This window comes from Arachis hypogaea, chromosome 6 (genome assembly GCF_003086295.3).
Source record: "Arachis hypogaea cultivar Tifrunner chromosome 6, arahy.Tifrunner.gnm2.J5K5, whole genome shotgun sequence".
Taxonomy (NCBI): domain Eukaryota; kingdom Viridiplantae; phylum Streptophyta; class Magnoliopsida; order Fabales; family Fabaceae; genus Arachis; species Arachis hypogaea.
In genome coordinates, this window is record NC_092041.1 from 90770923 (window position 1) to 90843011 (window position 72089).

Below are 72089 nucleotides of genomic sequence, written 5' to 3' on the forward strand. Positions count from 1 at the left end.
TTCTGGGACCACCAAATCCTGAGCCCCGACACGCCGCACGCGGACACGGCGGCAACTCAGCGAAGTATCCATACTTCGTAGGTTTTAAACCTCTACTCCTTTAGTATTTGATGAATTTTTAAATAGAAGAATCATTTTTTTATCAAAATAATAAAGTTAAGAATTGTGTTGTCTCTTTTAAGGTTGGCAATGGATAGGATAGGGTAGGGTTTAGACGCTATCCTAACCCTATTCGTGGGTTGAAAACTTTTTTTAAATTCTACCCTACTCTACTTGCGGGTTGAAAATTTTTCAACCCTAACTATATCTGCACCCTAAAGTTCTAAACCCTACCCTACCGGTAGAAAAATAAAAAAATTAAGCAAATATAAAATTCAACCATTTCAACTTTTATACATATTAATAAAATAGAAGATAAAAAATTAAGTTTAAATTAAAATTAAAAACAATAAAATTTTAGAAAAATATAACATAAAATTACAAATAATATGATCATCAATTATCTTAGTGGTTATTTCAAGTTTTTATGAAAAAAAGATTGTGGGTTCAACACTCACTTTCTTTACTACATACATAACTTTTACATATATATTAAATAATAGGGGAGTGCTAGGGGAACAATGATTATCTTGAACAACATGAACAACCACCAATCGAATACAAGTACATTACACCCTAATTTAATGTTACTCATTAAATTTACTCTTTTAACCCTATTAATTTACATTGTTCACGAACCAGAAAACGCGGCGACATAGGAACCACGGGACCCCACTAGTAAAAAAAAAGGGAAAACGGAAGTGCGCTAACGCGCACCAGCTGGCCCTTTCCCCTTACTCTAACATCACCCCTTCCTTTACGTTGTAGGTCGAGCGGCTTCATAGCACAGGCACTAGCCCTATAGAATGAAGGGAAAGAAAGGCCTTTTCATAATATGAAGGTAAGCTTCATAGCTCCAACCTAAACAAGGCCTTTCTTTTTCCCTTTTTTTTAGATTGGGTTGCTGGATACGGGATCTTCGTAGTAGGCTGGATCCACATCTAGCCGTTCAAGAATGTTATTAGTTACCTATATTTTTTCTAAATAATATATTAGAAGTGCGGGTATGGTAAGATAAGGTATATCCTAATCCGTACCTTATTCTACCCATAGATATACTCGCACCGCACCCTATCCTATTCGCAGTAAATCGAATAGATAATCCTATTCGAACAAGTTGGTCCAAATTGAATACCTACAAATAAAATATAAATAAATTAAGTATTTTGTCTTTTAAAATGGACTAATTATTATAGTTATTACTTATTATACATTAGATAAATAGAGAAAATCAACCTTTTTTTTCTCTATCAAATATAGTTAGGTGAATACATACAAAACAAATGTACAACTTTGGAGTTCGGAAAATTTAGCAAAATAAAATAAAATAGTTTTAATATTACCTGAAGTCTTATACCAGCTTTTATTATATATTTATCCTATTTTCATGCATGTAAATCATGGGAGAATTTGAATATTAATTACATTTGAACTTTAAACCTATACATCTCTCGCAGTGTAGTAAAAAAAAAAAAAACTAAACTTCAAAATGTTACTAAATCGTGGTAGTGACATAGATAATGTTGAATAAATAGACAAATGTAAAGCTCGTGTATCCGCTCCGATTTCGTGTTTATGAGAAACAAAAAATCAAATTAGCCACCCCGAATTAGTGTCAGGTTGAGAAGTATAAAAGTATAAAACCAAGCTATCTCCTATTGCGTAGATGCAAAATTTTCTCTTTTTTTTCTTGTATAGACCTTGTTCTTGTATGATAACATTTTGAAGGTATGTCTCGTCTTAGAAAAAATTGAACATATTTTTTTATTTTTAAAAAATGTATATTTTGACAAAAAAAATACAGAGATGGAATATTTATAAAAGATATTCTGAAACTCATGTCAATAAATATTTAAAAGGTATAAAAATTTTATGATTATAAAATGTTAAACATAAAATAGAACTTATTATGTGTATTTCTGAGATTAAATATAGAAAGTTCTTTTTATAAGCATAAAATTGATGAATAAAATTGATGTTATGACCGTTTGGTCATTAAGATGAAAATGATGGTCATTAAGTCGATAATGAAGGTGTCGATTACAAGCAAAGAATGAATGATAATTAAGGTCGAGTTATGACTCATAATGCACAATAAAGACCGAGCTATAAGGTAACGGATCAAAACTCCCAAGCTGCCGATCAATGATCCAGGCTAAGTTTAGAAAAATAAAATAAGTTATAACTCGGTTGAAAGATAAGTGAACAATGATATAGTGAGCCCCCAAGCTTAGCCGGGTTATTAATTGAGTGATAAGAGTTATTCAATTAAGATAGTTGTGTGGGGGATGCTTTTCTGCTTAAGAACAATTTTAGCATTTGATTATATATGAACTGAAAAGTTCAAAAATAGATATCCATTGACGGAATCGATCGTATGATCTGAGGATATAATGGTTAATTGTCTTAGGAACTTTTTCGGCCTACAACAACTTATTGATGAATTTTCGTTCAAAGCAATTAGTTATTGAATATTTATAATTTATATTGAAGGTCATATGACATGAATAAGATAAATTGAGAAAATAAATATGTATAAAATCACAGCATATATTGAATAATATATATGGTAAAATTACAGGAGTTCAAAGTAGAAAAATATACCTTAAAAGTTGGTAATTGTAGAAAAGAAGATGACTTATAAATGTCATACATACCAAATATGAATTACTGAATTTTATTTATTAATATTTAAACTTTATTTCATAGAATCTACGTTAACTTGTTAATAAAGCAATAAAATAATTAATCATTTCATGATATAATAAATTTTGTTTAACTATAAAGTATATTTTTTGTGCAAAAATAATAAATTTGTATGTTTGTAATTATTTTTTCTTAACTTTCTGTATTAAATAAATAATAATATAAAATTTAATAATATAAAGTGAATACTACAACAGTTGTATACAATTGATATACAATTGATTTTTTTTGGAATCTAATTTTAGGATTTGAAATCATTAAACAATAAGAATATAGCACATAATGAAATAAAAATTTAATTGACATTGCTGTTATATATTGTATAGAACATATATTGAAATTTGAATATAACTAATAAATTAGTAAATATTAGTTAACAAAATATAAATGTAAAAAAATGTATAAATAAAATATATAATTTTACTTGTGTAAGTAGAGAACTTTAAAAAAGTTAGCAAAATTGATAGGTGAATTTGTACTTAAATTGACTGAAAATCGAGTTTTTTTTCCTCAGATTGGTTGAAAATCGAGTTTATTCTCGGATTGATTCATTGATTGATTATGACATGTGAAATATTATAATACGTAAAAGTAAAGTAATTCGAATGTATAAAGAACATATTTTATAAAAAGTTACGATAGATTAAAATTTGATTAAAGGTATTAAATAAAATCTTAAACAAGATTGTTGAAATTGATTCAAAAATTTGAATGTAAATCAGGTTTTATGAACTTGAGAGGAGTAAGAATTATTTTATTCGTCCTCACAGATAGCATCAATTGTTCTTATATGGATGAATTTTTGAAGTATATTTTATCTTAGAAAAAATTAAACTTGTCTTTTCATCTCTAAAAATATATAAACCTAAATATTAAATTTTTATTTATTTAAATAAAAAATCATTAAAAATTACATAACTCAATTTGATCTAAAAGAAGTATAATTTACTTTTTAAAAGATACTAATATAAGTTAAATTGGTCTAATTATCTTTTGTTTTACTATTATTAAAATACTGATATATAAGATAAAACTTACCACGTCTTATGTTATTAATTTATCAATAATGAATCGGTGACACATCTGCTAAAAACTAATATTCACGCTAATATGTTTTAGGAATGAAAATTGAGGAATTAAATAGCAGATATAGAAATGTAAAGCATTTTTCACGTGTACAGAAAGTGGCAACTGGCATGTGAGTTTGGAACTATGAGGAAGAGCTTTCTCGGGAAAGATTGTCGTTATGGAGGCTTGTGGATTGTGAGTTATTAAACCAAAATAGTCAAAAGAAAATAATTGTGATGCAATATTAATAACGTTCAAATAACAGACATAATTTAATAAAATAAAATTAAAAAATACTTTAAATAAAAAATTTTTAGAATCTACAATAATTTTTTGTTTTAAAATTATATTATATACTTTATTTAAGATTTAAGTATTTGATATTTATTATTTTTATTATATAATATAATTGAAAGATATTAAATCTATTTTATCTTAATTATAACAGAATTAATGTAATTTTTATTAAAATAAATAATCTTGTAAAAATATTAGAATTATATCTTTCCAAAAGAAAATAGGGATTGGGAGAAATATTTTCCTTTCATAAATATGAGGATGAAAAAAAAGAGCGCAAATTAATTTGGTTATGGAAAAAAGATTGGTGATCAACGTATATATGGATGCATGGTGTGTTATTTATAATTGTGGATCTGTGTTGATCAGCAAAATGCAGGTAATGTTTTACAGACGTTGGAATAAAAAAAACTACAGGTCCTGCAAAACGCAGATTGCGATTAGTGAGAGAAGAGAACCAGCAAACAAAACGTGCCCTGCATGCCGACAGGAACAGAGCCAAACGCAGAATGTGTTTGTCAGCGTAGCAGAGTCAAACACAGGTTGCGTTTTGTAGGCTCTCTGCATGTGCGCCACATGTACTCTACGGGTGTCTCAGCTTGGTGCTTATAAGCGAAAAACTGAAAGGAAGCAAAGTAAAAATTAGTTACCGAAGCAAAATGAAAAATAGTTGAGGGAGAATGAGGAAGTAAGAGTTTACTGAGAAAGAGCTTGTTGAAGAAGAAGGACACAGCGTGACTATACTAAACCAGAAGAATATATTATTGAGTATTTGAATTATCTTCAATTTGTAACTAATTTTTTTAATATTTAACAATAAATATATAGAATTATTCAAATTTTATTTATTTGTGTTGTAATTAGTAGTATTGGGATTATTAATATTATTGTAACTAATATTATGTTATTATTTATTTTTCGTTACGATTTAATTTTTGTAAAACGGTTATTATATTATTATTGTTATTAATAGGCAAACTATCTCCGTGTTGTTAGTGACGTAGTTATTATTATTATTATTATTATTATTATTATTATTATTATTATTATTATTATAAAAAATAATAAAAAATCACTAAAAAATAATAATAAATTATTACACATTATTGTTATTAAATGTGTATTAAAGATTATTAATAAATTATTTTCATTAACATACCCACTATAATAATAATAATAATAACATTGTTAACAGTAAAAGGTTTTTTTAATAATGCTTACGTAGAAAAAAATTATTATGTTTAATACTTTAGTAATATTTTGTAATAATAATTAATACTGTATGTTAATAACAAATTGTTTAGGTTATAGATATTATAATAAATGGTTATTATTATTGTTATATTTGGGTAGTTATTATTATAATTAGAGTGTTATTATGATTATTTTATAATACTGGTTATGATAGTAAGAGTAAGTTATTATTAAATTTTAATAATTAATAATACTGTTTAATAAATAATAGATAAATATTTATGATTTTTAACAATTTATTATTATGTTTTAACCGATATTATTTAGAATTTAATCATTATTTTTTTTGTAGGCTATCAGAAATTTGTTGTCCAGAAAACTGGATTCGCCAGATATCTTTATCGAGGGGTCTGCTTCGACCAACGGCCTAATGGCATCTGCAATTGTGTCTGAGTCCAACTTGGCATGATCTTGTGAAATCGTGCTCATGGTGCACATGTGCTTGCCATTGTATCTCCTGATTTTTCAACAAGCTTTTTTTCGAATCAAGCTAGCTCGGATAAGCCAGTCGCACCCTACACCATACCCCTTGCATTTTGCATAGAATGTCTGCGGCTCAAACTCATACACAGTGTAGTCAACTCCTCTAGAGATGATGTAGCTTTTGATTGCAGATATCACCGACTCTCTCGAACCAAATTCCATTCTGACACTAAACTTGCCATCTTCCGCCGCAACGTTGCCTTCACCTACGACATGTGCACCACCATCAGTCAAACAAGGCAAATAAAATAAGCACTATAGAAAACTTCAGTTAATAATTATGACATACATGTATTCGCATACTCAGGAAATTTCGGAGCATGCATGGCTTCGAGATCTAGAGTCCGTATAAAAGACGGAACACCAAACGGGTGCTGGCTTACAATCGCATTTGCTTCATCTTGTACCGCCGGATTGCCTGCCAAGTCTCCATCATTGTTTTCTTCATCGACTTCATAGTTAGCTTCGAATTAGTCTTCACTGTCATTATTATCTTCTTCCCAATCTATATCCCTGAGCTCATCAACATTGATCTCGTCGCCGACCGTACTCATCCCCGATTGCTGTTCAAACTCAACGTACAGCTCTATCATCGGCACGTGAGATCGGGTTTGTTGATAAATATACAACATTTGCTGCATACTGGCATCATCAGTGATGGACATTATTTGAAACTGTATTAACCCACCAAATACCTGCACAGGCTTCTGTATAAAAGATTGCTCACCCTTTTCAAAATGTGGCTTTGAATGTTATTACAAAGACCATTTTGCAACTCGACAAAACCCATGGTACATGGAATGGCAAATGACAACGGACATTCACAAACAAAAGTCACTCGTTCATGTGTGTTTGTTATAACCTCACCGTTATAATATACTCGCAAGTTTGCAACACCTTCCATAACTTCAGCCTTAACTAACTCTATTTTTTTGACACAGTTATCTGCCAAAAAAAACACCCCACTAAGAACTTTATGTGAGAAAGAACAAGAGGAGAAGTGAAGATGAAGATGAATATCACCGGATTTCATATTTATAGGCAAACTTATGGATTTAAATATTATTTTGTGTACAAAACGCAACCTGCGTTTTGGGGCTTCCAAAAAAATTTTTCTAACACTAACAAAATGCAGGTTGCGTTTTGTGGGCTTCTAAATTTTTTTTCTTTTTCTAACTTAATAAAATGCAACTTGCGTTTAGTATTAAACCGAAATAAAAAAACCCAAAACATAAGCTACTTTTGGTGTATTTCAAAATTAAAAAAAAAATAAACAAATACAAAACGTAACATACGTTTTGGCTCTTACCCATAGCAATACAATATTTTGCTATGCCTCCATTTCATGGTGTAACATGAGCTTCTCCATTTGCCAAAAAATGAGCCTGAAATGAGAAGTAGGATTATGGGTGGCACGTGGAAGAGTGAATTTGTGTCCTATTTGACTCCACTCCAACTCTATTCCATCCTACAATAACTAGTAAAAAATTTGTTCCATCTTTATTTATGGATAGTAAAAGTTGAATCCTAATTTGTTCGATATCCATTTTACCCTTACCTGTCCTTATAATTATTAAAATTCAACAAACAAAATTAAATTTTAAAATTTATCTTTATAGTAATACAAATGGGGAGCCAATTTGCTAACGTGGCGTTCATACGTTGATTCTGAGAGTTTATTTGCTTACGTGTCGTCACTAGAAATTTTTAGATTTATATTTATAAATTATAAATTATAAATTATTATTTGTTTAAGTTGTTATTTTCAAATTTTAAGTTTAGATTGTTTTACATAGGTTGTTATTTTTTAAATTTTAAATTGTTTTATTTGTTTGGGTTGTTTTACTTAGGTGGTTATTTTTTAAATTTTAAATTATTTTATTTAAGTTGTTATTTTTTAAATTTTATTTAAATTTTACTTAAGTTGTTCATTTTTATATTATAACACTATTTTTTAAATATCTATTAATTTTTTTAGCATTATTTTTTAAAATTTTAAAATATTTTTTTTAAATTGCAGCTACATAAATTTTTTTAAAGAAATTTAGAGTTTCAAAAAAATTTACGTTAATTATTCTTCGATTGTTACGTACTAATATTATTATATTATTATATTATTATAAAGATTTACGTTATGTTAGAATTTTTAAATTATTATTTGTTTAGGTTGTTATTTTCAAATTTTAAGTTTAGGTTGTTTTACTTAGTTTGTTATTTTTTAAATTTTAAATTAATGTCAATTAAATTTAAAAAATTTTAGTTATGAGTCAACTATAAAAGTATAAGTTATGAGAGATGTAAAGCACTACAGTTTAAAGTACATCAATCCCTTTCTTTACATATATTCAAAATCTCTCTACTTATTCCAATGGCTGGTATCTTTATCTTTATAGTAATACAAATGGGGAGCTCATTTGCTGACGTGGCGCTCATACGTTGAGTCTGGGAGTTTATTTGCTTACGTGTCATTACTAGAAATTTTTAGATTTATATTTATAAATTATAAATTATTATTTGCTCAGGTTGTTATTTTCAAATTTTAAGTTTGGGTTGTTTTACTTAGGTTGTTATTTTTAAAATTTTAAATTGTTTTATTTGTTTAGATTATTTTACTTATGTTGTTATTTTTTAAATTTTAAATTATTTTATTTAAGTTGTTATTTTTTAAATTTTATTTAGATTGTTCTTTTTTATATTTTAACACTATTTTTTTAAAATCTGTTAATTCTTTTTAGCATAATTTTTTAAAATTTTGTTGATTTTTTTTAAATTGTAGCTACATAAATTCTTTTAATGAAATTTAGAGTTTTAAAAAAATTTATGTTAATTATTCTTCGGTTGTTACATACTAATATTACAATAAATAAATATTTACGTTAGTTTAGAATTTTTAAATTATTATTTATTTAAGTTGTTATTTTTAAATTTTAAATTTGGGTTGTTTAACTTAGTTTGTTGTTTTTTAAATTTTAAATTAAAGTCAACCAAATTTTAAAAAATTTAGTTATGATGCAATTATAAAAGGATAAGTTATAAGAGATGTAAAGCACCACAATTTAAAGTACATCAATCCCTTTCTTTACATATATCCAAAATCTCCCTACTTATTCCAATGGCTGATATTCACAAAATTGCTAACATCAATCCTACAATCGACAATTTGTGTGTACGTATACGAGTGATATGGTTATGGACACTATCAAGTTACGGAAATTCTCCATTGCCATACTCAATTGAGATGGTTTGACTCGATGAAGATGCGAATTTTCTACTAATATCCTTTTATCCATGACTCTAAGGCTATTTATTTATTTATTTAAATTAAAGTCTATGTACATTGGATTAGATATTAAATAAGTCTATATTTAACTTTTTCTTATGTTATTTTCTTTTTTAAGCAGGTATCGAATAAAGCTTGGTGTCATTGATGATTCTGACTGTGCATGTTATGTAGTCTTTGACAATGAGGCAAAACAAGTTTTAGAAGAGAGTTGTGTAGAGATACTTGATCCACTCCTATTGGTAAGATCTAACCAATATTTATTTCTAAAAGCATTAGTGAAGATATTTTTATTGGTACTTTTTATATTATTTATTATTAATATATTATGTAATATCTTGCAGAAAGAAGATCTATCAGATACACCTACACTTTTACTCAACCTAATTGATAAGATCTTTTTCTTCATCGTTGAAGTTCAAATATATGATATTTCATATTTTTTACCTTCTTATAAAGTTAAGAAGATGACTAATAATGTGGATCTCATAAATAAATTTAAAGAGGCTCACCCTATTCAAATTGTGAGTATATATAAGTGTACTTCTATTAAAAATTAATTTATTTTTTGCTTTCTTGGTCATTAGTAGTATCTAATTTATAAATAATAATTAATTATAATTTTAGGATGTTGACTACACCGGTGCTTTGTTTCTAATTTCAAAGACATCCTCAATCATTGAAGGGGAGAAAGTAGAAGGTACTAAGGTATTTGTTCAAAAAATATTTTTTTTTGATTGTTCTCTCAAAATTAGATCTTAATTTTATTCAAAAAATATTAGTGTGATAAAATCAAAGGTTAGAAAGAAGTCTTTAATTTAACGTGTTTTTTGTACAGAATTTGTTACTTGAATTTTCCATTGAAGTTGCGGTCAATGATGAATCTGAATTGTTGGAAAGTGCTATTACACCAACTAAGTGACTATCCTCGGAGTCGGAAGATTCGAAGGTGGAAGGAGATACCTCAACTTGCAAGAAGATCAAGATTGAGAAAGAAACTTGAGAATTTGGATGCACATGTTTTGGAATCTCTTTTAGAGTCTATCTAATAGAATAATGCCAAACATATGTTTGTTTTGGTGGAAACATTGTCTTTTCTTGAGTTAATATTTTTCTTTTGGTTCTTTTCGATTTTTATGTTTGGAATTTAGAATTTTCTTAAATATAAATTGAAGTTATTTGATTATTACTTGTGATTTTATTTTTAATTTGATTCTCACCGTTGATATTCTGATAATTTTTAATTTAATATTTAATGTCATAAAGTTATAAATTTTTTCTTTGAATTATTGTTGATACAATTAAGTTAGTTATTAATTTTTAATGTGTACTTATTTTAAAAAAAATCTAATTATAATTTTTAATTAAAGTATTATGTTTATAATTTTAAATTTAAATTCAAATATACTTTTTTTTGAATTTTTACGTAAACAATTGGGTTTGAGAATATTTTTTAAAAATTTATATAATTTATAAGTTACTATATTAATTACAAAGGATTATAATAAAATAAATAGAATTATCAGTCTTATTAAGATGTGAAATTATTTATACTATTTAAAAAAAATGTAATGCTGTTTAAATTTTAGAAAAAGTATAATAAAGTTAATATTGTTTATGATGAAACTAAAAAAATTATTTTTAGATTAACAAATTTCTATATTCCTAATGGACAACGGACGTTTGATTAGAAAATTTTATTTAAAAATTTAAAATTTATACTAGCTAATTAGAAAATTCTATTTTAAAAATTTTAAATTTGAATTTCTAATACTAATTTCTAATTAAGTAAGTTTTTAACCATTTCAATTTTTAAATTTAAATTTTTTTACTTGCCACATTTATAAATTTTTATTATTATCTTTTTAGATTGTCTCTCCACAGTAGAAATACTTTCATCTTTTTCTCTCTTTTTAAGTATTTTTTCTAAATTTACGTAATTCATAAGGTTATTAATTTTTAGATTGTATTTAATTTTATTTATTTTTATCGATAAATAATAGGATTAATACTATTTATGATGAAACTAATAAAAATTATTTTTAAATTAACAAATTCCTATATTCTTAATGAATAACAAACGTTTAATTAAAAAAGTTTATTTAAAAATTTTAAATTTACACTAACTAATTAGAAAATTCTATTTAAAAATTTGAAATTTAAAACTCTAATACTAATTCCTAATTAAGTGGCTTCTTAGCCGTTTTGATTTTTAAATTTAAATTTTTTTTATTTGTCACATTTATAATTTTTTTCTATTTACTTCATTTACATTGTTATTTTTTAGATTATAACAATAGAGGTACTTTTATCTTTTTCTCTCCTTTTACTTATAAGTTGTTCATTTTCAATCTCTTTAACTATAAGTTGAATTTATTGATTGTGAGATTAAACTTATATTTATTTGAAAAAAGATACTTTTGTACAAAAATATATATTATTTTCTGTAAAATATGTTTACGTAACTAAATAAATGAGAATAAAAAAGAAATTAAAGCAACCATCGAAAATAAAATCTGTGCAATTTTACATAGACATAAGAAGGCATTAATTTCATATTCTATTTGGTAAGTTAGACATGAGAAAAAATTGTAAAAAAGTTAGTGTCTCAAGTTAAAAATTAGTGTTTTCGCATTTTAGAGAGACACAAAATACATGTTTTTAATGGGTGTTTGTGTACGACTATGTCTTTCATATTTTTGTCTCAGTAAACAAACAACATACATGTACTCCTGTGTACTCCTGTGTCTATATTTTGATAGACATGTATACTAAAAACAGACGCTGTCATATGTGTACTACTTTATTTTTTTTAATAATATAAAAAATTTGATAATAAAAATGTATTATGTATAATGTATATATATTTTTAATTGGTTAAAAAATTTATTTATTTGATATTTTTAGGTATATATTGAAAGATACAAGAAGTCCAAAGAGAAGTAAGATTATATTGAAGAGAAAATTGATATTAAAAGACAAAGAAAATACAAAGTAAAGCACAATTCACGGTAGATTTTATATAAAAAGATAAATTAATTATTTTATCATTTTTGTTTTTAGATTAGAATAATATATTCTTTTATTTGGTATTTTTAAGTATGTTAGTTCTATATATTTAGTTTTTATTGGGTATACAAAATAACTAACATGTCATGAGTATTTTAGCCGAATGAAAGCCCATAAAATACAATATTTTCTATATATTATTTAGCTATTGACAAGTAATAAATTATTAATTTACATTGTCTTCGTAATATGTTACTAAATTTGTTTATGAAAAAATTACAGGAAATTCGAGTGATAGTTTTAATGGTGTGCATTTTCAATCGGTGTTGTCAAACATTACAAATAGCATTAATACAGATTTATTTTTGGATGATTTTTTTTAGAACTTGCTTATGGGAATGTACATGCACTTTATGTATTTTGATTTTCCAACTATTTATTCAATTATAAAATATCTCGAGTTATCTTATTAGGTAATAACCCAATACCACATTGATCAAGGTCTCCAATTACTAATCTACACTCTGTAGATAAAAAAAATGATGTTCCAATATTAATGATATTAGTAATTCGGGTATCACACATGAAGCATATGATAGTCCATGTCATCAGACAAGTCAACAACATCTTCAACAAACATCAAATAATATCTACCAGTTACTATGTTAATATGTTTTTATTATTTAAAGACCAAACATTTAACTTTTTAATTGGTCTATTAAAAACAATCATTGGTATATGCTAAATAATTATTATAGATTCATTGGAGTACACAAATTGAATTAGATTGCAAAGGGATGTAAGACTGAATAGTAAGACTATGCTACTTCAAAAGAGACATGGTAAGATAAACATGATAGATTGTAATTATCACAAAGCTAAAATTTTACTTTTTTTTATCTTTAATACTACCTTCATAATATATATTCATAATTCAGCTGATTCAAACATTTAACATATATTCATTTTTCTTTTTTTATAATATAAAATACTTGATGTATTATCTCTAATGATTACAGGAACAAGTACATTTAATTCAAATTTAGATACTAAAGAATTAAAAGAAATGTGCATAGTTGAAAAAAAAAGACACCTGATACAAAGAGAAACATTTTTGAAGGAATTGACTACAAATCTTTCAAAAAAATTTCAAGAAGTTGAGAATATTACTGAAAATACGACTATTTTAGATGATTCTGTGCAAATTTAATACCCAGCCATATTCGATGTTGCTGAGAATACAGGTAATTTAAGAGGTAGCAATATCAGCACTTTATTATTTACTATTGTTATGCTTTTTATAAATAAAAAATTATCGTTTAGTGTTCAAGTTTTAAAATTCAAACTAAGATATAGTTATATATTATAATTTTTGTATTTGAACATTGATTTATTGTAAAACTTAAATCTTGAGGTTGGCACAATGAAATTGTATTATATGATCTCATCTTTTTAATCCATAAATTGCATTCTTCGGTAATCTTTTATAAATATTATTTTTATACTTAACATGGTGAAAGAAATGTATATTTTTATATAAATTATTTGTTGCAGATATAACTAAAACAATTTATTATCTTGGTGATTATTAGATGTGATAGATATTGATGACCCAGAATTTTTTGTCGGCATTGCGACGCCATGATATGGTATGAGGAGAGATTAGAGAAGTCCAAAACAGGATCCAATTTTGAGTTCTTAATATGTTGTATGCGAGGGAAGGTACAACTGCCGTTTTGAAACACTTGATCGGACGCTTAGGAATCTTATGTCAGTTACCGATCAACATAAGACACATAAACCATTTGGTGGTAAGATTGTTGTTCTAGGAGGTGATTTCAGACAGATACTTCCGGTGATTTCGAAAGGAAGTAGACACGATATATTAGCATCCGCTATTAACTCATCCCAGCTGTGGTCATTTTGTAAGGTTCTGAAACTGCATACGAATATGAGGCTTCTAATGTCTTCTTTGGATCAAGATGAAGGTGAAATGAAGATATTTGCTAATTGGATACTTGATGTTGGAAATGAAAATATTATCTCTGTTGTTGGTGATGAATCAGAAGTTGAAATTCCAGATGATCTATTAATTACAACTACTGATGATTCTCTCTCTCATTTGGTAGACTTTGCGTATCCAAATTTGTTGCAAAACATGTCAGATTACAGGTATTTTCAGAGTAGAGCAATTCTTGCACCCACACTTAAGAGTGTCGAGAAGGTAAACGATTTTGTCTTGACAATCTTTCCAGGGATGGAAAAGGAGTATTTGAGCTCTGACACAACATGTCAAGCTGATGAGAATGAAGATGTAAAACAAGAGTGGTTCACACCAGAGTTTCTAAATGATATCAAATGTTCGGGACTACTCAATCACAAGTTGACTTTGAAGCCATGAGTCGCTGTAATGCTACTGCGAAACATAGACCAGACTTCAGGTTTATGCAACGGGACAAGATTAATAGTTAACAAACTTGGCAGCAACGTAATTAGAACGACGGTAGTGACCGGTAGAAATATTGGAGATAAAGTGTACATTTCAAGAATGAACTTGATCCCTTCAGATTCAGGATTGCCATTTAAGTTCCAACGGAGATAATTTTCATTAACAGTATGCTTTGCAATGACCATTAACATGAGTCAGGATTAATCATTATCACATGTATGGCTTTATTTGCCAAAATCAATGTTCATCCATGGACAACTTTATGTTGCTTTGTCAAGAGTTAAGAGTCGCAGTGGCCTCAGGGTTTTAATTCTAAACGAAGACGGCAATCCAAAGTCATCAACAACAAATGTCGTGTTCAAAGAGGTTTTTAATAATATTTAGGTAAGAATAATATTATTTTCATTTTAATAGCATGTTATGATTTACACTTTTGTACAAATCTTTACTATAGATATAACTAATTTATCTATAACTCTTTTTTCAAATTTGAAATGAAATGTGTAACAAGGAGCACAACATCCAATGATTTTCTAACGAAGTTAGTAAGATATTAGGTTGTTGATAAATTTTTATTAGCTTTTTGATATAAAATTTAGGGTAAAATTAACATGCTATTATTACAGTTATATATGTTCTTATTTTTTTATCTCCCTCCTTATGGTTCAAGAATATTATAAACTTCGAACTCTTCTATTCATATTTTACTTTGAATAAAGATAAAATAACATATTTAACACGTTTATTATATAACGATGATGATAATATTATACTAAATTTAAAAAATATATGATTATAAAATATTATTTTTAATTTAATTTGCCAAATTTAAATATAAGCCCGTGCATCGCACGGGTTTAACACTAGTAGTAATACAAATGGGGAGCCAATTTGCTAACGTGGCGCTCATACGTTGATTCTGAGAGTTTATTTGCTTACGTGTCGTCACTAGAAATTTTTAGATTTATATTTATAAATTATAAATTATAAATTATTATTTGTTTAAGTTGTTATTTTCAAATTTTAAGTTTGGATTGTTTTACATAGGTTGTTATTTTTTAAATTTTAAATTGTTTTATTTGTTTGGGTTGTTTTACTTAGGTGGTTATTTTTTAAATTTCAAATTATTTTATTTAAGTTGTTATTTTTTAAATTTTATTTAAATTTTACTTAGGTTGTTCATTTTTATATTATAACACTATTTTTTAAATATCTATTAATTTTTTTAGCATTATTTTTTAAAATTTTAAAATATTTTTTTTAAATTGCAGCTACATAAATTTTTTTAAAGAAATTTAGAGTTTCAAAAAAATTTACGTTAATTATTCTTCGATTGTTACGTACTAATATTATTATATTATTATATTATTATAAAGATTTACGTTATGTTAGAATTTTTAAATTATTATTTGTTTAGGTTGTTATTTTCAAATTTTAAGTTTAGGTTGTTTTACTTAGTTTGTTATTTTTTAAATTTTAAATTAATGTCAATTAAATTTAAAAAATTTTAGTTATGAGTCAACTATAAAAGTATAAGTTATGAGAAATGTAAAGCACCACAGTTTAAAGTACATCAATCCCTTTCTTTACATATATTCAAAATCTCTCTACTTATTCCAATGGCTGGTATTCACAAAATTGCAGACATCAATCCTACTATCGACAATTTATGTGTATGTATACGAGTGATACGGTTATGGACACTACCAAGTTATGGAAATTCTCCATTGCCATACTCAATTGAGATGGTTTGGTTCGATGAAGACGTGAGTTTTCTACTAATATTTTTCTATTTTATTTTAAATTTATATTATTTATATTTTAAATTTATTTTTTTATTCCTATCTAATTTGATTTTTGTTAATCAATTCTATTTTATTTTATTTTGCATATTTTGTAGTCTTTGACAAGGAGGCAAAACAAATTTTGGAAAAGAGCTGTGTAGAGATACTTGATCCATTCCTATTGGTAAGTTCTAACCAATATTTATTTCTAAAAATATTAGTGAAGATATTTTTAATGGTAATTTTTATATTATTTATTATTAATATATTATGTAATACCCTGCAGAAAGGAGATCTATCAGATACACCTACACTTTTTCTCAACCTAATTGATAAGACCTTTCTCTTCATCGTTGAAGTTCAAATATCTGATGATCCACATTTTTCACCTTCTTATAAAGTTAAGAAGATGACTGATAATGTGGACCTCATAAATAAATTCAAAGATGCTCACCCTATTCAAATTATGAGTATAATTATAAGTGTACTTTCTATTAAAAATTAGTTTTTTTTTGCTTCCTTGGTCATTAGTAGTATCTAATTTATAAATAATAATTAATAATTAATTATAATTTTAAGATGTTGACTACACCGGTGATTTGCTTCCAATTTCAAAGGCATCCTCAATCATTGAAGGGGAGAAAGTAGAAGATGCTAAGGTATTTGTTCAAAAAATAATTTTTTTTTGTTTGTTCTCTCAAAATTAGATCTTAATTTTATTAAAAAAATATTAGTGAAATAAAATCAAAGGTTAGAAAGAAGTCTTTAATTTAACGTGGTAAAAGTACAGAATTTGTTGCTTGAATTCTCCAATGAAGTTACGGCCAATGGTGAATCTGAAGGGTTGGAAAATGCTATTACACCAACTAAGTGACTATCCTCGGAGTCGGAAGATTCGAAGGTGGAGAGAGATACCTCAACTTGCAAGAAGATCAAGATTGAGAATTTGGATGCACATATTTTGGAATCCCTTTTAGAGTCTATCTAATAGAATAATGCCAAGCATATGTTTGTTTGGTGAAAACATTGTCTTTTCTTGAGTTGTGGTTTTTCTTTTAGTTCTTTTCGATTTTTATGTTTGAAATTTAGAATTTTTTAAAATATAAATTGAAGTTATTTGGTTATTACTTGTGGTTTTATTTTTAATTTGATTAGCACTGTTGATATTATGATAATTTCTAATTTAATATTTAATGTCATAAAGTTATAATTTTTTTTTGAATTATTGTTGATACAATTAAGTTAGTTATTAATTTTTTAATGTGTACTTATTTTAAAAAAATTAATTATAATTTTTAATTAAAGTATTATGTTTAAAATTTTAAATTTAAATTCAAATATACTTTTTTTTTGAATTTTTAAGGAAGTAATTGGGTTTGAGAATACTTTTTAAAAATTTATATAATTTATAAGCTACTATGCTAATTACAAAGGATTATAATAAAGTAAATAGAATTATCAGTCTTATTAAGATGTGAGGTTATTTATACTATTTTTAAAAAAATCTTTATCTTTATAGCAATACAAATAGGAAGTTCTTATGCTGACGTGATGCTCATACATTGAGTTTGAAAATTTATTTGCTTAAGTGTCATCACTGAAAATTTTTAAAATTTTATTTATAAATTATAACTTATTATTTGCTTACGTTGTTATCTTTTAAATTTTTAAATACGCTTTCTTAGGTTGTTGGGTATTTAGTTTTTAATATTGTTGAACTAATAATTTGCTTAGGTATTATCACTAAAAATTTTTAAAATGTTATTTATAAATTATAATTTATTATTTGCTTAAGTTATTACTTTTTAAATTATAATATTAAAGTAAATAGAATTATCAATCTTATTAAAATGTAAGGTTATTTATACTATTTAAAAAATAATAATTTGATATTTTTCTATACTTAATTCAATTTCTAATGTTATTTTGACAAAATTGAATTAATTTTGGAAATTTTATTTAAAAATTTAAAATTTGTACTAGCTAATTAAAAAACTCTATTTAAAAATTTAAAATTTGAAATTATAATACTAATTCCTAATTAAGTGACTTCTTAACCATTTCGATTTTTAAATTTAAATTTTTTTACTTGCCACATTTATAAATTTTCTCTTTACTCAATTTACATTGTTATCTTTTAAATTGTTTCTGCAGAATAAAAGTACTTTCATTTTTTTTTCTCTTTTTAAATATTTTTTCTAAATTTACGTAATTTATAAGGTTATTAATTTTTAGATTGTATTTAATTTTATTTTTTTTTATCGACAAATAATAGGATTGATACTATTTATGACGAAACTAATAAAATCATTCTTAAATTAACAAATTCCTATATTCTTGATGAACAACGAACATTTAATTAAAAAATTTTATTTAAAATTTTAAAATTTGTACTAGCTAATTAGCAAACTCTACTTAAAAATTTGAAATTTGAAATTCTAATACTAATTTCTAATTAAGTGACTTCTTAACCGTATCAATTTTTAAATTTAATTTTTTTATTTGTCACATTTATAAATTTTCTCTTTACTCCATTTACATTGTTATTTTTTTATATTGTCTCTATACAACAATAGAGGTACTTTCATCTTTTTCTCTCTTTTTAATTATAAGCTATTCATTTTCAATTTCATTATTCTATTAGTTAAATTTATTGACTGTGAGATTAAACTTATTATTATTTGTTAAAAGTTTTTTACTAGAATTTTGATATTAGAACTCATTTATCTAATAAAATAAAATATTTTGTGATTAAAATATATTTATAACTAAACTTTTCGACAAAAAATATTTGGAAAAGTAATTTGGAGTATTATGACAATTCTCTCGATAAAATGCTTAACAGATTTTTTAAATAAATAAAATAAATCAAATATTTTCTTATTTTAAAAAATGTGTTTTTATATTATATTACACATTTCATAAGCATATCTTTATCTTTATCTTTTATCTTTATTTTTATAGCAATAGCAATACAAATAAGGAGCTCTTCTTATGCTGATGTGGTCCTCATACATTGAGTTTAGGAATTTATTTACTTAAATGTCGACACTAAAAATTTTTAAAATTTTATTTATAAATTATAACATATTTTATTTACTTAGGTTGTTACCTTTTGAATTTTCAAATACACTTTCTTAGATTGTTGGGTATTTAATTTTTAATATTGTTGAACTAATAATTTGCTTAGGTGTCATCACTAAAATTTTTTAAAATATTATTTATAAATTATAATTTATTATTTGCTTAAGTTATTTTTTAAATTTAAAATAATCTTTTCTCTAGACTGAATACAAATGAGGAGACTTTTTGCTGACGTGACGCTCATATGTTGGGTTTCGAGATTATTTTCTTAAATATCATTATTAGAAATTTTTGTAATTTTATTTATAAATTAATAGATTATTTGGTTAAATTGTTAGATAATAATAAGGATTTAGTTTTTGAGTTTATTAGTAAGGTAGTTAGATATTTAAATCTTAATATTATTAAACTAATTTAAAAAATTAATAAATTATTTGGTTAGGTTGTTAGATATTAATAAAGATTTAATTTTCGAATTTATTAACAAGGTAGTTAGATATTTAAATCTTAATATTATTGAACTAATTTAAACAAAGTTATTTATAAATTATTTTAAAATTAAGACGGTTGTTTAATAATGAAATCAACAATTTAAAATTAATAACAAAACAACAAAAAGCAAGTAATAGTAAGAAACAAGTTCGAAAACAAAATAATAAGAGCTTAAATTTGAAAACAGAAACAAAACGTCATCTTTAAAAGAGGTTGTTATTTTTTAAACTTGGTTATTTCTTTAAGTTGTTTTTGCTTAGGTTGTTATTTTTTAAATTTTAAGTTATTTTGCTTAGGTGGTTATTTTTTAAATTTTAAGTTATTTACAGATTACTCTTTTAAATCATAAATTATTATTATTTGTTTAAGTAGTTACTTTTTAATTTTAAGTTATTTTCTCATAATTAAATTTTTTAAAATTTTTTTAAAAAAATACATGTCTCAGTTAAGAGGGCTCTTATGACTCGATTCATGAATTTGCTAAGAGAAATCGATAATGGATAATCAATTATTATTTTTTAAATATAAACACTTACACATAATAGATGAGTAAAATGAAATCTATGAATTTTAATATTAACTTCATTGTAAGTCTATATATTTGAATTTATTTATTTTAGTATTTTGTATTTAAATTATTATTTTAATTTTATTTTGTTAAAAAAATTATAATATTAATTTTGTTTGTACTTGAAGGATTTTAATTTATTAAAAAAATCATTTTTTTAAATAAATATTTTTCTATCTTTTTATTTAAAATATTATTATTGATATGTTAATATTAAAAATATAAAAAATAAACATACTTTTAAAAAAATACTTTACGTCGTTTTATCTTATAAAATAAAATAATTAATTAATTATTAATTTTTAAATTGTAACTATTTCTTTAATAAAATATAATTTATAAATTGTGTTTAAAATTTTTTGAATTTGTTAATTTTTAATTTTTAAAATATAAAATATATATGTATATAATTATTACAATTTTTTGTTGTTATTTTTTAAGTTATAATTAGTTTTTTAATATAAATACTTACACGTATTAAATGAGTAAAATGAAATTTAGAAATTTTAATATTGACTTCAATGTAAATTTATTTATTTAGATTTATTTCAAGATTTATTCTATAAATTTAAATTTATTTATTTTAGTATTCTCTATTTAGATTGTTATTTTAATTTTATTTTGTTATAAATATTTTTGTAATATTAATTTTTTTTGTGCCGGAAGGATTTTAATTTGTCGAGAAAAAAATATTTTTGGTGAATAAATATTTTTTATTTTTTTATTTAAAATGTTATTATTGGTATGTTAATATTAAAAATATAAAGGATAAAACATATTTAAAAAAATATATTATGAGATCAAATAATTTTATGATTGTGGGTATTTATCTACACGGGAGGCTATATGGAGAACTTTGACTTATGATATTCAGTTATGAGATTAATCTTTTATTTATCTAGAAAACAAAATATCATCTTTAAAGACAATAATAATCTTGAGAAAATCATTGATTAAGAGAAAGGGAAAGGTACGATGTTCTTAACATGGATGGGAGGCCAACAAAGAATTTGAAGCAGGTCAAACTTTAACGTATGCTAAGTTTCCAAATCAATTTGTTTATAAAAGAGAAGAAAGGGAACGATATCCACGCAAGAGAGGATATTTTATCGGGAGATTAAACTATGTTCCACCGGGTACATCTGATATCTACTATATGAGAATTTTGTTAATTATTCAAAAAAAAAAATTGCATAACATATGAGTCTGTTAGGATAGTTAATGGGATTACATATCCTAACTTCCAAGATATTTTCTATTTTATGGGACTACTGTGTGACGATAGAAAATTCATTGCAGCTATTAACGAGATCTGGTCATCAATTGAGAAAACTGTTTGTGATGTTATTGATATCTAATAGTGTAAAAAAACTAAAACATATTTAGAATGCAACTTAGACATTATTGGTTGACGGGATACTATATATGAAGAGAAAAACATTGAAACCAAAGTATTTCACTGTGTGGTCAATCATTATCGCATGTAGGACTTTACTTACCAAAATCAGTATTTACCAATGGGCAATTTTACGTTATTTTGTCAAGAATTAAGAGTCGTAATAGCTTGAACATTCTAATTCTAAATAAAGACAGTAATCTAAACTCATCAACAACAAATGTCGCGTTCAACAAAATTTTTAATAATATTTAGATAAGAAAATAGTATTTTTATTTTAGCAACATGTTATGATTTGCACTTTTATACAAGTATTTGTCGTAGATATAACTAATTTATTAATTATACTTTCAGACTTGAAATAAAATGTGTAATATGGAGCACAACATCATATGCCAATTACCTTTCTAATGAGGTTAGTAAAATACTAGGTTGTTGATAAATTTTCATTAGTCTTATAATATACAGTTTAGTGTAAAATTAACATGCTATTATTACAGTTATATATGTTTTTATTTTTTTAGGTCTCTTTTCTTATGGCTCAAGAATATTATAGACTTCAAACTGTTGTTCCATTTGTATTTTACTTTAAATAAAGATAAAATAACATATTAAATACGTTTATTATATAATGACAATAATAATATTATACTAAACTTAAAAAATTTATAATTATAAAATATTATTTTTTATTTATCATGTGAAATTAAAATATAAGCCCGTGCATCGCACGGGTTTAACACTAGTATAACTATAATCACATACATAATATAAATTAAACTAAAATTATAAGAATACAATATCAAAATTAATAATCATTTCGTTAATTCTTTTACATATTATATATATTTATATATATTAAAGTGATAACTAAATCTCTAAAAAATTTGAATTTAAACTAATTAGTCCTTGAAAAAATAAAATACCAATTTGGTCTCCCACCATAGCAAACATAGATACGTGATGTCCTTCTATCAATACATCACGAAAAACTTAATTGTGGTGTTACTTACTACAACGTATTTATTTATGAAAGATCATCATCTAGATAATAACTTCTGGAGCAAAACTTCACCTGTTTTGGTAGAATTCATGATAAATAAAGAGCAGATCATAAAAGTTATATAGAAACTCAAAAAATAATAAATGCATCAATGTCCAAAATTACATCTTTTCCATTCTCACGACGAAACACACTATCGTAGATAATGAAATATATGGACAACTTCGTTTTCATTTCGCACTATCCGTGACGAAAGGACATATATGTCCATCGTTTTTATCGTAGAGAACCTAATTAGTTTTTTTTCTTTCAAAGACTAATTAGTCTTAGATCGAAATTCACGAATATCTAATTGTCACTTTACCCTCTATATTGGGTATTTCCTAAACCCGTCCCACCAAAAACCCGCCTTGCACCGAATCGGGTAATTACCCGTCCCAACCGGTAAGGACGGGTGAGTACCAGTGGATCTGGGTTGTGTTGCCACCCTGTGGGAGGTCGTCCCTGTCTCCCATACTCCCCATCCATATACGAAGCTTATCCGCAGGCAGAGCAAGCCACAACATCTCAATCTAAAAATTATAATTTACGTCAGATGGAGCCAAATATCGTATCATCTCATATCAGTGGCCAAATAATTGTAGATATGATCATTTATGAAGTAGGGACATCTATCCTCGTGTATAGGTGTCAATTTAACAGATGGAATAAAAAGGCCTCCGTTCACTTTAGAGGGAAAAAGAAACAGATCACTATGCATTTATCGAATGTTAAAACAAGAATAATAAAACGAAACGAGATGGGGCGGAAGTTTACCTTGTCCCTGAACTATATAGTAAGATTTTATCTATAGTACCTGAATATCAAATATTAATTCAGGTATAGTTTTGGGTGGAAAAAAAAGCAGGAAACTCACCAATGAGGTTCCCATAAAAAAAGTTTGTCGACAGATGGATCAGTTCTGTAGCATGAGAATGATCAACAAAAAGTGTGAAAGAATCCCTAGATAAGTCTTCAAAAAGTAGAAAATAAGCACATCCAATCAAGCCTTGGATTTTTCAACAGCAGCCAATAATTTCGTCACAAATGTGTCGAGCATTGAAGGGAAGACGGAAAGCTCTTTATCTTCAGTAAGAGTGTCTGTATAAATAAAAAGAATAAATAAAACCCAATAAACATTAGTCAACAAGCAAAAGATATGCTACCCTAACTAATCATAAAAAGATTGTGGGAAGTGCTACCTTGAAAACCTTAGAAACCATTGTAAAATGTGATTCAAATTCAGGTGATTGAGCAGCAAAGACAAGCTTTTGTGCAGAAAACATTTCTCCACTAGCAAGTAACATCAGACCCTTGCTCATTCTCTAACAGCATCCCAAAATGTGCACTGACATCAGATTCAGTAACTTGCTAACTTGTATTGAGTTTAATTTCTATCTATCTATAGAGGACACAACAATCCCAACCATGCAGTTTATCTTCCAAGTTATCATCTTTATGGAAGGTCAATGCCTCTAGCATAACTTGTATGGGGAATCACCTACAGCATCTTATACACTTACATTGGTCACTTTATGAAGCACAACAAAAACGCTAACTTCCTGATGTACATCCCAATTACATCACCTAACATTGGTTGCGGTGATATGATCAAAATATTATTAGATTGAACACTTGGTACCAGGAACAAAGGTATCTAACTATCTATGCAGAAAATGAGGTGAAACTATTGGATAATAAAAACCACACAGAATTTCCAGCACCGACGTGCATATTGTTATGTGTGTAACATACTAACATTGGCAGGATAACTGACGATCTGAGCCAACCGATCCAAACCGAACATATTAATTTTCATTAGATGGGTTCTTATTCTCCCTCAAACCTGACCTAACCCAACCCGTTTACATCCCTAAAACATTGGCAGGGATAACTGACAATCTGGGCCAACCGATAAACATCCCAGGCTGAGATTCAAGACAACTGTACAACTGTATTGTACATGAATTGGTGGAGGCAATCAACAACAATCTGTTTTGAATAAATAGCCAGCCTAGTTAGCTGTCACAAAGCAGCAGTCCCAGTAGTCTGGATAAGCATATGCCGACCACTATTATCAATTATGCTTATCCCTGACAACCATGACATTTCCTCAGCAAATGCACGCTGTAAAATGCTATTTGTAGCTCACTTTCATAAAATTTGTTTTAAACCATTGACTTTAATTCATTGGGCTCCAAAGTCATATTTAAATTTGGACCAAAAGATGGTTTATAACCTGCATCTTTCATGTCCTTGGTCAACTGATCCAGGACCTTATATATCTCAGCACTCTGAGGGTGCTTCTCATCTCTGGATATAAAGCAGTTCAAAAACCCAGATATCTCAACCCAACTACAGCCTATTTCCTTTTGCAAACCTTTTTCCTTCATATGATTCCTCACTCTATAAACATTTTGCCACTCTCCTTCCTCGGCATAAATATTTGAGAGCAGAACATGGTAGCCTGCCATCCGTTGTTCTCTCTCCATATTTAGCAGCTTTTCTGCAACAACCTTTCCCAATTCAAAGTATCCATGATTTTTGCAAGCCCCAAGAAGCGATCCCCAGATTTCTATTGCATTGCCATCTCTACCCAATTCATTAACAAACTCATATGCCTCAACCACCCTCCCGACCCTCCCTAACATGTCCGCAACACAACAATAATGCTCAATGGATGGCTTAATTTTATGCACTTCTTCCATAGACTCATATATCTGAAGACCTTCATCGACCAAACCAGTATAACTACAAGCAGACAAGATGGCAACAAAAGTAACCGCGTCGGGCTCAATGCCAGATCTCAGCATAGAATCATACAAGGTAAGAGCTTTTCTTCCCATCCCATGCTGTCCATAGCTCATCATCATTGTAGTATATGTGACTGAATTCTTCTCAGGTGTTCTGACAAAGACATCTTCAGCATAAGCAATTGCCCCTGTTTTGGAATATGTGTCAACTAAAGCAGTTCCCACAAAAACATTTTGGTCTAATGAATGACGAATGGAGAATCCATGAATTTGCCTAGCAAAGGCTATGCTTCCCATTGAGCTGCAAGCTGGGAGAATTGAAGCCAAGGTCACTGCATTAGGCACTACATTGTGTAATAATGCCTCTCTAAGAATTATAATCGCTTTCTCATTGAGCCCATTCTGTGTATAACCAGCAATCATAGAATTCCATGTGGCCTGATCTCTGTCGCTCGGGAAATTCTGCTCAAATAGCAATTCGGAAGTTCTAATGAAGCCAGATTTTGCATACATATCTATCAGATAACTCTCCATTCCCTCAAATTCTATCCCATGCCGAATTAGATACGCATGAGTTTGCCTTCCAACATGTGAGTTTCTAAGGTTAGAAGCTGCGGAAAGAAGGGCAGTAACCGTGACAGAATCAAAAGCAAACTTCTGCTTCTGCATCTCACAGACAAGCATCAATGCTTCCTCATCTAAACCATTCTGCACAAAGGAAGAAACTATAGTATTCCATGATACGTGATCCCTTTCCACCATCTTATCGAAAACCTTAAACGAAGTTTCAACAGAACTACATCTCGAGTACATAACCATGATTGCATTGAGAATCATAACAGGCAAAACCACCAAACTCTTCAGTACAATGGCGTGTATCTGCTCAGCCAATTTTACCTGCTGCAGCTGCGAAACAGCACTGATAACAGAAAGAAACGTTACATCATCGCATACCGCCTCATCCGAATATAATGCCGCAACAAAAACATCAATGCCTTCAACAGGACAGTTATTCTGAACATAACCTGCAATCATGGTGTTCCACACCTCGGTATTCTTCTCCGAGCACCGCTCAAAAAACACCCTCGCCCGTTCCAAACAACCAACCTCAGCATACATAAGAATAGCAGAGCTTACAACAAACAAGTCATTCACATACTCATTCCCAAACTTCACAACCAACCCGTGCAAAGCACGTGCGGTTCTCGAATCCCCAGTCCCAGCCACAGCGGGGAACACATTCACGAAAGAAACGGCGCTGGGCGTTATTCCCCGTTGCATCATCTGGCAGAAGGCTTTAACGGCTTCCACGTGGCGCTCCGTCTTGACGTGCCATGAAACCAAGGTGTTCCAAGCAACGACGTCTCGCTTGGGCATAACGGAGAACACCTTGAGTACATAATCGCGTTCCGGTTGGGTCGCGTTTGGTGGCAAGCAAGTGGAGTACATGTGGAGGAGGGAGTTGTAGACGATCCGGCTGGGGTTAGGGTTTGTTTGGCAGCAGCGGAGGAAGTGCGAGTGAATGATTTTTCCGGTGGAGAGGTTGAGGGAGAGGGCGCAGGCTTTGAGAGTGGCGGAGAAAGTGTAGGAGTCGAAGCGCGTTGAGGGGGTGGACTTCATACGCGCGTAGAAGTGGAGGGCGTGGGGGGGCAGGTTGTTGCAGACGAAGCCGATGATGATGGTGTTCCATAGGACGGTGGAGGGGAAGGGGAGGGAGTCGAAAAGGTGGCGCGCAAGGTGGGGGTCTCCCTGCTGGCACAGTTGGCTGAGGCGGGAGCGGATGGTGGGAGTTGTGGGCTTCGGAATGGGCTTGGGCTTGGGCCTGGGAGGGTGTGTATCTTCGGAGAGTGTGGGAACTGGTGAGTATGAGCTGGGCCTGGGTGAGTCAGAGGAGGAAGAGGCGACGGTGAAGAAGGTGAAGGAGCGGGAAGGGGATGAGCTAATGGCTGTACAAGAAGGCATTGCTGAGAGTGTGTCGGAGAATATGATTTGATATTAGAGGTGAACCGGTGTTGGGACTTGAAATTCATTGACGATAGGGTGAAAAAATCATCCTTGAGACCTTGACCAATAAGTTCTCATCTTATTTTTGTGTGAACTTTGTTGGAAAAGTTTAAAAATATTTTTAAATTTTATTTTATTTTAATTTTGTTTAATAAATTTAAGACTTACGAAGCAAGATCACTTCACTGAATTGAAAATGGATTCTCTCCATTTTTATTAACATTTAAAAGAATAAAATGTGATTTTTATCATTTAATTCTATAAATAAAACTAAAATTAAATAGAAGAGAGAATAATAAAGAATGAGATTTTATATTAGATACCATTCCATTTTTTTTATTGGAGATGATCCACTCCTCCATTGAATTATTATATCCAGGTGTTCAACGTATTTTGAATACGACACATTTGACATGTATGTCTACTGTGTTCAACCGTATCTTAATAAAAATATTTTTTTGATATATTTAGACACACTTAAATATTATCACGTATTAGTGTGTCTAATTTTATTCTTAAAATAAATTTAAAAATAGTATATATTATTATTTATTAAAACAAAAAATATTTTAAATACTTTATATAATTAAAATAAAATATTAAAAATCATTAAAATTTAAATTATATTTTTAATATCAATAAATTATTAAGATATCATTATAAATTATCTAAAAAATACTTTATATTATATATATATGTATCATGTGTGTCTCCGTATCTTATAATATTTTAAAATTTATGTGTTCCGTATTGTATCTCGTGTCAGTGTCCCGTATCCATCTTAGTGTTCATGCATCGTAGTTTAGAACCAATCAATCAATAATATATCTCAATCATGTCTAATTTGTTTATATTAAATAATTTTTTTGTGAAATTATTATTAAATTAGTTTTAAATTTTTTAAAAAATTAGTCATCAAAAATATATTTGATGCAAATATAAAAATTTTTGAAACAAAATAAAACCTAAAATTATTTTAAAACTTTTATCAAACTTTAAAGATAAAAATTATAATTTATCTTTTATTTTATTATTTTTTAGTGTTTTTTTATTGAATTTTATAATATAAAATAAAATATGCACGTTCTCTTTTAATTAAATATTTTTATTTCTAAATAATCTATAAAAGATTTTAAAATATTCTAGGATCATTTAAATAGAAAATGAAAAGGTTAGTTATTGAGGTTTTTATTAAAATAAGTAAAAAAATTAATTCTTAAAATATAAATAACACAAAAGCTAAATTAAAACGAGTCTCTATTATTTTTTTAACTGGACTAATAAAATGAATTTATATAATTACACTTCAAATTAGAGAAAATAGGCGCGAAATATCCCATTTCTCTTCCTGTACAAACAAGTTAAACTTGTAACATTTTATTACACAAAATTTTACGCTATAATTGTAAATTAAAGGTGGTAAGGTATTACGATGCTTAAAAATAATACATACATAATAATTAAAGATTGATAATATAATTAGGAGCCTGTAAAAGAAAGTAAACGTCAATAGCCATTAATCACACACAAAAATACGTTAATGCGATTACACTTCGTATACATAAGTAAGAGATATTATAAGTTTCAAGAGACGATACATAGAAAAGATATATACATACATAGGAGCTACTAGTCTCGACCCGCGAAAAAAAGGTCGGCTAGAATATTACCGTACCAGAAAATATACAGAATATACAATAAAGTATAAAAAATGGAGAGAATTCTAAAACCAAAATAAATCTCAAAGGCCTTCTTCGCTTAACCATATTGAATCCGGCACTCTCAGCAAGGTACGTCACACCCTACATCTAAAAAATAGAAAATCCACGATAAGTGAGAACTCGAAGGTTTCCATTAGAGTAATAGTTCCAAATAAAGATTACATAAAGAAATATGAACCCTCTAAACAATCCTAATTCCAATTTTCCAGAAGTTCAAGCCTAGGATTTTAAAACTAATCCCAACATGGTTAATCCGCTAAATCTCAGTTCTGTGACTACCTCTAGTCTCAATAATTTCTAATACATCATCATCTCTCCTTAGTCATAAAATCTTTCAATCAAATATTCAGTTCAATAGGATCAATCACAAACACAAAGTGAATACAAAGCAATCACAATTAGACACAATTAGAACAAGTAGTACAACTAACAGTTAAGCAGGATAATCAGTTAGGCAAACCAAAACAATTATGCACACTCAAACAATGATAAACAAAAGCAGTATAACGCATGTCTGTCCTACTATCTGCGAGTTCACGTGTCAGTTAAAGTGTCAAACCTGACACATCGCGTAGCTAACCCGAACATTGTCTCTCAGTTGCGCATCCCCATGAGAAATATTATCGAAGGAGAGTGTCTTTTCACCTTCTCCTGGAGAAATTACGAAGAAGTGTGTCTTTTCATATTCGAAAGAATGTGTATTTCCACCTTACAACTAAGAGAAATATGTGGAGATAATACAAAGAAGAGTGTCTTTTCACCTTCCTCACATCCACATCGCAACAAGAGAGGGAATCCTTCATAATCAACTTGTCTATTCGTGAGCAGAACAAAGCCACTGTCCTCACCGTAGGCGGGATGAATGATAAACCGCTATTTCATGGTTTATTTCTCTTGTTGATTTGTTTATTTCTCCAATTTATTTTATGAACTCTTCATGTTACATTTAATTTCTTATTAATGCAATTTAAGGTATTTTATTTTTTATTGCTTCTTCCTTCATTTGTCCTCATTTATATTTGCAGTTGGTTGTTTAGATTTAATGTTCTCCTATTACTTTTCTATGCTTTTATTTTATGCCTTCCAAGTGTTTGATAAAATTCTTGGAAGGATGCTAGAGTAGATTTTTCTCCTCTTGGCTTAGGTTGAGTAATTAGTGACTCTTGAGTTATCTAATGCTTTTGTTGATTGATAATTAGAAGTTGCTAGTTGATTTGAATTCCACTAAAGCTAGTCTTTCCTTAGGAGTTGACTAGAACTTGAGGAATCAAATTGATTTATCCACTTGACTTTCTTTAATAGGTAGATGTTGACTAAGTGGGAGCAATGTACATTGTCATCACAATTGATGAGGATAATGAGGATAGGACTTCAAGTTCTCATACCTTGCCAAGAGCTTTATTAGCTATTAGTTTGATTCTTGCAATTTACATTTCTTGTTTCTTATCTTAAAAACTCCAAAAATATACTTTTACATCACCAATAACAAGAATACTTCCCTGCAATTTCTTTGAGAGACGACCCGAGGTTTAAATACTTCGGTTTATTTTTATAGGGATTTGTTACTTGTGACAACCAAATGTTTGTATGAAAGGATTCTTTGTTGGTTTAGAAACTATACTTGCAACGAGAATTCATCTATGAAATTCTACACCATCAAAAATCCGATCATCAAAATGGCGCCGTTGCCGGAGAATTACAAATGTGTGCCTTATTATTGGTTATTGTATATATTTGCTTTTTGTTTGTTTGCTAGTTTTTGTTAATTTTAGGACTTTGTTGCTTATTTTTATTAGTTTTTGTTTTTATTTGCTACTATGAATTCTCATCACTTTGGCTATGAGTTTGGTTCAAATTATGTTGTAGGGAATGGAGGCTACAATGAGAATATGCATTGAGGATGGGACAATCAAAGATGGGAGGAGCCACAAGGATTTGATCAACCCTCTTGGTAACAACCTCGACTAACATACTATGACCAAGAGTCATTCCAAGAGGCATACCAATATAATAGCTATGGTGAGCACCCTTTTGATTATCAACAGCCACCACCATATGCCTATGAACCCCCTCCTCAACATAATTTTGAACCACCATACTCACAAGCTCCTTACCACCAAACACACCCATATGACCCTAATCCTTACCCATCATACCAAGAGCCTTACGAGCCATACTTTGAACCACCCACATTCCAACACAATTACTCCCAAGAACCACCACCTCAATATACACCATCTCCATATCCTTATCAAGAAGAACCACCTCCGTATTATGAGCCATTTCTCTCAACAAATGAACCCTCCTATCCACCCCAAGCTCCCATAGATGATACCTTTAATGTTATTTGCCAAGGGCAAAGAGAGCTTCAAACCACACTTACCTCTGCTCTCACTGGTCTCACCTCTACTCTCCAAGCTCTTATATCTCGTGTGGATCCATCAATACAAGAGCAACATGATCCCAATTATACTATTGATACAGAATAAGAGAGAAGGGATCGTCTTAGGGACTTAAAAGATCGAGTTCACGAATCCATACTTCAAAAGAAGCAAGAGGAGGCCCAAAAGGTGGAGGTAGTAGAGATCCTTGAAGAAAGCTGTCAAAAGGTGGAAGACATCAAGGAGGAGTTTGATTTCGTACTAGAGCAAGTGGAGAAGGCCGAAATTATTGAAGAAGAAGAAGTGGTTGAAGACTTAGGAGATGCGGAACCTTCATGGGAAACTCAAGTCATAGAACCTCTTTTCAAGACGTTTGAATTTGATGTTTAGGATGGTGTACAACCTCCAAGGCATATTGATGAGCGGATAATTTATACGCTTTTTGGCATTATTTTTAGTATGTTTTTAGTATGTTTTAGTTAGTTTTTAGTATATTTTTATTAGTTTTTAGTTAAAATTTACTTTTCTGGACTTTACTATGAGTTTGTATGTTTTTCTGTGATTTCAGGTATTTTCTGGCTGAAATTGAGGGACCTGAGCAAAAATCTGATTTAGAGGCTGAAAAGGACTGCAGATGCTGTTGGATTCTGACCTCCCTGCACTCGAAGTGGATTTTCTGGAGCTACAGAAGCCCAATTGGCGCGCTCTCAACGGCGTTAGAAAGCAGACATCTTGGGCTTTCCAGCAATGTATAATAGTTCATACTTTTCCCGAGATTTGATGGCCCAAACCGGCATTCCAAATCAGCTCAAGAATGTCCGGCGTTAAACGCCGGAACTGGCACAAGAATGGGAGTTAAACGCCCAAACTGGCACAAAAGCTGGTGTTTAACTCCAAGAAAAGTCTCTACACGAAAATGCTTCAATGTTCAGCCCAAGCACACACCAAGTGGGCCCGAAAGTGGATTTTTATGTCATTTACTCATCTCTGTAAACCCTAGGCTACTAGTTCTCTACAAATAGGACCTTTTACTATTGTATTTTCATCTTGGTTCTTCTGGTTCCCTCTCTGGGGCCGAAGCCAATGATCACTATTATCACTTATGTATTTTCAACGGTGGAGTTTCTACACACCATAGATTAAGGTGTGGAGCTCTGCTGTACCTCGAGTATTAATGCAATTACTATTGTTCTTCTATTCAATTCAGCTTGTTCTTATTCCAAGATATTCATTCGCACTCAAGAACTTGATGAATGTGATGATTATGTGACGCTCATCATCATTCTCACTTATGAACGCGTGCCTGACAACCACCCCCGTTCTACAACCAAACAAGGCTTGAATGTTTATCTCTTGGATTCCTTCATTGGAATCTTCGTGGTATAAGCTAGAACTGATGGCGGCATTCAAGAGAATCCGGAAGGTCTAAACCTTGTCTGTGGTATTCTGAATAGGATTCAATGATTGAATGACTGTGACGAGCTTCAAACTTCTGAAGGCTGGGCGTTAGTGACAGACGCAAAAGAATCACTGGATTCTATTCCAACCTGATTGAGAACCGACAGATGATTAGCCGTGCCGTGACAGGGTGCGTTGAACATTTTCACTGAGAGGATGGGAGGTAGCCACTGACAACAGTGAAACCCTACATACAGCTTGCCATGGAAATGAGTAAGAAGGATTGGATGAAGACAGTAGGAAAGCAGAGAGACGGAAGGGACAAAGCATCTCCATTCGCTTATCTAAAATTTTCACCAATGAATTACATAAGTATCTCTATCTTTATGCTTTATTCATATATCATCCATAACCATTTGAATCTGCCTGACTAAGATTTACAAGGTGACCATAGCTTGCTTCATACTAACAATCTCCGTGGGATCGACCCTTATTCGCATAAGGTTTATTACTTGGACGACCCAGTGCACTTGCTGGTTAGTTGTGCAAAGTTGTGATAAATAGTTGAGATTGCAATTGTGCGTACCAAGTTTTTGGCGCCGTTGCCGGGGATTGTTCGAGTTTTCGGCAAGCTTTTGGTCCGGTAACATCAGTGCCAAATTTTTGATCCGGCAACAGCACCAAGTTTTTGGCACCGTTGCCGGGGATTGTTCGAGTTTGGACAACTGACGGTTCATCTTGTTGCTTAGATTAGGTATTTTTCTTCAGAGTTCTTAAGAATGAATTCTAGTGTTTCAAGGTGATGTTCTTATCATCACCAAAGCTGATTGATTTTCATCAATTTAGCTCTTGAATGCAATGTCCTGCTGAAGCTTGGTTAGCCATGTCTAATTTCTTTAGACTGAAGCTTTAGACTAACATTGCATGATTCCTGGAATTTTCATTAAGAATTTTGATATCTTTATTTTCTTTTTCCACTTAATTTTCGAAAAATCCAAAAAAAATTACAAAATCATAAAAATAAAAAAATATTGTATGTTTCTTGTTGAGTCTAGAGTCTCATGTTAAGTTTGGTGTCAATTGCATGTTTCTGTTCTTTTTGCATTCATGCATGTGTCTTTATTAATCTTCAAGTTGTTCTTGATGATTTCCTTGTTCTGATCTTTAAATACTCTTGTCTTGAGTGTTTTGTTGTTTCTCATATGCATTCTCAACTTGTTAGTGTCAATAGTATACAAACTTTTAAGTTTGGTGTCTTGCATGCATTGTTTATTTGATTTCAGTTGCATTTTGATTATTCCTCATTATTAAAAATCCAAAAAAATTTTAATTTGTGTCTTTTCAAGTCAATAATACAGAGAATTGAAGATTCAGAACATACTGCAGAGGAATTACACAGAAAAAACTGGGCGTTCAAAATGCCCAGTGAAGAAGGAAAATTGGCATTTAAACGCCAGCCAGGATGCCTGGCTGGGCGTTTAACGCCCAAAAGGGTAGTGGTTTGGGCGTCAAACGCCAGAATGTGCACCATTCTGGGCGTTTAACGCCAGGATGGCACAAGAGGGAAGATTCTGTTTTTTTTCAAATTTTTTTTAGTTTTCAAAATTTTTCAAAATCAAATCTTTTTCAAATCATATCTTTTCAATCAAATCTTTTTCAAAATCAATTTCTTTCCTTTTTCAAAAATACTTGCTATCAATTAATGATTTGATTCAACATTTCAAGTATGTTGCCTTTTCTGTTGAGAAAGGTTTAATGTTTGAATCATATCTTTCCTTGTTAGTCAAGTCATCAATTTTTAAAATAAAATCTTTTTTTAAATTATTTTCAAATCATATCTTTTCAATCATATATTTTTCTCACATCTTTTTCAAAATAGTTTTCAATTATATCTTTTTTATTTCTAATTTCAAAATCTTTTTCAAAAATCACTTGATTTCTTTTCCACTCTTAGTTTTCGAAAATCAATTAGTATTTTTCAAAATGTTTTTAAAATCTTTTACTTAATTTTCAAAAATTACTTCCCCTCTTCTCACATCCTTCTATTTATGGACTAACACTATTCCTCAATGAGCAATTCGAACTCCATCTCTCTTGATAAGTTCGAATTCTTCTACTTCTTCCTTCTATTTTTCCTCTGACACCTCAAGGAATCTCTATACTGTGACGTAGAGGATTCCATATTTTCTTGTTTTCTTCTCTTTCATATGAGCAGGAGCAAAGACAAAAGCATTCTTGTTGAGGCTGACCCTGAACCTGAAAGGACCTTGAAGCGAAAGCTAAGAGAAGCTAAGGCACAACTCTCTATAGAGGATCTAACAGAAATCTTCAAAGAAGAAGACATGGTAGCCGAAAACAAAAACAATGCCAACAATGCAAGGAAGGTACTGGGTGACTTTACTGCACCTACTCCCGACTTCTATGGGAGAAGCATCTCTATCCCTGCCATTGGAGCAAACAACTTTGAGCTTAAGCCTCAATTAGTTTCTCTAATGCAACAGAATTGCAAGTTCCATGGACTTCCATTGGAAGATCCTCATCAGTTTTCAGCTGAATTCTTGTAAATTTGTGACACAGTCAAGACTAATGGGGTTGACCCTGAGGTCTACAGACTTATGCTATTCCCTTTTGCTGTAAGAGACAGAGCTAGGATATGGTTGGACTCACAACCTAAAGAAAGCCTGAACTCTTGGGAAAAGCTAGTCAATGCCTTCTTGGCAAAGTTCTTTCCACCTCAAAAATTGAGTAAGCTTAGAGTGGAGGTCCAAACCTTCAAACAGAAGGAAGGTGAATCCCTCTATGAAGCTTGGGAAAGATACAAACAATTGATCAGAAAGTGTCCCTCTGACATGCTTTCTGAATGGAGCATCATAGGTATTTTCTATGATGGTCTGTCTGAACTGTCCAAGATGTCTTTGGATAGCTCTGCTGAAGGATCTCTTCATCTGAAGAAGACGCCTACAGAAGCTCAAGAGCTCATTGAAATGGTTGCAAATAACCAATTCATGTACACTTCTGAAAGGAATCCTGTGAACAATGGGACGAATCAGAAGAAAGGAATTCTTGACATTGATACTCTGAATGCCATATTGGCTCAGAATAAGATATTGACTCAGCAAGTCAATTTAATTTCTCAAAGTCTGTCTGGAATGCAAAATGCATCAGGCAGTACTAAGGATGCTTCATCTGAAGAAAAAGCTTATGATCCTGAGAACCCTTCAATGGAAGAGGTGAATTACATGGGAGAACCCTATGGAAACACCTATAATTCTTCATGGAGAAATCATCCAAATCTTTCATGGAAGGATCAACAGAGACCTCAACAAGGTTTCAACAACAATAATGGTGGAAGAAACAGGTTTAGCAATGGCAAGCCTTTTCCATCATCTTCTCAGCAACAGACAGAGAATTCTAAGCAGAGCCACTCTGACTTAGCAACCATGGTCTCTGATCTAATCAAAACCACTCAAAGTTTCATGACTAAAACAAGGTCCCCCATTAGAAACCTAGAGGCACAAGTGGGACAACTGAGCAAGAAAATTACTGAACTCCCTCCTAGTACTCCTCCAAACAATACAGAAGAAAATCCAAAAGGAGAGTGCAAGGCCATCAACAAGGCCGAATTTGGAAAGGAGGAAGAGGCAGTGAACGCCACTGAGGAAGACCTCAATGGACGTCCACTGGCCTCCAATGAGTTCCCTAATGAGGAACCATGGGAATCTGAGGCTCACACTGAGACCATAGAGATTTCATTGGATCTACTTCTGCCATTCATGAGCTCTGATGAGTATTCTTCCTCTGAAGAGGATGAGTATGTCACTGAAGAGCAAGTTGCTAAATACCTTGGAGCAATCATGAAGCTAAATGACAAGTTATTTGGTAATGAGACTTGGGAGGATGAACCCCCTTTGCTCACCAAAGAACTGGATGACTTGTCTAGGCAGTAATTACCTCAAAAGAGACAAGATCCTGGGAAGTTCTCAATACCTTGTACCATAGGCACCATGACCTTTAAGAAGGCTCTGTGTGACCTAGGGTCAAGTATAAACCTCATGCCTCTCTCTGTAATGGAGAAGTTAGGGATCTTTGAGGTGCAAGCTGCAAGAATCTCACTAGAGATGGCAGACAATTCAAGAAAACAAGCTTATGGACTTGTAGAGGGTGTTCTGGTGAAGATTGAAGACCATTACATCCCTGCCGATTTCATAGTCCTAGAGACTGGGAAGTGCATGGATGAATCCATCATCCTTGGCAGACCCTTCCTAGCCACAGCAAAGGCTGTGATTGATGTGGACAGAGGAGAATTGATCATTCAAGTGAATAGAGAATCCTTTGTGTTTAAGGCTCAAGGATATCCCTCTATCACCATGGAGAGGAATCATAGAGTTTCTCTCAAGACATAGTCAAACAGCCCCAAAGTCAAACTCTAAGTTTGGTGTTGGGAGGCCACAACCAAATTCTAAGTTTAGTGTTGAACCCCCACATTCAAACTCTAAGTTTGGTGTTGGGAGGTTCCAACATTGCTCTGAGTATCTGTGAGGCTCATTGAGAGCCCTCTGTCAAGCTACTGACATTAAAGAAGCGCTTGTTGGGAGGCAACCCAATGTTATATTTTATCTATTTTCCTTTGTTATTTTATGTTTTCTGTAGGTTGATGATCATGAGAAGTCACAAAATCAATTGAAAAAGCAAAAACAAAAAGAAAAACAAAAAGAAAAACAGTACACCCTGGAGGAGAACTTGCTGGCGTTTAAACGCCAGTAAAGCTAGCAAATGGGCGTTTAACGCCCAGTCTGGCACCATTCTAAGCGTTTAACGCCAGAAAGGGGCACCAGACTGGCGTTAAACGCTAGGAAAGGGCAAGAAGCTGGCGTTAAACGCCAGAAATGGGCACCAGCCCGACGTTTAACGCCAGAATTGGCATAAAGGGCAATTTTGCTCGCCACTTGGTGCAGGGATAACTTTTCCTTGACACCTCAGGATCTGTGGACCCCACAGGATCCCCACCTACCCCACCACCCTCTCTCTTCTTCACCCATTCACCAATCACCTCAACATCTCTTCCCCAAAAACCCTTCACCTATCAAATCCCATCTTTCTCTTCACCACTCACATCCATCCTTCATAAAACCCTACCTACCTCACCATTCAAATTCAAACCACTTTCCCACCCAAACCCACCCTCCCATAGCCGAACCCTACCCCTCTCTTCACCCCTATACAAACCCATCTTCACTCCTTCATTTCCACACCACCTAAACACTACTTCTCCCCCTTTGGCCGAACCATAAGCCATCTCTATCTCCTCTATTTCTTCTTCTTCTACTCTCTTCTTTCTTCTTTTGCTCGAGGATGAGCAAACCTCCTAAGTTTGGTGTGGCAAAAGCATTGCTTTTTGTTTTTCCATAACCATTTATGGCATCCAAGGCTGGAGAAACCTCTAGAAAGAGGAAAGGGAAGGCAAAAGCTTCCACCTCCGAGTCATGGGAGATGGAGAGATTCATCTCAAGGGTGCATCAAGACCACTTCTATGAAGTTGTGGCCTTGAAGAAGGTGATCCCCGAGGTCCCTTTTAAACTCAAAAAGAGTGAATATCCGGAGATCCGACATGAGATCCGAAGAACAGGTTGGGAAGTTCTTACCAACCCCATTCAACAAGTCGGAATCTTAATGGTTCAAGAGTTCTATGCCAATGCATGGATCACCAAGAACCATGATCAAAGTGTGAACCCGAACCCAAAGAATTGGCTTATAATGGTTCGGGGGAAATACTTAGATTTTAGTCCGGAAAATGTAAGGTTGGCATTCAACTTGCCCATGATGCAAATAGATGAACACCCTTACACTAGAAGGGTCAACTTTGATCAAAGGTTGGACCAAGTCCTCATAGACATCTGTGAAGAGGGCGCTCAATGGAAGAGAGATTCAAGAGGGAAGCCGGTTCAATTGAGAAGGCACGACCTCAAGCCCGTGGCTAGAGGATGGTTGGAGTTTATCCAACGCTCAATCATTCCGACTAGCAACCGGTCCGAAGTTACTATAGACCGGGTCATCATGATTCATAACATTATGATTGGAGAGGAAGTAGAAGTTCATGAGGTTATAGCCCAAGAACTTTATAAGGTGGCGGACAAGTCCTCTACCTTGGAAAGGTTAGCCTTTCCTCATCTCATTTGTCACCTCTGTTATTCAGTTGGAATTGACATTGAGGGAGACATCCTCATTGATGAGGACAAGCCCATCACTAAGAAAAGGATGGAGCAAACAAGAGATCCCACTCATCATGAAATCCCTGAGATGCCTTAAGGGATGCACTTTCCTCCACAAAACTATTGGGAGCAACTGAACACCTCCCTAGGAGAATTGAGTTCCAACATGGGACAACTAAGTGTGGAGCACCAAGAACATTCCATTCTCCTCCATGAAATTAGAGAAGATCAAAGAATCATGAGAGAGGAGCAACAAAGGCAAGGAAGAGACATTGAGGAGCTCAAGCACTCCATAAGATATTCAAGAGGAAGAACAAGCCGCCATCACTAAGGTGGACCCGTTCTTTAATTTCCTTGTTCTTTAATTTTCTATTTTTCGAAAAAATCATGCTTATGTTTATCTATGTTTGTGTCTTATGATCATTAGTGTCCTAGTGTCTATGCCTTAAAGTTATGAATGTCCTATGAATCCATCACCTTTCTTAAATGAAAAATGTTCTTAATTGAAAAAGAGAAGAATTGCATGAATTTTGAATTTTATAACAGATTAATTATTTTGATGTGGTGGCAATACTTTTGTTTTCTGAATGTATGCTTAAACAGTGCATATGTCTTTTGAATTTGTTGTTCATGAATATTGGCTCTTGAAAGAATGATGAAAAAGGAGACATGTTACTGAGGATCTGAAAAATCATGAAAATGATTCTTGAAGCAAGAAAAAGCAGTGAATAATAAAAAAAAAAGAAAAAGAGAGAAAAAAGAGAAAAACGAAAAAAAAAGAAAAAGAAAGAATAAAGTTGTGATCCAAGGCAAAAAGAGTGTGCTTAAGAACCCTGGACACTTCTAATTGGGGACTCTAGCAAAGCTGAGTCACAATCTGAAAAGATTCACCCAATTATGTGTCTGTGGCATGTATGTATCCGGTGGTAATACTGGAACACAGAGTGCTTTGGGCCACGGCCAAGACTCATAAAGTAGCTATGTTCAAGAATCATCATACTTAACTAGGAGAATCAATAACACTATCTGGATTCTGAGTTCCTATAGAAGCCCATCATTCTGAATTTCAAAGGATAAAGTGAGATGGCAAAACTGTTCAGAGGCAAAAAGCTAAAAGCCCTGCTCATCTAATTAATACTGATCTTCATAGATGTTTTTGGAATTCATTGCATATTCTCTTCCTTTTATCCTATTTGATTTTCAGTTGCTTGGGGACAAGCAACAATTTAAGTTTGGTGTTGTGATGAGCGGATAATTTATACGCTTTTTGGCATTGTTTTTAGTATGTTTTTAGTATGTTTTAGTTAGTTTTTAGTATATTTTTATTAGTTTTTAGTTAAAATTCACTTTTCTGGACTTTACTATAAGTTTGTGTGTTTTTCTGTGATTTCAGGTATTTTCTGGCTGAAATTGAGGGACCTGAGCAAAAATCTGATTTAGAGGCTGAAAAGGACTGCAGATGCTGTTGGATTCTGACCTCCCGGCACTCGAAGTGGATTTTCTGGAGCTACAGAAGCCCAATTGGCTCGCTCTCAACGGCGTTAGAAAGTAGACATCCTGGACTTTCCAGCAATGTATAATAGTTCATACTTTTCCCGAGATTTGATGGCCCAAACCGGCATTCCAAATCAGCTCAAGAATGCCCGGTGTTAAACGCCGGAACTGGCACAAGAATGGGAGTTAAACGCCCAAACTGGCACAAAAGCTGGCATTTAACTCCAAAAAAAGTCTCTACACGAAAATGCTTCAATGCTCAATCCAAACACACACCAAGTGAGCCCGGAAGTGGATTTTTATGTCATTTACTCATCTCTGTAAACCCTAGGCTACTAGTTCTCTACAAATAGGACCTTTTACTATTGTATTTTCATCTTGGTTCTTCTGGTTCCCTCTCTGGGGCCGAAGCCAATGATCACTATTATCACTTATGTATTTTCAACGGTGGAGTTTCTACACACCATAGATTAAGGTGTGGAGCTCTGCTGTACCTCGAGTATTAATGCAATTACTATTGTTCTTCTATTCAATTCAGCTTGTTCTTATTCCAAGATATTCATTCGCACTCAAGAACTTGATGAATGTGATGATTATGTGACGCTCATCATCATTCTCACTTATGAACGCGTGCCTGACAACCACCCCCGTTCTACAAGCAAACAAGGCTTGAATGTTTATCTCTTGGATTCCTTAATCGGAATCTTCGTGGTATAAGCTAGAACTGATGGCGGCATTCAAGAGAATCCGGAAGATCTAAACCTTGTCTGTGGTATTCTGAGTAGGATTCAATGATTGAATGACTGTGACGAGCTTCAAACTCCTGAAGGCTGGGCGTTAGTGACAGATGCAAAAGAATCACTGGATTTTATTCCAACCTGATTGAGAACCGACAGATGATTAGCCATGCCGTGACAGGGTGCGTTGAAAATTTTCACTGCGAGGATGGGAGGTAGCCACTGACAACAGTGAAACCATACATACAGCTTGCCATGGAAAGGAGTAAGAAGGATTGGATGAAGACAGTAGGAAAGCAGAGAGACGGAAGGGACAAAGCATCTCCATTCGCTTATCTAAAATTCTCACCAATGAATTACATAAGTATCTCTATCTTTATGCTTTATTCATATATCATCCATAACCATTTGAATCTGCCTGACTAAGATTTAGAAGGTGACCATAGTTTGCTTCATACCAACAATCTCCGTGGGATCGACCCTTACTCGCGTAAGGTTTATTACTTGGACGACCCAGTGCACTTGCTGGTTAGTTGTGCGAAGTTGTGATAAAGAGTTGAGATTGCAATTGTGTGTACCATGTTGATGGCGCCATTGATGATCACAATTTTGTGCACCACATATCATGGTTGAAAACTTGGAAGCAGTTGATCATGAGATGTGTTCAATAATTGATGAGTTTTTATCTACAATTGAATCCTCTCCCATTGGACTTGAAGAAGAGGTTAATGTTGGAGAAGCTTGCCAAGAGGTGAAAATAGTCAAGGAAGAGCACAAGGGAGTGGAGCTTGCAAGACCACTGAAAACACCTCTCCCCAAGCCATTGCCATCCAACACAACATTCAAGTAGGTAAACTCCTTATCCGTGAACTTTACCTTCCCACTTGAATATGGTCTGCTTGAGACGGATGAACAACTCGGAGCTCTTTGTGGTTTTAAGAGCAGAAAGGGGATAGTTAATAGCTAGCAATACAATCCTAGGTTCGTTATGGTTGGATGTTCAAGGTCTAAGTGCAATGGTTGGTATAAGTCTTAATTGAATGGGTCTAGGAGGTTGTTTGGATGTCCCAGTGAGAATTCTGATTGCTCACCACCCAAGTGAAAAAATAATGATCAACAAGAAGACGGGTGTAAAAGCAAGGTTTGGGACCCCGGAATTCATCCCAACAATCAACACTCTTGGGGCTTTATCACCTGCTTTAACTTGCTTGAAGGCTTTATACGCCTAGTTTGGGATCCTGAAGGCTATTGAAACTGCAAACATTGGTGGGGATTCCTGGATGAGTTCAAGCACAAGCCACCATGACAAAGAGCTCACCAACTGTCTAACTTAAGGACTTTAACTAAAAGTGCTAAGTGGGAGACACCCCACCATGGTAAATTCTTTCTATTTTCTCTAATGGTAATAAGTTGCATTTTAATTTTAATTAAGTTTATTTAGTTTAAGTTGTGATCTAGCTTATTTCATAATGTTTGGATTTATTTTGGAAGCTTTTTAGATTTACAATCAGCATAATAAAAAAAAGGATGTGACGCATACACGTGTCCCACGCGTACGCGTCGATGAAAAATTTGCTCTATATTGAAAATGGGCAGAGAGTTATGCTGGAAACGCGCGGGAGGGATGCCTGGCACACAAGCCACACGCGTACGCGTCCCATGCATTTTTGTCAACCCACGCGTAAGCGTCAGCGACGCGTACGCGTGGAATGAAAAATCAGCGTTATTGGTGAATTAGACAGAAAGTTGGGCTGCCACTATGCTGGAAGCGTGCCTTTAGCATGAGTGGTCACGCGTACGCCTGACCGACGCTCGCGCGTCCATGTGAAATTTTAGCCATCCACGCGTACGCATGGACGACGCTTATGCGTCGTATGGCTATTTCTGTTTTCAGGCGCACGCGTGACCTACGCGCGCGTCGCATCCTGGTTTTCATTTCTTACTTCTTTCTTCTCTCCTTTCTCCTTCTTTCTTCCTCCTTTCTTACTTTCTTCTTCTTCATTTCTTTACAGTCTCATCTATATTCTCTTTCAATTTCTCTTACTAAACTTATTTGCATACTTTCATTCATCGCATTTTAATCTTGCGCATATTTTTATTTTCTTTTCTACGTCTATTATTTTATCATTGGTGTTAAATGCTCTTATTCAACTGTTTCATCTTTTCCTGCATTATTTATTGTGCTCGTAACTTGTTTTAAATTGTTGGGTATTATTATTCATAGGTCAATGCTAAATTTTTATGACACATGTATTATATTTGCATTGACATGCACTTATACTATCTTGCATTACCCACACTATCTCCCCATATTGTTGCAATATTTGCACTATTAATATGCCATTTGCTTCTACTGTTTTCTCACTTGCATGTTGTAGCTACCACGTAATTGAGACCCTCATTATTCGGCATTAACCCACCCATATTTTATTTATTTCTTATCTTTGTTACTGGGTTACTTTTCTTCTTTATTCTCTTCTTTCAGGATGGCCATCAAGAAGAAAAATGGAAGACTTCTAAATGGGGCGGACGACGAGTTCCTGTGCACAATCTTTTGAGAAAAAAAGCATCAGTTGTAGCAGCCCGTCCACTTGCACAGCTTTGCATGCACCGAAGACGATGCAATCTTTAAGTGTTGGGAGGTCGATACCGACTTCCGTGGGTTAGTTACTTTCTTCTCAATACCAATGCTTAATTTTCTTTGTTAGTTAGTTGTCGCATTTGCATGATTGATTACATGTTTGTTAGATTTTGTGCATATTGTACCACTACTTGGTTGAAGTGATGAATTCTTTTCCAAGAAACTATTTTATAGGATTTCACTAATTTGAATTAAAAAAAATGTTAAGCTTGCTTGAGAAAATTTATTTTGGAACATGGTTTAGAGCTCGAACACACAAAACCCGTGAGATTTTGAGCCTAATTGATTGGTTTCATCTTATCAACCAATACTTTGTTTTTTTGGTGTGTGTTGTTCTATCTATAATTGTGATCTTTGTCTTGCTTAATTCTATATTTCCATTATTTGATGTATGCAAGCACTTATATGATTGAGGCCTTGTTTCACTGAGCTTACATACCCATATGGCCTTAACCTTTTTCATTATCCTTTGCAATCCAAAGTTGAGCCTATTTCACACATGTGTTCTTTACTTTAGCTCGTTACTAACTCTAAGCGAAAAATAATAATGTCCTTAATTTGAATCCTTGGTTAGCTTAGACTAATGAGAGTGTTCATGATTTAAGTGTGGGAAAATTGGTTTGGAAACATTTGGTTTGAGAATTGGGTATTGTATATTTTTGGTGAATTTGTGAAAAAAAATAGTTGAGCACATATTCTTGCATTTAATATCTTAATTATATGCATTGAGAAAAACAAAAAAAAAAGAAAAAAAGAAAAGAAAAAGAGCAAATAATAAAAAGGGGACAAAATGCCCCAAAGTATATGGTGATAGCAATGCATATGTACTGTACTCAAAATTGGAATGCATGAATATGTGGAAAACATAGTTAACGGGTAGTTAGATTTTGTATTGTGATTACATGGATTGTCTCAAGTTAGGTGGAAAGTTTGGGTTAATCAAGGATTCAGATTTTAGTCCACTTAACCAAATACAATCCTACCTTTACCATAACCCCATTACAACCCTTAAAGACCTCCTGATATGTGTATTTGTGCATTAAATTTTTTGTTGATTGTTAGATGAAGAGCAAGCTTTAGAAAGCAAGATTAGTAGAGAATTGAGAGAATCGAACCTTAAACACCTGAGCGATTAGAGTGTATACACTTCCAGTGAGTGTTCAATGCTCGATTCTTTATTTCCGACCTTCATAAGCTATTTCTTCTTGCAAGTCTATTTGTACTTCATTTTTATGATTTGAATTAGTGAAATCCAGTTCATATTTGTTCTTAAAAGATTTATTTACTTTTAACCAAGTAGGTAGAAGCATTTCACATTTAGTTGCATTCATATAAATATGTCGCATTTCATACATTCTACCATTCCTCTTCACTCTTTTGGTTCTCTCGAGCTTAGCATGAGGACATGCTAATGTTTAAGTGTGGGAAGATTGATAAACCGCTATTTTACAGTTTATCTTGTACTTAATTTAGTGGATTTTATCCATTATTCTCACACTTATTCATTGAATTTGCATGTTTTACATTTTCCTTCCTAATTTTGTGCCATAAATGAAAACATGCTTCTTTGACCCTAAATTTGCTAATTTTAATCCTCTCTTGTTACCATTTGATGCCTTGATATATGTGTTAAGTGATTTTAGGGTTTATAGAGCAAGAATGGCTTAGAGAATGGAAAGGAAGCATACAAAAGTGGAAGAAATACAAGAAATTGAAGGAATTGCTAAGTTGTCAACCTTGACCTTTTCGTACTAAATCAACCATAACTTGAGCTACAGAGGTTCGAATAAGGCGATTCTAGTTGCGTTGGAAAGCTAACATCCGGGGCTTCAAAACGATATGCAATCTGTCATAGTTGCCATACAGTTAGGTGATGCGCACGCGTGGGCGATGCGTACGCGTGACAGAGCCACGTGCTGGACATATCAGAAATTGCTGGGGGTGATTTCTGGGCTGTTTTTGGCTCAGTTTCAAGCTCGAAAACACATATTAGAGGCTGAATAGTGGGGGAATCAATCAAACACACTTCTCATTCACATAATTTTATGTTTTAGATGTAGTTTTCTAAAGAGAGATCTAGGTTTTAGGGTTTCTCTTAGTTTTAGGTTTATTTCTTCTCAAATTCAGATTCAATGTTACTTCAATTTAGGTTTCTTCTACTTTAATTGTTCTAGTACTTTGGTTTATTTATTTCTCTTGTTGATTTGTTTATTTCCCCAATTTAGTTTATGAACTCTTCATGTTACATTTAATTTCTTATTAATGCAATTTGAGGCATTTTATTTTTTATTGCTTCTTCCTTCATTTATCCTCATTTATATTTGTAATTGGTTATTTAGGTTTAATGTTTTCCTTTTACTTTTTTATGCTTTTATTTTATGCCTTCCAAGTGTTTGATAAAATGCTTGGAAGAATGCTAGAGTAGATTTTTCTCCTCTTGGCTTAGGTTGAGTAATTAGTGACTCTTGAGTTATCTAATGCTTTTGTTGATTGATAATTAGAAGTTGCTAGTTGATTTGAATTCCACTAAAACTAGTCTTTCCTTAGGAGTTGACTAGAACTTGAGGAATCAAATTGATTTATCCACTTGACTTTCCTTCATAGGTAGAGGTTGACTAAGTGGGAGCAATGGACATTTGTGATAAACCACTATTTTGTGATTTATCTTGTGCTCAATTGAGTGATTTCATCAATTCTTCACCCACTTATTCATATGAATTTGTATGATTTTATAATTCCTTCCTTGTGATATGACATAAGTGAAAACATGTTTCCTATGCTTTAGAAATATTAAATTTAATTATCCTTTATTACCATTCGACGTCGTGATCTGTGTGTTGAGTACTTTCAGGCTTTATAGGGCAGAAATGGCTTAAAGGATGGAAAGGAAACATACAAAAATGGAAGGAAAGCACAAAATGGAGTTTTTGAAGAAACTAGACGACGCGAACGCGTGCTTTGCGTAAATTGGCATCTGCGCGAACGCGTGCATGACGCGAACGCGTGACTCGCGCGAAACACAATTGACGCAGACGTGTGATTGACGCGGCTACGTGTAAAAGAAAAACTCCAGATGACGCGACCGCGTGACCCACGCGAACGCGTGACGTGCGCAATCTGCAGAATTTACAGAAGTCACCCCCAGCGATTTTTGGACCCTTTTCGGTCCAAATCCAAGCCCAGAAAATACAGATTGGAGACTATAAGGTGGGGGAATCCACTGATTCAAAGGAGAGCGAATAATTAAAGAATAATACACAATTTTAGGATTAGATGTAGTTTAGGGAGAGATGCTCTCTCCTCTCTCTTAGGATTAAGACTTATTTTATTGGGATTATTTCTTCTTCATCACAGGTTCAATGTTCCTTTTATTTATTTTCCCAATTTAATTTATGAATTCCCATGTTATATTTGATATCTTTATTAATTCAATTTGAGGTATTTCAGACTTATTACTTTTTCTATCATTTATTATCAATTGATGTTTTAAGTTAGATCTTTCTCTTTTGGCTTTGGTTGAGTAATTGGTAACGCTTGAGTTGTCGAAATAAAGCAGTGATTGAAATTGGGAGTGGCTAATTAATTTGGATACCTCTAAAGCAAGTCTCTCCACAGGAGTTAACTAGGACTTGAGATTCATATTGATTTATCCACTTGACGTACCTTCATAGTTAGAGGTTGACTAAGTGGGAGCAATAAACAATTCTCATCACGCCTGATAAGGATAACTAGGATAGGATTTCCAGTTCTCATACATTGCCAAGAGATTTTATTATTATTAATTTGTTTTTCTTGTCATTCAAACTACTTGCTCCTTATTTCAAAAACCCAAAAATATTGTTTTCCATAACCAATAATAAAGCACACCTCCCTGCAATTCCTTGAGAAGACGACCCGAGGTTTGAATACTTCGGTTATTTATTTTTATTGGGTTTGTTACTTGTGACAACCAAACGTTTGTACAAAAGGATTTTCTGTTGGTTTAGAAGCTATACTTACAATGTGATTATATTTGTGAATTTCTTTACCGATAGGAAATCCGATCGTCAATTTGTCATCACAATTGATGAGGATAATGAGGATAGGACTTCTAGTTCTCATACCTTGCCAAAAGCTTTATTTGCTATTAGTTTGATTCTTGCAATTTACATTTCTTGTTTCGTATCTGAAAAACCCCAAAAATATACTTTTACATAACCAATAACAAGAATACTTCCCTGCAATTCCTTTGAAAGACAACCAGAGGTTTAAATACTTCGGTTTATTTTTATAGGGATTTGTTACTTGTGACAACCAAATGTTTGTATGAAAGGATTCTTTATTGGTTTAGAAACTATACATGCAACGAGAATTCATTTGTGAAATTCTATACCATCAAAAATTCGATCATCAATGAACCACCATTCCCACAATGTAAGTAACACAAGCGAGACAAAATCCATGACCTTACCAATCAATAATCATTATCAACCAAAACTCACTATCATCATCAAATTCATCATAATCGTAATCTTAACCAATCATAACCCAATTCCTTTATTAAATAATCAATCTCATCATTCCATAAGAGGGGCTAAGCCACCGTCCTCACCATGGATGGGACAAAAGCACCATCTCTACATAATAATAATATACTGAGCAAGCGGGACGATACCACCGTCCTTGGTCAAGCAAGTAATCAATATCACATTTACAATTAATTCACAATTCCAATCAATTTTGGGAGATATAACTCATCATAACCCCATTCTTTTATTAAATAATCAACCTCATCATTTTGTGAGCGGGACTAAGTCACCATCCTCACCGTGGACAGGACAAACCACCATTTCCATAATATCTAATACATCTTATTTAATTCCATCCTTAATGATATTAGGGTCAAAAATATGATTTCCAGAGTTCATACGGAGGTTACAGGGGGGTTACAAGCTTTCCACAAAAGTTTAACAATGCAAAAATAGTATTTTTGAAAAATCAGCAATGTACACACGCACACAGTACAGATTCTGCAGAATCTGCAGAATCATCTTCAGCAGCGACGTCCGAACTTTAAAAACTCATAACTTTTAGTACAAAAATTGTTTTCCCTCCATTCTTTGACAATCTTAAAGTAGAACTTTCAAATTTTAATTCGAGATAAATTTCATCCAATTCCAAGTTCCGAGCGCCAAGTTATAACCAATCGAAGTTGGCCAAAATTTTCAATTTACACTAATTTTCTGCATAACCAAAATTTTCATTTCTCATATCTTTTTCTTTCCAAACCAACATAAAATGCTCATTTCAACACTCAACTCAAACCATATCTATCCATTTCACTCTACAACACATCCAACAACAAACTTTCACTAAACATAAATCTCCATTACCAAAATAATACCATTTTTCATTAAAATCAAAATCAATAATTACTCATCCAAACCTTCATTTAACTCTTCCCAAAATTATATTGTTTCTTCTTTATTCAAACTTAAGTCAACAATTAATCATCCAAATTCAGTTTTATGTATCACTTACAATAATTTCAAGCTCAACCATTATACCACAATACAATCAATGCATATCCATAGTTTACATGACTCAAATCAATTCCGCCAAACTTATCAAGGGATACAACTCACCCAATCACGATCTTCGGCCAATTTTCATTCATCCATCAATCAACAATCTAATTTTCTACTTCATTGACAATAATTCAATCTCATCACATACAAAAACATATAATTTACTCAATCAAGGCCTCCAGCCACAAATCCACTCCACATATAACAATTACCCAACATAAAAATTCACACTAAATCATTTTTATTAACAACTCCAATCATATAAATTCAACATTATTTTAAGGATATCTAGTCTAGGTTTTCACATAACATTTTATGGTTTTTACTTGAAACAAAAATTCATACCTTAATTGACGGTGGTTTCCAACCTCTTGAATCTTTCCTTTCGACCATTCCAAGTCTCTACCATCTCCTCACCAATCAAGCCAAGCACTCAATTCACACCAATCAAACCAAGCATTCAAGTTATTCCATTTAATCTAGTAACATCAAATTCTCAATTGTTTACACCGAATTTTCGTATAAACTAGAGAGAAATAAAGGAAAAGGTTCCTTACCCTTTTCTACATGATCTTGGTTAAAACCTCGCTAGAATTTGAGATTGAGTTTCCCCTAAAGCATCAAAATCACTCATTTCAACCAACACATCCCAAAAACGCGAAAATGAATGAAAATAGAGTAACGGAGTAAGGTTCTCGTTATTACTCATCGCAAAAGTTATATAAAATCTGAGATGAACGCGTGACCACAAACAAATCATCGATTGGAGCTCTGACTTGTGAGAAAATTGAATTTAAAGGAGGAAATAAGTAGTGTTTTAGGTTTTGGGATTTCTCCTCTCTCTCCCCTCTCACTCTCGAGCTCTCTGTCCCCTCTTTGGCTAAGTGTGTTGAAACAAGAGAGTGCGTCACTTTAGTGACTTTAATGAGGAGCATTTTCGTTCTTTTGCCTATTGTCCTATATAAAGCCAAAATTTTAAACATAAGAGTTTCGATTTTTATTCTAAATATTCTTTTAGTTATTTCTACAATTTTATTTTTTTATATGCAGTACCAGATAGACTTAAATCTATACAGTTAATTATAATGTCGGTATGTATTTTTTCATAAATAATTATATTTTCACGAATTAAACTTTTATCTTTAAATTTTTAAATTTTTAAATTTAAATTTTTAACTCAAATTGAACAATTTAAACTCTCTTAACTTATTTTTAATAAATAAATAAATTAATTAATTAGTTAATATTTTTTTGGGTCTTACAAGACTCAGCTCACTCGTAGCGATTGGGAATTAGGTCAACTTCTGTGTTTGCATTGACTCTCACGAATTGTAAGCTCATTTTGACTTCTATCCACATTTCATCGGTCATTTTCATGTGTATTTTGCAACAATCTATCTATTAAGGCAAAGGATTAGATGGTCCCAGAACATTTTAACCATTAAATGGTCTCATAACAAAACATGCTTTTTAAATTTTTTAATAATTGTTAAATAGTCTTTTTCTAATTTTAATTACAAATTAATCTCATATATTTTATTTAATTATAAAAACTATTTTTTATTCTATAAATCATTATTTTTTCATTCAACTATTATGTTTATTAACAATAAAAAACAAAAACAATAACGAATTAGATCTTCCATTGATCGTGATAACTTTTTAGCAATCATAGTCGATTAAAAGTTTATCTTTGATCCGTTACATTCGTCGAGGTTTGTGAAATCGTGTTTCTTAGAAAATCAATCGATTGGATTAACAAAACAATCGATTGAATTTTAGGTTTTCCAAAACTCAATTGATTGGACTTCAGGTTATCACAAAACAATCGATTGAAAGTTGCAAAACATTATGGTTCGCCCAAAAATCAATCGATTGGTCTTATTACTTTCAAGTTACAACCTATTATGTTGTTGATCCACGATACTTGATAGAAGTAAGTTATTGATCGGGATTTGGGAATAATCTAAAAATCTGAGTATATTAATATGAGACACATTCAGCAAAGGCAATCGATTTTTGTACATTACGCGGTGTGTGATGGGATATTATATTTACATTTTACATTCTAAGAAAGTTCCTTACTTCAAACAAAGGAATCCTTGGTCAATCCTTATATATATCAACAAAATTCAATGGTAAACGTTAGCTGCATAACAAAACCGGAAGTATTTATCCAACATTAGGATTGGCTGCTCGAAGAATGACCACAAAGCAGGATATCAGAATCGTTCGTTCTTGGCTGGCTGGCTGCAATGACAGAAAGTAATACACAAGAACACATCCAATTCAATTGTTCTCAAAATGCCTTTTACATTCGAAAATACTTTACAAGAAACATGATTCAGAATCACCAGACCAAGGAAATCTTTGAGACGAGCTCCCTGAATACTATAGTTACATATTCACAAGAGCACAATATTAAAGAGGATATCGCAGAGAGCAACAATCCATATGGTTGCCTAGCATCTTTCAAAAATCTTGTACAGTTTCTCCAATGAAGCTACCTGTATAAAGTTTAAAGACACAAAATATCAATAAACGAAATAGATAATGGCAGTAGTCAAATTCCTTTTCTAAGATTGAATTGTACGCTTCTTCACATCACAAAGATCATCTATCAATAATTAGTTCTTGGCTCATTCAACTGATAGAAAAATTAGGCCACACAACAACAATTATAACGTTATATTTTCAATTCTAAAACATGAATTTATCATTAAAAATACAAAACAAAATTATTAACACTAAACAAATCTGTTGTTCAGTTAATAAAAAATATCATCGTGTGGCTCTTTAAAATGAAAAAAAGGAAATACTTCTTGCGGTAGTGACCTATGGAGGATGAAATTTGCATGGCATAAATATTAACAATGATCAATAGATATCATTTATTGAATTATTAAATAAAAAAAGTATGTACATTACCCGAACAAAAGTTCCATCTGTAGCCATAGAGTAAGGTGGTTTTAGAAAGAGTCTCATGGAAAGAAAAAGCACATGTTGTATTGACCATTCACGCTGTGTCCATGCAGTCTCAGCTTCAGAAAGCAGTTCTTGCTCAACTTTATCATTAATAATATGTATCTTTGGATTGGATGTTGGTGAGATTGGATAAGAAGAAGAGAGAAGTTTTTTAGATTTAGAGAGAGAAGAGAGGTTAGCAGAAATGGTGTTCTTATGTTTAAAGGCAGAAACTCACCTGCAGTCGACTGCAGGTGAAGTTGTTTCTGGATGGCTGGCACGTGTTATTATATGGTTTAAAAAAATCGGTTTATTTTATATAAATAGTTTATTTAAAAAAATCGGTTTGAATTGGACCAAGCAGTTACTTTTATTCCCTTCTTCTTCGTTTCACACGTAAAATTCGTTCTCTTTCAATTCTTTTTTCAGAATTAATATGAAACTTTCAATTAGGTATATTCCTTTTATTTATATTTCTTAATCAAATTTATTATTTCAAATGTATTTTTTAATTTATGTTTTTATTCATTCCTCTGTGAATGATGAAAATTATTTAATAAATACGTACATATTTATGTCATCACACCATTTTGATGTTCAGGATCATAAATGCCAAGATAATTCATGGCAATTTCATGTGATGGAAGACAAAAATGTAATTATGGTATAACGTAGACTAGTTGATAACATGAGCATTGTTGAAATTTTGGCATGATCTCTTTCATATTTGTTATATGTCTCTTTAGTTGGTGATATTATAATTTATTGTGATGATACGATGGTAGTTTAATTGTATGAGTTAGGTCCTTTTTATTTGGTTGAATTTTTTCTATGGCTATCCTATTCTTGATGGCAATGTCAAAATAAATATTTTCATTAGTTATTCTTTTTTTCTCTATTTTTGAATCAATTTTATTTTGAAAAAATTTATTAAAAATTTTTGTTGTAGACAAAATTAATAATATTATGTTCAATTATTTAAGGAGACCAAATTAATATTTTGATTAGATACTTTTGTTTTATTGAAAATAAATTCTAGTTGATAAGTAAAAACAAAAAAACGTACATGACAGTGAAATCATAATTTCTAGACAAGTAAATTATAGTCTTATTATCTCAAAAAAATAATTTATTTATAGAATAATATTAAAAAATTAATAATAATTTGCATGAAAATAGTTTATTAGTAAAATAAAAGTTAATTGATTGATTACCATAAAATTTAATTTAACGATAAATTTGCAATTGAACATATTTTTACAGTTTAATTTAAAATCTGTTTACAGCTTAATTTAAAAGCAACTGAAAATGTAAGTTATGGGAAACAAAACAAAACTCATCAAGAAAATAGAAACAGAGACACAAAAAAAGGACAGATGATATCATTTATGCCATTTCTATAAAAAAACCGTGAATTTTGTTTTTTTTCAGAATACTAAATTTTACTTTTTCAAACAATTTGTATACATATATTTGACAAAAATTAAATAAAAAAGTTTCAGATAAATTTAAAGAAAAATTTGTCAATATGAATAAAGAAAAAGAACATATCAAATTCATCTGTTAGGAATTTAGGAATAACACGCAGAAAGAATTTAAATTATTTTAAAAGTAGTTATTTGATTTATTCAAACCGGTTTTTTAAATAAATCATTTGTATAAAATAAATCGATTTTTTTAAACCATACAGTAACACGTGTCAACGATCCAGAAGCAACTTCACCTGCAGTTGACTGCAGGTGAGTTTCTACCTTAAAAAGAGGAGGGAGACTGAATATGCATGGTTACCAGGATTAATATATAGCGTGGTTTAAATTTCAATCGATTGGATGCAGATAAAAATTTATTTACATCACATTTCAATCGATTGAATTTTCATACCAATCGATTGAATTGGAATATACTATTAGTCACGTACAAACTTCAAAACATAACCAATCGATTGAATTCTCGTAACCAATCGATTGAATTAATTAAATTCGGATTGCTTTGATGAATTCAATCAATTGGGTAATATGACCAGTCGATTAATTTTTGGGCAAACCATACTGCCTTGCAATTTTCAATTGATTGTTTTGTGATAACCTAAAGTCCAATCGATTGAGTTATGAGAAACTTGAAATTCAATCGATTGTTTTGTTAATCCAATCCATTGATTTTCTAAGAAACACGATTTCACAACCTTCGAAGGATGTAACGGATCAAAAATAAAAATTTTAATCGATTGAAATTGTCAAAAAGTTATTATGATTTCGTTATTGTTTTTATTTTTAATTGTTATAAATATAATAGATGAATGATAAAATAATAATTTATAAAATAAAAAATAAATTTTATAATTAAATAAAATATATAGAGTTAATTTGTAATTAAAATTAAAAAAAAAATTATTTAGCAGTTATTAAAAAATTTAAAAAATATATTTTATTATGGAATCATTTAATGATTCAAACGTTACGAGACGATCGAATCCGGTACCATTATTAATATATAAAAGTTGTGCAGTCCAGATAACAAAGCACTACAGTGTTTCTTCTAAAACCAAACTTCCTCCATGACGACACGTAGCCAGAAAACTACAGTGTTCCTTCCAAAATAGTTAAATAACTAAATTTCTTCAGTGATGACAGGTTGCCAGACTTAGTAGTGAAGTAAACTCATAAAAAATTCCAAAATTCATCAGACGACAATTTTCCCGCTTCTAACATTTTTTAAAAGAAAGTTTGTATTATCATTGAACGTCTAAATGAACAAGAAGATTACATACATTATCAGGAGCGTGCCAATTTGAGGGCCAAAAAACATGCAGAAGCTTCCACCTCCATGGGTTAGATATATCATGACATTTTGATCAAACTAGATTTGGATCCCTGAGAAGCTAAAGAAATAAAACTATATAATATTGTTTTATGAGGCTTTTTTTTTTCATTATCTATATAACAAATTTTACACTGTCATTTAATTAAATTTATGAGTTTTTAAATTATTTTTTAAATGATAAATTTAAAAATTAATTATTTTTTTAATACGATAATACATAATTAATTATTTGTGCAAAATTCTTTTACACTCACATTTGAATAAAAATTAAATTCTTGTTTTATATATAATAATAATTGTCTAATATTTTTAAAATTGTTACATTGTTTTAAAATTGGTAAATTTAGATCCTTTAAATTTTGAATTTTTACTTTAGAGGATAAAGTGTAATTTCTCACTTTTAAATAGTGTCTTTCTCATATTTTCTCTTCTCCCACCTATGAATGAAATAGATTGTGAGATATCACACTTTATTTTTTAAACTGAAATTTAAAATTTAGAGGATCTAAATTCAAAATTAATTACAAGATACATAAATCTATTTATAGTTTTACATTATATAAAAATAGATACCAAACTATTATAATTTATAAAGTGAAGTTTTGCCACGTTACTCCTTCTAATTGTGTCGTTATTTTTATTCTTGTTGCAATGAAATTCTACTTTTTTTTTTGTTTTTTTTTTTAAAAAAAACAGATTTTTGAAATTATACGTATACAAATCTACATGTTTGTTTGTTCTTTGTGTCTGCCTTGTTTTTTTGTTGACATTGTTGTTAGTCAATAGTTTTATCAACGCTGTCTCTCTTATCTTTTTCACCTTCATTATTTTTGTTTTTTTTTTTTTAATTTTGTTTGCTATTTTTCGTTACCATGGATAATAAAGTCAAGTCCTTGTTGGCATCTTTTTAGCCTTATATTTACTATTGAAAAGTTGTAGACAATAATAAAAAGAGTCATTTCAATGCTTAACTTACCACAATACTAAAAATCATATTAAAAAAAAGTACACTATTATGAGCTTGATTCTTGAAAGTCAATTTCTTTGTAAATGTATTGTTTTATTTTGTTTTGATTTTCGGGGTTTACGGGGCATTGTTTACCTTGATAGAGTATAATATAACACCTCAACATGTGTCCATATTTTTTTGGAAAGTATAGAGAAAGAACCATGTCATAATGCCCCGGATCAAAATAAATCTTATGATATAGATTTGAATCACTAGTAATGTATCCTCTCATAAGTAAAAGAGATTTAAAATTTTGTTCTATGATTTGCATATCCAAATCTAAGTCTACTGGTTGCACTATTCAACTATTGCAGGGCATGCAAAGACTTGAAAAAACAAATACAACACAACACCTTTGTCGTCTATGGTATTATTACAATTCAATTGAGTTATCGCCTAGTTATTGATACTTTGATTCATTGAATATGCTTGAACATCATATTAATTAACTATGATGCATCTTTATTGCAAAATGGTCAAACCATGTCTCTACCGCCACCTTTACTTGGTTCTTTAAATTTGTATTCATCAAGATAACAATGTACAGTTCACTCAAGCTATCTAATGAAGATTATTAATCAAAACAAAAGCAACCCTTAATTAAAACACCTAACTGAGACTTAAGGTAAATAAATGCAAGCATGTGATTATTATGCGCTGCAGAATTATCAATAGACTTCAACATGCCATTGTTTGTTCTTCTTAAGTTGTGAAAGCTTTTCTTCCCAATTTTCTCCTCTTTGCTCTGCAACCTTCTTCAGTGTATCTTGGATTCCAGGCATCATCCCCTTTAGACCACAGAAGTAAATGTGAGCTCCATTGTCAAGAAGTTTGAAGATCTCATCGCTATATTCCTCGATCTTATCCTGAACATACATCTTGCCTCGGCTCCTATTCTTCTGCTCTCTGCTGAGAGCTTTGTCATAGCGGAAGTTGTCCGGATAGTCCTTAAGGTATTTAGTGAATTCGTCATCATATAAAAGACTATCGGTATTGGCAACACCAAGGAAGAGCCAGGCTAGTCCACCAAACTTGAATTTAGGAACTAACTCCATAAACATTCGGCGCAGATAGCCTCTAAATGGAGCAACACCAGTACCAGTTGCAATCATTATGTGTGTAGCATTTGGATCATCTTCAGGCAAAAGCATGATCTTCCCAGAGGGCCCTGCAAAAACAAATGTAGATAACTCAATTCTCAATCAACAAGAAGTTTTCACATACATTTGCAAATGCACTGTGACTCATGAGTCAATAGGCTAATGGAATCATCTTAAGTTTAGCTTACCAATCTGTTATACATCCTATAAAATAACTTTTATGACTATACCAAATATTCAGTCTATAACTATTGAAATAATTGTTTGTCATGTTAGTTGAAAACATCATACGATATACACTCATAACTTCTAATTGATTAACAACCAACCAGACAGAAGTCAAATAGTGCCATACATTGGGTAAGGTGCATATTATCGAATTAGTGAATTACCTTGATAAGCTATAGCTTTGTAAAGCTGTCAACACCATTGTGGATGGTGAAAATCGAAGTTGTGAATGAAAAATAAAAAGAAGGAACCTTTTATAACTTTGTGTTAATTTTTTAGCTTCTATTTATTGGTAGTATGGTTAGAGCATACATGTGCTTCACCAGTTATAGTGATATATTTGTAATCCAAAAATATTTCTAATGGGTTTGGGTTCATATGTGTCAACAATTATTTATTGAAACTTGTTTTTTCATTTTGATAAATTGTGCCTAGGAAGTTGTAGTGACTATAATTTTACTTAGAATTCCCAGAATCTAGGTTTGCCCTATCAATATCTTCAGAGTGTTGATTATTCTTCCCTCAAAGCTGCTGAATTTTTTCAGAGGATTCCAATTAGATCTACCTAGGGTAAAAATTGAATAACATATTACAACTAAGACATGCAAGCTAATAATAAAGATATTCGAAATCCACCCAATTGAGGAAGGTACACAGAGGAGTTACATTATTGCAATACAAACTGGTTCTGAGAATCTGTAAAATAAGAAGAGATTTCTCCCACCTGTGATCTTAATTTTGTCTCCGGGCTTGGAGTTGCACAAAAAGTTGCTGCAAACGCCTTGCTTAGAAGGATCTTCCTTTCCAATCTCAGAATCATAATAAACGGCACGACGCACACACAAGCTGGCGGTTTTACCATCAAAATTGTCTCCATACCTCGTCGAAGCAATGGAATATAGCCGAACATTATGAGGACTTCCAGGTTTCTTCGGATTTTCTCCCTGCCACCCATATGTAAATTCTATTCATTAGTACCAAATCATTCTAAATCTTTTGAGATGTCCATTTTACATGCAAAAATTCTGAAGCCAAAATTCAAGCACTGTGGACTGTCAACAGAAAAATAACTCAATGATACTGCTTACAGGTGGAATGACACCATAACTCTGTCCTTCCCAGTAGGGAACATTGCCACCATGATCAATCACAATATGACATGTTTCACCAGGAGCCTTTGGGCCAACAAGTCTCTCAACAGAAACAATAGTTGCTGTGTATGGCTCTTTAGGCTTGTATATATTCAATGGAGGTTCGTTAGCATCTTCCAATTCTAAAGGGGAGACTGTAACTTTGGGTACACTAGCTTGTTGCACCGACATGCATGTCACACGCAGACTTCTTAGTTGAGAGTTGCTTGCTTTCAGGTCGAAAGTTAAGACCAGTGCCCATGATTTATCCTGGAAGTTTAAGTTAGATACCTGCAAATCAAGAGTAGATTTTCTTTAGAAACATAAATTGTATATCTAAAATGAAAAAGTAAGTTTCAAACAAAATAAAGCCAACATAATTTATCACTCTAACAACTGCAATGTCATTACCCATTGGTTTCAAAAGTCAAACTTGCTTCTTCGTTTTAAAGTATATGTTTATTTGGACAAAGTAATACATTAAAAAAGATTCATTTCTATAATTGTTCTGCCATGAGCTTCTAAAATCATCAATAATCAAAGCGAAATCTCACATATGTAAGGATCTTTTAAAACAAACTAAAGGCACTTAAATATAATAAGTGTTTCCAAAAGTCAAAGGGCAGAAAAATAATAAGGATCATAAGAAATATCAAACCTTAAGCGCAGTTCTTTTGAGAGACAAATCGTTGCCAAGAGGAACAGCCACAGCTACCTGCTAAAATTAGTGGCAAAAAAAATTCAGAACTTTTGTTCAACTATGAAAGATAAAATTAATAAACAACAAAGTTAAAAATAGCGTAAAAAATCCTTTGTTTCCTTTTAAAATGGCCTACTTCTGCTCAAATTTCCAAACTTCGATAGTTGACAAAGTTAGTTGTATTCACCCACAGCTCAAACCAGGTAGCAAAAGTAAATATAAAAGAGAAAACGGTCAAGGAGTGACCCTTTTGCCTAAGATGGAGAAAACGAAGGTAATTGGTTAGTGAATTCATTACCTGTGACGCAATCAAATGAGCCATCACAAGATCAACAACAACAAAAATTGGACCAGTAATCTCAGCAGCAACAGGAAGTGATTGGAGAAAGGAAAAGGGATTTAATAATAAATAAATTTTTGATTAGATTTGAACAATGAAAAGTGGTAGATGAGTGTATTATATAAGATTAATCAAATTTGAACTTGTAAAGTAAAGTTGGGTTTCGTGATCCTTTCGAGAATGGGAGAAGTCGTTGCTTCGTCACATTCTTGACTCCTCAGAGTGTCACTCCCACCCTTTTGTGAGGGTAAACAGTAGGCTGTAGGCACCATAAACTAGGAATCAATATTCTATAAATTGGACCGGTTTTTTTTTGTAAAATCAACCAAACCAAACCAACTAAAATTTGATTGATTTGATTTGGTTTTCGATTTTTACACTGATTTAAACAAATTTTTTTCTACTTCTCTTGTTAAATGGTTTAATATTTGAGTGTTGGTGCCCAAAAACCCATACCTTCTACCTGTTGTGAGGTAAGTACATGATCACTCTACATGATGTCGCATACCACTTCAGGTTGTGCGTTAATGGAGAGTCTGTGGGTGGTTATTTTCATGACTTTAACACATGGTACAGGACCGGAGCTTGGGAGTTAGTTGAGAAGCTACTCGGTGTCAGGTCTCCTGTAGTTTAGTAGCAGGGCGCACAGAGGAAGGAGTCTTTCTCCCTGAAACTGACATGGCTTCCGGAGCGTGTACGGCAGATGCCGCCCGATACTGATGATCTAGCCATCCTCCGATAGTATGTGAGGTGCTACATACTGTTGATGATCGGGGGTTACTTGATGACTGATAAGTCCAATAATTAGGTTTATCTCCGGTGGCTCCCACTACTGGACGACTTTGAGAGGTGCTAATCTCTGTCATGGGGATCTGTGATGCTAGCATAGACGTTCCATTCCCTATGCTCTATGGTCCATCGCTCTACCACAGACATCACCGGATGCACTCATTTGCTATATCTTGGATATACCAGAAGTTTCCTTAGTGATTTCCACCTGAGCAATAGATTCACATGTACCTTATGGCTGCGAGGTAATTGTTTAGGGACTGATCATCCTCTCGGACCAGCTACTGATCATCGCCTTGGTAAGCTATTGCCTCACCAACTAGCTAATCAGACGCGAGCCCCTCCTCGGGCAGATTCCTCCTTTTGCTCCTCAGCCTACGGGGTATTAGCAGCCGTTTCCAGCTGTTGTTCCCCTCCCAAGGGCAGGTTCTTACGCGTTACTCACCCGTCCGCCACTGGAAACACCACTTCCCGTCCGACTTGCATGTGTAAGGCATGCCGCCAGCGTTCATCCTGAGCCAGGATCGAACTCTCCATGAGATTCCTTGTTGCATTACTTATAGCTTCCTTGCTCGTAGACAAAGGTTTTGGTTTTACTATTCTTCATTTTTCGCATAATAATATTAAGACAGATTGATTGAATGATGGTTAATGATACAAATGTCCACAGGTTGATCGGCATGACACATCATAGTAGAGACCAGCACGAGCAGATGGTCCAACGATGGTGTCGGGAGTTGGATCAGTTACTCTGAGATGAGGTAAGCCATGTACCCTTTTATATTGGTTCAGTTGCATAGATTAGTCAAACTTTTATAACAACTATCACTGACACCTCTTTCAATACGTTTATTGTAGTTCACGTAGATGTCGTACGACGACTCTGCACTGCAGGATATGTTCCCGCTATGACCACCAAGAAAGAGAGATGAAAAAGATAGAGAAAAATGACAATGACCACCAAGAACACTTGACATGCATATTCATATGCTTGCTGGTAGATTTGTAGGAAAATGGATAACTAAGTCCTCCTGCATAAGGCAATTAAAGAAGGTCTACCAGGTCGGAGAAAGTGAAGAAGCTCCCGACCTGTCCACAATAACCTTCACAAAGAAGACGTCGGGGGTGTAGTACCCAGTCATGACGATCCAACGGTGATAACAATGATCCTAGCCAATGCTAATCTCCATAGGACCCTAGTGGATTAAGAAAGTTCAGCTGACATTTTATTTATGCCAGCCTTTAATAAGCTTGGCTTGAAGGAAAAAGATTTGAAATGATGCCCAAACACTCTTTTTAGTTTGGGAGATTCTTCCATCCGATCTCTAGTGTTACCTTATACGCTATCTTTGGTAAATTAAACGGTTATAAGCGCAAACTATAAGTGTCGATTATATTGTGGTAGATGTAGCCTCAACCTACAATATCCTGATAGACCGAAAAACTTTAAATTGACTCACTACAATGGTGTTTACTCCTCACCTTTGTATGAAATTTCTCATTTAGGAGGGAATAGCAATTATAAGAGGAGAAAAGAAACTTGCTAGAAGATGTTATAACAAAAGCTTAAACCTAAGAGGCTACCCAAGACACTAAAGTCAGACATATAACTTGGGAATTAAATTGCCGAACTAATGCCCTCTCCAAGCTAACCAGTACAACATCAGGAGGTAATAATAGAAGTTTGATCTAAGAAACGCTGCAATCATCATTAGAGACAAAATAAGTCAATAAGTCAGACACGTTGACAGTCTCCAATATGAATCTGAGATGGATGACTCCTATCATAGAATATCTCAAGTTTAACATTCTTCTTCAAGGAGAAAGAGAAGCAAGAAGTCTATTAAGAGAATCACAGAACTACATACTAGTTCACAATGTTCTTTACAAAAGAGGAATATATACACCTTTGTTAAAATGCATCCCGACCTCAAAGACAAAAGAAGTCTTAGATGAAATTCACAATGGCATCTGCGAAAATCATCTAGGAGGAAGGTCGTTGGCAAAGAAAGTACTGTGAGTCAGCTTCTATTGGCCAAATTTACAAAGAGATGCAATTGACTTCATCAAAAATTGTCCCTTCTCCCAACTGCATGCAAATTTTCACGTGGCATCCCCAGAAGAACTCATCAGTATTACCTCACCATAGCCCTTGGCAAAATAGAAATTAGATATGCTCGGGCCATTTCTCCAATCGCCGAGACATGTAAAATATCTCATCGTAGGGATCAACTATACTTTACCAAGTGGAATGAAGTAGAACCACTGGCATCTATCACAACTCAAAGTAGTCAAAAATTTCTCTACAAGAATATTGTGACAAGATTTGGAGTACCATTCTCAATGACCACTAACAATAGAACTCAATTCACTATATCAGCATTTCGAAACTTGGTAGCAAGGATGAAGATCAAACACCAATTACGTTGGTACAGCATGCCTAGGCTAATGTGCAAGCAGATGTTGCAAACAAGGTTATACTGTCCAAACTCAAAAAGAGATTACAAGAAGTAACAGGAGCATGGGCTGAGGAATTTTCACAAATACTATGGGCATATCGAATAATTTTCCAATTAACAACTGGAGAATCTCTGTTCCGACATGTATATGACATAGAAGCTATGATTCCGATTGAAATAAATGAAAAGAGTCCAAGGGTGAGATTCTACAATGAAGTTGGCAACACTCAAGCACAAAAGGAAGAGGTCGACCTCCTACCAAAAGTCTGAGAACACGCTCAGATACGAGAAGAAGCATTGAAACAAAGAATGGCTACAAGGTACAATAAAAAAAGTCATAAGAAGAACATTCGCTATGAATGACCTTATTCTAATAAGAAATAATATCGAGTTATAGATGTCGGGCAAAGAAAAGTTACCAACAAATTGAAAGAGACCTTATAAGATCATTCAAGCCTTGAAAAAATGTTACTACAGAGTTTTCGACTTGAAGGGTGAAAAGTTACCCAGGTCGTGGAATACTTGTAACATGAAGAGATATTATAGCTAAAAAGCAAACCTTGCTCCTTGGGGGTACTCTTATTCCCGACTTCATAGTTTTTTTCCAATGAATTTTCGTAAAGGAGTTTTAACGACGCATCATAACAAAGGCTAGAATTTAAATTATAAAACTCTTAATAATAGCTAGCAAAGGCATTTTGTAATCCATATCTATTAATGATATGTTCTTTTCTACAAGTTATTTCTCAATTTACTTACACCAATTCATGCTTGCTCGATAAAATGCGAAAATCACGACCGACCTCTAATGATCGACACGATGAAGCGACGAAGTCCAAGTTGGTGTATGATGGTTATACAAGTGGATTGATATTTGCCTTCAAAACAACTCGAACAGAACGAATTATGGAGGTAGTACTAAAGTGAATCACGAAAATAACTTAGGTTATAAAACTTATTATAAAAATGATGCAAGTCGTAAAAATAATAAGGAAATATAAAAAACATAGTTAAAGTAAAGTAAGATGAAAAGCCTAAAAGGGGGAAAACAGTAACCTAGATCATAAAAAATTATATTAAAAAAATACCCACAACTCGAGCCATCAACTTTACAAAAACAAAGAAGTAAAAAAGCTAAGTCTGAGGGGACCTATTCAAAGAGGTTTGAGGTGCCTCTTCAATAGGAGCAGTAGAATAAGTCTTGAGGTTCTCAGAAACGGTGACATCCTCATCATCTTCTAGAATGAGAACTATTTCACCATCCAACACGACCTTATCTAGATCAATGGTGGAGATATCCACATCGGGAGCAATAACTTAGAATTGGAACTTCAGATTTGTCACAGTATCATCCAGGCCCTTTACAGCAGCATGCTCCAAGTCCTTATGATCTTTTCTGAGCTTCTCGAGCTGTTCCTCCAAATCAAGCTTCTCCCAAAAAAATTGGACATAGCTCTTCTCCGCCTTCTTCTGTAAGGCATCTGCCTTGTTGCATTTCTCGTTGGACTACTATACCATATCCCGATGCTTGGCAGCATCTGACTTAATTGTAGTCCTTTCAGCCTCCCATTTGGTTTTGGCCTTTTCAAGGTCGATCTTTTCAACCTCCAACTTGGCCTTAGCCTTCTCAAGGTCAGCCACCCTCTTTCAACGATCGAACACCTCCTTTTGAGTATTATTCTAAGAAGTTTGGCAAAGTTTTCTTAGAAGAGTTATATAAACTCCTGCAGTATGAATGCACCCCTTATCAAACACCTTCAGATTCCTTTGCACGGCAGAATCACTGAAGCTAATAGTGTCGAACCCTTGGTCGTAGACACTCCTGTATTTGTTAGAAGAAGTCTTGCATTTACGGGAGGTACCAGAATCCTTTGAAGGTTCACAAAAAGAGGAACTAGTGGGATCACCCGGACAGATAGGTATCTTATGAGAAAAGGGGGGGGTTGTGCCAACTTGCTCGACTGAGAGATGTCTTGAGAAAGAGGAGGGGGTTGAGTAGACTTGCTCACCTGGGAAGAGGTTGGACTAGACTTGAGGGAAAAAGCAAGCTACCTCCCAACTTCTCGGCCTCTAGTAGCTTGGCCTGGCGAGCAACTTCATTTTTCTTAGTCTACTTGAGCTTCTTGTAGACGTTCAAGCTATTGACCATTTTTTCTACAATAACAAAGCAAACAAGACTTAGTAAAAGCAAAGAATAGTATACAAAGCTATCTACCTAACTCGGTCTGCGCATAACTTCGTTTGGCTATCAGAAATTTTTTTATGTTGAGTTAAGAACTCGTCCCCAACACTCTTGAAACAAAGTCACGATAAAATTTTTCTCCCTATACAGATAAAACATGTATTCAAAATTTTCATTTATATAAAAAAGATGGGTACCCTCGACGAGTTAGATTTTGAAGTAATAGCTTTTGAAATCATGAAAAGACTCTTCAATGATCAAGAAAACTTTCTTACCTTAAATAGCCCGGAAAGATATCCACTGTTACTTTTTAGAGCTAAAGGGTTTGGTCATTTGAAACAAGTAAGAGAAAATTCTAAGGGATAATGGGAGATCTAATATCCGACTCGCCAATGGATAGATCTTCATAAAATTCCAAGAATTCGAGTGAAGCTGTGTAGGAGAAACTCGAGAGGCCAATAAAATGTCTTGTTCAATGTAAAAAAAAGGCATCTTCACACCTAATCTAAGGAAAAGACACTCATACATGAAAAGAAAGTGGGGTTCCGACTTGTTAAATCGAGCATAGTAGATCCTCTATTGAGGGTCAGGAGATATTAACACATATTTCTTTTCATCCTCTTGTTTTTTATTGATATGGTGCTTAAGTAGAAGATTCTCTAGCATTTTCCTATCCATTACAGACACAACTGCTAACAATGTACTGTCTACCCAATTAGTTCGAAAAGAATATTAGAAGACATAATTTGGACGAGTCATAAAATATTACAAATCGAACAATGGATAAACATAACAAGTTAGATTATCTACAACAAAAGATATCCAAATAACTCTTCTCATTCCCAATAAAAATAAAGGCCAAAATTTGGCATTGGTTCACAAAATCTCAAGTGGCAACATCATCAAAGGCGATAACGACACCACTAAGGGACAAAGTAAGCCTAAAACACCAGCAAGAATATTATTTGCTTAAAAATTACAATAGGAAAATAAATAACTTTCAAGAAATAACATTCTAAAGTTAAAGAGCAACATCCGAAATCTAAATTCTCCAGAAATAGATTCTTCAAAGCACAACATACCAACATGCAACACCATCACAAGCAACAAGCACACAATAACGTAGAAGAAAAAGAAAAAAGAAGCGCTAACCTTAATAAGGAAGAGTAGATAATAGAATTGTACACACCACAAACACGGTTCTAAAAATAGCAATCCCCAAGAATTTGCAAAAAGAAGCTTCGGAGAGAAAACAAACACCAAGAAAAGTGAGAAATTTTTGTACGCAAGAAGAAAAGGAGGAACTTTGAAGAGAAAACAATCTTTAGAAATTAAGATGAATTTTAAGAGTGAAAGAAAATTTGCGCGAAGAAGAAATGAAAAAAGGAAAAGAAGAAGAAGAGCCAAACTTTTATAGATGTGAATAGGGGCAAATTGGTAATTCAACCTTCCTTTAAATGCTATGCACAGTTACCAAGAAAATTAAAAAGACATGCGAACAGTTATGAAATATGAAATGTCACATCAATTTAAAATCACATTGAGTCGGCCGATCTGTACCATCAAATCAAGTCAAGAAAATTGACTTGTAAACGATAACATAAGTATTAGAGTATAACTGAGTTGCTAAATGCTCAAGCCCGACTTAAATGAACTCGGCCTCAAAAAGATCATTGTTCATATCCTGACCCACAATTTAGTTTCATACCCAAAATGAATAAGACTCAATCTACAAAGTTCAAGAATCTAGATCCATCTTGACAATTTAATATACCCAACTTGTATGCAAATTGTATAAATACCTTCATCAAACTCAAGTATTTTTATATTATATATAATATTTTAAATTAAATACGAAAACATTTGTTTAAAGAAATTCAAAAACATTTGTTTAAAAGTATGAAAAAATAAAAAAATCAATATTTTCATGTATTATATATAATATTTTAAACTAAATACATATTTACAAATAATTGAGTAAAAAATCGTATTATAAAATAATATATTTTTACAAAATTAACTATTACAATATTTTTCATTTTTTAATAATCTAATTATTTTCAATAAATATAAATAATTTAATTAATTTATATTTTGTAATTAAATATAATATTGCATAATAATTAATTTTAATAAATAAAAAATATTTATACATATTTATATGCTTTTTATTTATTAATTTTAAAGCAAAGATTACACTTATTATTTTTAAAATATTGCATAATAATTAATTTTAAAACAAAGATTTTAATATATAATATTTTGAAAAGAGCAAGTGTAATTTTTTATTTTAAAATAAATAATAAATATAAAGAATATAAATGCAGGCAAAAATATTTTTTATTTATTAAGATTAATTATTATGCAGTATTATTTTTAATTACAAAATATAAAATAATTAAATTATTTTATATTACTTAAAAATAATTAAATTATTCGTTAAAAAAATAAAAAACACTGTAATATTTAATTTTGATAAAAATGTATTATTATATAATACAATTTTTTATCTAAATATTGTTAACATGCATTTTATTTAAAATATTATACATAATACATGAAAATGTTGATTTTATTATTAATTTTTTTGCACTTTTAAACAAACGTTTTTTAATTTATTTATTTATACTCTTAAAAAATAAAAATAAAAATAAACAACATTATTTTCATTTTTTTAAATAAAAATTAAAATTTATTTCTATAAAAAGAAAAATCTATGGAGTGACATGAAAATTATATAATTATAGTTAACATTTTATATAATTATACATAGTTTTTATTTTTACTTTTATAATTTTTTTTACTTTACATGAAATCGATATTTTAGTTATTACTACAAAGTATAATGCAGAAAAGTAAAACTAATTATCTAGCTACAAATAAATAGTTGACGACCTCAGTAAAAAAATTAAAAATACATTCACGTGTGGCTAAAGTTTTTTAATATTGAATAATGAAACATGATTTACGTTAATATTGAGTTATTTTGGTATAATATTTGGTATGAGATGCTTAAAAGTTAAAATAAATTGTGGATCACTCTTTCACTAAAGACATTTTTGACATAGCAACTATTTATACAAAATAATTTTTTTCTTTCCAAAAGCGTGAATAACAATTTTACAATGTACAAAAAATATATTCATACTTTAAGTAATAGTGAGGGCAATTTATCCAAATAAAATAAATGAAAAAAAAGTATTATGTAAATACAATAATTCAGAAAATCAGACGCAAATGCAACAAACTTAATTATATGTAATCCGCGATATTCTAACGCGGTTTTTGATTACACGTAATCCACTAGATTCTGTCGCGGATTACATTCAAATGCTGTAAACACATCAATTGTTACATCCTATAGCGGTTGGATTTGGATCTTCTAAAGTTTTAATTTCACTTTAAAGAGTGAAGTGTGATCTCTCATCATTGATTTTATAGGTGGGACCAAGAATAAATATGAAAGAGAAACTATTTAAAGGTAAAAAATCACACTTTACTCTCTAAAGTGAAATTCAAACTTTAGAGGATCCAAATCCGTAGCGGTTTATGAAGAGATAAGCCCAAAGTGTATTCTGCAAGACCTTGTAGCGGATTATGAAGGGAGTGTCTCACTATAAAAACCGCGTGAGGGTATAGCGAATTTCATTTCATGAGTGTTGATAGTGACATAGAGAGAGAAAGTAGAGAGAAGTTAGAGGAAAAATGTTGGGTTTAGGGTGAGTTTCTTGGAGCAGTTCCATTAAGTGGAACCATGGAAGATGAAAGGCACTTGTACCGGCTCAACAGCATTGCTCACGTAGCCAGAACCATCAATTAAGAGGTAAGTCTCTTTATTCTCTTTCAATTGGATAATATCGGTATATTTTATTTAATCTTAAGAACGTTATTTATTAATTAGGCAAATAGAACCTTAGTTTAGTTTAGGTTTTAAAAATTAAAATTAAAATTTAAATGTAGAGAATTTAAAGTTAGATATTTAGAAATTAAGATTGAAATTTAAAATGTAGGATTTATGGCTTGTTGTTAGTTTTTACAATAATTATCTAAAGTTGGAAATTTGAAACTTGAATTTTTGGAAATAGCAGGTACGATCCGTAAGTAACACTCGGTAACACCCAAGTGAAAAGTTTCTGGTCGGTGTCGTCTCCACAACAGTATACTTGAACTGGTGTATATCGAATAGAGTGACAGTGAAGCACCTCGAGTCTCTGAAGTTGCAGTCCATTGCCTTCATGAAAGACTGGAAATACTTGGCACCACTGGCCAACTGAGCCTCTGCCGTCTGACCACGAATCATAAACAACTCCGCAAGCCGACCGTATGTAGACTTCACTAGGGCGGTAACTGGAAGATTCCTTGTACCCTTCAATACAGAATTAACACACTCAGATATATTGGTCGTTATGTGACCAAATCGTCTACCACCATCCTGGTGCTGAGTCCACTTATCGTACTCTATTCTGTTCGCCCAATCACACATCGCCGGATTCTCAGTCCGCATTATATCAAACCAATAGTAAAATTCTGCCTCAGTCTTTGCATAAGCAGCGTTCACAAGTAAACGCTTTGCATCTGTGCCCTTGAAACTGAGTGAGAAGTTAGCTGCAACATGTCGAATACAAAATGCTTGATACGCATGAGGGGGTAACCACCCACTGCCAGGTGTCTCAAGCGTAGCCTTGATGCCATTGTGCCTATCTGAGATGACCAGTATCCCTGTTACGGAGTGACATGTTGGCGCAGGTTGGTCAGGAAGAAAGACCATGATTCGGCATTTTCTCCTTCCACGAGGCTGAAAGCAATTGGCAAGATGTTGGAGTTTCCATCTTGGGTGATAGCTAGGAGTAATGTTCCCCATACTTGCCATACAGATGAGTGCCGTCTATATTGACTAGTGGCATGCAATGTCAAAAGGCTTTAATACAGGGAGGAAATGTCCAAAAAAGACGATGAAAGTAAATGGTGGAATCGTCAACCTGATCACTGACTCGAACTGGAGAAGTCTTCAACAAGGCAATAGTGCCATCCATGGTAGACTGCACACCAAGGATCTAACGGGGTAGTTTGGCATATGACTCTTCCCAATTCCCGTAGATCTATGCTACTGCCTTCTGTTTTGCCAACCAAGCCTTCCTATAACTTGGCTTAACCCGTACGTTGCTTCAGTAGCTTCTTGCAACACCTTTATCGACATCGCCGCATCAGCTTGAACCAGACGAAAGATCTTCACACATATGACATGATAATCAAGCTGTCAGTGGTCACTTGATATCGATGTAGGCAAGCAGGTGTGTGGTCTGTTGTACTGTCGAACCTCCCACGTACTCTTTCGCGACCGAAGGCTGATGCGAATCATCCACGTGAAACCCTTACTGAACTCCTTGCACCTCCCATGATACTTAAGATGGTCCTACTCCATCACTTTGTACTCAACACCACAGGGAATGCTGTAATCCTTTACACTAAGAACAACTTCCTCCTTACTTTGGAAAGATTGACCAACTTGAAATTCAACTGCACCATTTCCCTCGTGAAATCCTTGACCCCTGAAGGTTGGATCTGACTCCGCCACTAGGCCGACGGCTTCCAAGTTCAAGGTAGAATAGTGTTCAAGATGCTGATGTATGCCGAAAATTGACGGCATCTGACATGTCACCGGGTTTGTCAGAATATCATCATCACTGTCCCCACCAATGTCAGCAGGCTCTTCATCTGAATCATTCTCTAGCATTGCATTTTCAATCCAATCTGGTTCCCCCTCGTGACCAACATCTGGCATCGGATGGGCTGACGTAACTACCCCAACTGCACTAGCTGGACGCTTAGGCAGCAAAGAACCAGGTGCAACGACAGGCATCGAGGTATAAGCATTCCCCATCGTCGTCGACTGAGGATTCTGTGCCGATACCACAGAACTATCCATGCCATGCTCCAACTTCGCAAACAACTCGTATATCCTCACTTCCAGAAAATTCCGGTGACAATGAAATAACACTAGCATATCTTCATCAAATTGTATCACAAATGTTTCATATTTCACACCAGTTGACACAACCGCAATAAGAATATTGTAGAACAGCTTCTTCACCCACTTTGTGCCGCACACTCCTAACTTCTGCAATATACTGGTTTTCAGATCTAACAGAGTATTACATGACCTGATAAAAATACTCAATGGTTCTCTATCGGTAAACTTCACACCGTGATTTTTACTCTTTTTTTATTTTTCCAGAGGAATGCACTAACACTAAAAAGCTCTCCTCACTCTCCATTCTAAACTTTGGAATGAAAATGACACTCTACTTAACTTGCTGGGTGTATATATATAGGCATTTTCCAACCTGCCACGTCCTTCATAATCCGCTACAGGATCTAGCGGATTACCCTCATAGCGTATCTCTTCATAAACCGCTACAGGATGTAGCGGTTTATGTATTTGCAGCGTTTGA

At 32.2% G+C, this 72089-nt stretch overlaps 2 protein-coding genes and 1 non-coding gene across 7 annotated transcripts; all 3 read right to left on the reverse strand.

Moving 5' to 3' along the window:
- Positions 1–23089: 23089 nt before the first annotated feature.
- Positions 23090–27849, reverse strand: LOC112696903 (pentatricopeptide repeat-containing protein At3g22150, chloroplastic). Of its 2 annotated transcripts, XM_029287606.2 has the most exons (3): positions 24214–27831; positions 23889–24112; positions 23090–23544 (listed from the first exon to the last, which is right to left on the reverse strand). In XM_029287606.2, the coding sequence occupies exon 1, from the start codon at positions 27724–27726 to the stop codon at positions 25180–25182; it is 2547 nt and encodes an 848-aa protein (XP_029143439.1). In that variant the 5' UTR covers positions 27727–27831; the 3' UTR covers positions 23090–23544; positions 23889–24112; positions 24214–25179. The 2 variants fall into 2 exon arrangements, with proteins under 2 accessions (XP_029143439.1, XP_072053378.1); XM_072197277.1 differs by having other exon boundaries at positions 23090–24112; positions 24214–27849.
- An 8166-nt stretch (positions 27850–36015) lies between these two features.
- On the reverse strand, positions 36016–36123 carry LOC112700076 (small nucleolar RNA R71). Its single transcript, XR_003152998.1, has one exon. It is a non-coding gene; the product is annotated as a small nucleolar RNA R71 (small nucleolar RNA).
- A 21012-nt stretch (positions 36124–57135) lies between these two features.
- LOC112696904 (ferredoxin--NADP reductase, root isozyme, chloroplastic) lies at positions 57136–60511 on the reverse strand. 4 transcript variants are annotated; one of them, XM_025749842.3, is made up of 5 exons: positions 60166–60511; positions 59826–59882; positions 59126–59458; positions 58762–58981; positions 57136–57877 (listed from the first exon to the last, which is right to left on the reverse strand). In XM_025749842.3, exons 1-5 carry the CDS (start codon positions 60187–60189, stop codon positions 57378–57380), a joined length of 1134 nt encoding a protein of 377 aa, XP_025605627.1. In that variant the 5' UTR covers positions 60190–60511; the 3' UTR covers positions 57136–57377. The 4 variants fall into 4 exon arrangements, with proteins under 4 accessions (XP_025605627.1, XP_025605626.1, XP_025605628.1 ...); XM_025749841.3 differs by having other exon boundaries at positions 59826–59885; positions 60166–60494; XM_025749843.3 differs by having other exon boundaries at positions 59826–59885; positions 60004–60450.
- Between the last annotated feature and the right edge of the window lie 11578 nt (positions 60512–72089).

What these genes read in the sequence shown, in the direction of transcription:
- LOC112696904 (XM_025749841.3), bottom strand. Translation starts at nt 60,189, where the DNA reads ATGGCTCATTTGATTGCGTCACAG. An exon ending in GTTATGGTGTCATTCCACCT is followed by an intron (nt 58,982 to 59,125) that starts GTAAGCAGTATC and finishes TATGGGTGGCAG; the next exon opens with GGAGAAAATCCGAAGAAACC. An exon ending in AGACAAAATTAAGATCACAG is followed by an intron (nt 57,878 to 58,761) that starts GTGGGAGAAATC and finishes TTGTTTTTGCAG; the next exon opens with GGCCCTCTGGGAAGATCATG.
- LOC112696903 (XM_072197277.1), bottom strand. Translation starts at nt 27,726, where the DNA reads ATGCCTTCTTGTACAGCCATTAGCTCATCCCCTTCCCGCTCCTTCACC.